This window comes from Ammospiza nelsoni, chromosome 3 (genome assembly GCF_027579445.1).
Source record: "Ammospiza nelsoni isolate bAmmNel1 chromosome 3, bAmmNel1.pri, whole genome shotgun sequence".
NCBI classification, from domain to species: Eukaryota; Metazoa; Chordata; class Aves; order Passeriformes; family Passerellidae; genus Ammospiza; species Ammospiza nelsoni.
The window spans coordinates 18,934,560-19,006,648 of NC_080635.1; the positions used below are offsets into that span (position 1 = coordinate 18,934,560).

General features: G+C 42.3%; 1 long non-coding RNA gene across 1 annotated transcript; it reads left to right on the forward strand.

Annotated features, from left to right (window-relative positions):
* Positions 1-18,433: 18,433 nt before the first annotated feature.
* On the forward strand, positions 18,434-48,391 carry LOC132071574 (uncharacterized). The gene is made up of 4 exons (XR_009418143.1): positions 18,434-18,515; positions 19,425-19,530; positions 45,458-45,530; positions 48,312-48,391. It is a non-coding gene; the product is annotated as an uncharacterized LOC132071574 (long non-coding RNA).
* The last annotated feature ends 23,698 nt before the right edge of the window (positions 48,392-72,089 follow it).

The following is a 72,089-nucleotide window of genomic DNA, read 5'->3' on the forward strand; positions in this document are numbered from 1 at the left end:
ATGTCTTCCCACCCCAGGCAAGAAAATAAGGATAGTGCTGAGAGAAAGCACCTTGAAGATAATTTCTTTTCATCTACAACTTCAGTGTTTGGCTGTTCCAAGGTTTGCAGAGCTATAAAACATTTGATAATCCTAAGGGTGGGGGCTAAACTGAAGGATGTCTCTTGAATTTGATGAAGCACTGAGGAAAAACAACAGTGAAAACAAGGACGATACTTGCCAAATCAAAACTCAAGTTTTAATTGCATCTGTATGCACTGTAGCCATGTTTAATAAAGACTTAAATGCAGTATTATTTAGCTATTTGATTTGTTAGCATTTTGCCTTTTTTGTGCAAAACCTGGCTCATGTTGATGTGATCAGCTATGAGTAAGAGGATGATTTGAGGCTGAAAATCACTCAAGGACATTTTCTCATCTAACAGAGCCCTTTTAAATTTGTTGTGGTACTGTCTGCTTGTGAGGCATTCTCTGATGGTAACAGACTGTTTTGTGTCGTCTGACTGCCATGGTCAGACAGGAAGACCTGGTATTTAAAGGGAGTAGGGAGTGAGCAGAAGCCCTTTGGTGTGTATGGGAATTGAGGGGGTGCTCTTGGTGTATTTTGTTGTGCTTGGGGTTTAATTTCTGTCCATTTAGGCAGAATGATCAACATTAGCACTTTACCAATCCAGTTGAACCTTGTAAGTAATCTTGTCATTTCAACAGAGACTCCAAGGAAGTCATGCTGGGCTTGAATTCCTGCCTCTTTTAGATGCTGTTTGTCTAGGTCAGGGTTGAAGTTCTTGCTCAGAGAACTTCCCTCTCATTGCTGTTGGATTGACAGAGACAGTTTTCAGTTTCTAGCCCTCAAATGCTGCAAAACAGTGGCACCTTTAGGATTTATCTAAGGTCAGGGCAGGAGCCTCTGGTCCTGCTTTCAGTCCCTGTACATGAAGTTTAAGAGGCAAATTCTTGCTACAGACTTAGGCCTTTCATTTTTACACTCCTTTCTGTCAACATTCAGCGTTCAATAGGTTTCTCTTTGACCTCATGTCTCCTCTCCACCCCTGCAATTCATTTTGGTAATTTGAAATCCTGTGCCACTTGGTGCATTGCTGTGCTGAGAATGACTTGTGGCTCCCTGGATGGCAGCCCTCACAACTGTGCTTATGGAACAAACAGCTGGTGCAGGTGTTCAGGTAAGGAGGATGGGATGAGAGACATCCATTTTTGTTCTCCCTTGGACACAGGTGGCTAAATAGGGACCAAAGGGAGTCAGAGCCCTGAAAATATACAACCTTTCTTACCGTGCAAGTCCAGTCAACGTCTGAATTTGAATGGTCTGCAAATTCCCTTTCTTTTCTATGTTGGCTGATTGCAGCACGTTTTAGAGCAGAAGGATGCACATTCTGTTCCATGGCTGTTTGCTGTTCAGTCACTGTCATCTGGAAAACAGCCAGGGCATTGACAGGGGTGCTGCTTTCCTAAAGTTCACCAAGGTCTGTACCCCGGTTTCTGGGAGCAAATAGTCAATGCAGTTTTCAAACTCATTTAGGAATTACAGCCTGTATTCTATAATGAGGACCAAATGAATGCTGTTTAAAATTGGAGCTGCATTGTGTTGCTTTCCTCAGAGAAATATGTCTGCTCTGGATTGGTGTTTTTTCTGAAACTGGCACATTTTTTTGTGTTGCACAGGGAATTGGGTATGTTTTGAAGCTAAATCTTCCCTACCAAGCAGCAGCTCTGGCTCAGCTTTGGTGGTTATTTAGAATCTCAGAAGAGAATCGTCAGCTGCTCCAATTGTACATTCAAACACACAAGGTGATATGCTAATTGGGCTTTCATTAGTGTCTGGCTGACGTCACCAACAGAGTAAAAGGGGCTAAGCAGATGAAGTACTTTTCCACTCTTGAGCTGGTACTGATGCAGCTATGTACTACAGCTTCTTCTTTTTTTTTTTTTTGGAGAGTTCTAATTTTCTGTGTGACTGCATCTGTGCACTGTAGCATTCAAATATTGCCCTGGTGTATTATAGTCAGAGCTGAGCTTTTTATGAAAAAGGGAACAGAGGCTGTGAAATTCCTTTTTTGTCTTTAGTGTTATTACTGTCTGAGGTACACTCAATTAAGTTAGACAAGTCAAATTATGAAATTTTACTTATCACTGCTGTTCACATATGAGTTCATATCTGCATAGTTAGGCAGTTTGTGTCCTCTGCGAAACACAGATACCTTGGAAAATAAACAGCTGGGTGTCATTTAATGAGCAAGTGAGAGGCACAGCCCTGTTTTTCCAGGAGGGTGTCCACCATGTGAGCTCAAGCAGAAACTGGAGATTAATTTAAACAGAATCTCTTCTTTTTTTCAGAGCTGCCAGTAGAAACCTTTGCAAACTGAGCTTTCACATAGCAAGGAGCTTTAGCAATAGAGTACACGATGGATCGATATTCACCATGTGATCTATGTGGGGTATGGTACAGCATCAGAGTCCATCAGAAGGGCTGTGTTCCTATTTTCATCTTCAGAGGTGAAGTACTGCATCTCTTTGTGCCTCTGCTACCCCATTACCTGGACAATAAGGACAGTATGTGTACCTCCCTTTGTAAAATAATTTGCTATGACAAGCCTAAGATGAGCTAAGTCTACATCTTCAGGAATTGAAAAATTGCATTTTGGTCATGATAACTACTACAGGTAGCTTAATGAGGAGTAGATTTGCTTCATACTATTTTTACTCAGCTCTAAATGAAATAAGTTGATATTATTAAATGTAATCAAATACAGTTACTATTGAAAGTGGATGCTTGTGAGTTGGATAAATATTTTTGTCTTGTAATTAACTCAAATGTAATGAAAAGGATAAGGACAGAAGGGAACTATGATGTCAGAAAGGCCATAGCAATACTGTTAGGATTGTTGTTGGTTTTTTTTTAACCAGAAATTGAGAATGCAGAACTACTTATTGCTATAACTTCAGTAAAAAAGTAGTGACAGCAGGGATCTTGTTAAACTAGGACACATATTTCAGTGACTAGAAACCTACTGTAATCACAATTACAGAGATGTGATCTTAGGCTTTGGTCCATGTGTCTGTCTTAAAGAGGGTTATTAATGCTGTTGGTTTGCATCCAGCTTGCAGACAAAGATACTTAACTAAATATTTTCTTTTTGCTTCTGTTGTTAGCTGGGGTGCATAGATGAAATGGCTGGGGCTGTCTTGCTTAGTTCAATTACTAGACCTGTGCTGTTTCTCATGTGTAAAAAAAATCTGACAATACAGGATGAAGAATTATTCCAAAGCCTATCACTGGGATGAACAAACAAAATCCATCATGAATTTAAATGCAGCCATGTATTATAACCTCCTGCTTTTCACTGGGCCTTTTTCCTATGTAAATGCTGTATTTTTTTGAAAGGTGTAGGCAAAGACAAATTCAAGGAGTTGCTGAATTCTTTGTCATGAGCTCCTATTGTAGTTCATTTACTTCTCATCCATCTTGCTGGGGAAGAGCTAGGTAAGTTCTTTATTGAGGAAACATGCACAGTGGGAGGGCAATTTATAACTCCTTCCATTCTTCCAAGCAGAACCATATCCCTGGGTAATGAATGCAGGGAGTGAACCCAGTGATTGCTGTGGTTGTGCTCAGCAGTAAGAGCAGACAGTTCTCATGCAGGTGTTGTGTTTGCTCCACTTCTGCCTAGGAGCTGTTCAGGAATTGCTTTGTGATTGCTGTCACTGGGGTACTCAGGGTCTCAGGAGAAGTGACTGTTCTTTGGGACTGTAGTTTCCAATTGTCTGGGACCTGTGAAAGTAAACACAGGTCTGTATATGAAATATGAATAGAAAGAGATCCATAGGAAATTACTCCAGCCAGCAGTGATGTGTTTTAATCTTTATAAATGGAATTCTTCCCAGGAGAAGCAAGAATTGCTGTTAATGAAGATGGTCTTCCTTAATCTCTTCTCATAAAAACCACCGACAATTATAAGGGGAATGGCTGTCTGTGAGCCAGGAGCAGCTTGCCTGCCCACCAGATGGAGCTAAGAAATTCTCTCCAGGCTGGCCGGGAGCTAGTGAGTGCTCCAAGATTTCCTGTCCTTGGGTCCTGCAGTGTGCTTAATGCCAGAGTTTTTTGCCCCTTTCGAGCGCCTCCCTCCCTGCTCGAGGGTGAGGGCAGCCATGCTGGGCTCTGCCAGCAGCTGCTGCAGGGACACACAGGCTCTGCTGTGCTTTAGTCACTGTTTCCATGTCAGTTTATGCTGGGTTTTTCTTCATAACGCTGGTATTAGCTGTACAATTTGCTGAGGGAATGGGTGTGGGAGGTTCACTTAATACAACAGAGGAAAGGTGCTGTGTCAAGGGTATTGGAGGTTTATGAAACCTTGGTGGTCCTTGGAGGTGTGCCATGTCTCCTCTGAGGTGACAGCTGTTAAAAATGATCAAATCGGAAACCAAATTTATATGAAAATATAGCAATGATTTATTAGATTGTTAACAAGATAGAATTTCGAGAAAAACCACCACCGCCAAGGCAGCGTCAACCCCGGGTGTCGGCCGCTGGGTGAACCTGGATCAGACCGACAAAGTGTCAGCGTCTCCCTGCTGGTTCACACCGACTGCTTCATGCAGCCAGCTTATATACAGTTTATTCTGCCTGAGGCAGAGATGTCCGAATGTTCCTTTGTGTCCCTTCACATGTGGAACTGGGACCATACATGTGCAGGGCCATACATGTACAAAAGTGAGTCCAGGTGTGTAGATGGTTGTCTGAACACTACGGAAGAGTCTGCATTCACATGTAGCAGAGTGATGCCGGTGCTTGAGTGAGGTAGATGCAATCTCCCAGGTGCAGGTCCCTCATGAGTGGCCCTGACATTCCAGGGAAGTCAGCAATCATGGCCCGGGAAGGTTTCATTGATACGTTAACAGACTTGCTATTATCTTAATGTTGTCCGGGAACTAATTGAATAAACATAAGACTCTGCTCCCAGCCGGGTGGTCAAAGACATAGCTTGGATTTTGCAATATTATATACAAAAATAGCATGAATTATCTCTACCATATACTACAGTGGGATGAAAAGTTTTAAAAGAAACCACCTTTAATATGATGAGGTGTGAATACAGCCAAATGTGTTAAACCATGGCAACAATCTCAATTTCCTTCCACGTTAGAATAGCAGACAATTTCAATAAGGAAGTGGCAACTTGTGTTTTCTCTGCAGGAGAGCTTCTTGATACTATTTAGAGTAATATTTGCTTTTCCTAAGTTACATAATGAGAGAAGTCTTATGAGAAGAGGCTCTAAGAGTAGTTATCTGTGAGTTTCTGTGAAATGGGGAGGATGCAGAGAAATGCAGGAGTGCATGGTGGGTCTGACGCCTGTCAGTTCAAGAGAACAATAATTTTTGTGAGGAAGTAGAAAACGTGTACTGCATTTCTAGGCCATGAACAGCAGGAAAGGCTGGAAGCACTTTGATGAAAGGATTAACAGTTAAAACAATCCTGACAATTAGAAGAATTCATTTGAATTAAGTGGGATTCAGTTCAAGGACAGGCACAGAGTCCTGTGATGGGTTATAAATTTTGTGTGACATGAGTAGATGAATGAAGAGCTAGGGGAAATCTCTCAAGGAAGGACATGGGGTTATGGTGAATGACAAACTGAGCAGCAGCTGAGAACATCATAGTGGGGCAAGGTAACATGAACAAGAACAAAACACCAGAAACAACTTTGCTGCTGTGATTGGCACTGGTACACCTGCAGCATTCCAGACCCCAGACAGAGGTGTGGAGTGAGTGGAGGTCAGAGACCTGGAGAGCACAGGCAGCGAGGAAAGGCTGGAAGAATTAATACATTTAATCTAGAGATAAGACAGCTGCGGAGCTGTGAGAGTTTGTAAAATAAAATAAAACGGCTGCCTCAGAGAAGAGTGTGGCACACATAGCACAAGAATGGTAGGCTTAAACTCCCCTGGAGGAATATTGTATTAGTAGGAAAAGATTCCTATCACCAGGGCTGCATAAATTACTGACATAGGGCTTTTTATATGGACAGGGTAAATAAATTTCTGAGAAAAAATTTATGTGTACCATTGCTATTGGAATGGGACAGAGAATGAGTAAAACTGCCCTTGATGCTTTTCATGAACTTGTTTTCTTTAGGTATTCCAAAAAAGAGCCACAGGCACCAGTCTGGGCACCACAGACACGTGAAAATACCCAGTTCTTGTGTTTGGTTTTGGGCAAAAAAAGCAGTACCAACACCGGCTCCTTCTGTCCCTAAGCCGGTGGGAGACATTCAGCCAGCCTGTGAAACTTATTTTAGTAAAGGGGTGACAAGAAAAACAAGAGAATGAGATTTTTCTCCTGCTGATAGTTGGCCTATGCATGCACCAAGTGAATCTGCCAGTCTTTTGCTGCTCCAGTCATGGTGATTGCTTGTTTTTTCATAAGAAGATCTTAAATCCAGGTGCTGCTTTGCAGGGTCAGCTCCAGAGTTCTGCAGGGCACTGTGCATGGCATGTGAAAAGCAAGCTGAAAACAAATGTCCAACATGTAAGTTGTGATACTTCAAGTCAAAGCATGCCCCTGTGCTGGATTTCTAGATGTTGAAAAGGTAGGATCTTCTGCTTGAAATCACAGAAAATCCCATTACGACCCCAAAATTCACTATTGTTTTCGAAAGTACAGGGTATTCAGTAGTTATGAGATAAGAGATCACCTTGACTGCAATTACATTAATCAAAATTAGATTAATCAAATAGTTCCTTATGATCCTTGTAGGTAAGATGCTAACAATCACAAAGCTCTAACAAATGTAAATAGTAATTTAACTGATCATAATGATGTATTCCAGTGTGACTATACCTTTTTAGAGGCGATACGTTATACTTTGCTTCTGTGTTGAAAGAGTTCAATCAGCTCAGAGAGAGCAGCTGAGAGTGCCAGCCCTGTGTGCTGCTGGACTCTACCTGTAGCTTACCCTGCGTGTTTGGAAAGCAATCTGTCTTTTTTTTTCCCTTTTGAAAAATGAGGTACAAACAGTAGAAATTGAAGTTGAGTATATTTAATAATTGGAGTAGTCTGAGAATCTTGGATTAAAAATGCTGTGGAAGCTATGGAAGCCAGTTTTCTTCCTCCTGGTTTGTGGGAAGTGTGTATATATATATATATATATATTTATTTATTTATTTATATGTGTACTTTTTCTATATCCTATGTCTGAAGGGGGAAAAAATGATGTGTGGATAGCTCAGGTAGATGGTCTGGTAAAATGGAGAATGATTTCCACTTAAAAGAACTGACTAAAGATGTTTCTTAATATAGGGCCATCATGTTGGATTAGTCTTTTGTACTTTATAATGGCTTCTAGAGAAAACAACCCTTGTGCAGTGTAAGGTAAAGAAAATAATGGTGGACATGTTGTTTTAATCTATCATATGAGTTTATGAAAGCTCATTACTCCAGTGTTAAAAATATTGCCAAGTAGCCCTTTTAAATCAAATCCCTCTCCTTCTGATAGTAATCCATCAGTCTGAAGAATTATATAGTTTTTGATGATGATGAGAAAAAGAGTATGGAACCAGAGGACCGTTTTGTTTTGAAGTATGACTCTGTAATTACAGAGTGAAGCTGTAAGTTACAAAAATCAAGGAGACAAGGGGAGATTTCCTGTTTGGTTCCCACTAGAACAGTTTGTAGACTGTTAGTATTTCTCTGGCTATGGAGGATGTACTGTAAGAGATTATTTTCTTACAGTATTTCAGGAAGTTGGCTTCTGGCATGGTAAGTCAATGGGAGTTGTACCATGGACTATTGAGTGCTGCTTGTGATCAGGATATGAAAGGTATACAAGTGATGGGGAAAAGGGCAGCATGAAAATATGAAAAACTCTACCAAGTTCTATGAACCCCCAAACTGTCATGTTTAGTTTGCTCTCATTATGCCTGCATGCACCCACAGTTTTCTGTGCTATTTTGAACGTCCATATGACACAAATGGAACAGTGTCATGAAACAGAGAGCCGTCTTTATAATATACTATTTGCAAGTACTACCATATCTCCCTCACAAGGGAGTGAGAAACAGAACTTTCTATACTTTTCTATGGGTCTTTTTCTTTACACTGTGATAGAGTGAGATAGCAGAGCTGCTAACTGTATGTATGTTCAAGTGTGGGTTGGAAATCAAGTCCAGTTAAGTAAATGAGACTATTTAAAATGAAACACAGTAAAGGATTTGAAATTTAAATTACAACATGGCAAGAATTCGATGGTGTTTATTCCAAAAGGAATTGTTGAAATGAGGAGTTTGTTAGAAGCTGGGACTGTAGCTCTGGAGAGCGGAGATTGGGTCGTGGCTCTGCCGCATGTTGGCTTGTGTGGCAAATCACTTCTGAACTTGCCATGGATTTCGACTTTATGCTCCTTGGTGTAGACACCAAGTCCCACTGCAAGGGTTTTGGTGTGGGGCACAGTGGGGCCTCTTCTCACCTGAGGTCTCTGAATGCACACATAGTTTGGAGGATAAATGATAGCAATAATCAATGTGCCTGAAATTCATTCAAGAACTCATCCGACTGAGTGTTTTGGACTATCTGGAAGGATGGCATGCAAAATGATTTTCCAGTGAATGAGAATTTTGGTTACCCTGTACCATCCAACTAAGCAGCCAGAAATTAGTGCTCTCAGAAGGAAAAGGGGCAAAATTGGAGTGTTTGCAGTAATGACTAAATTAAATGCCACTCCCATTCCAGAATACTGAGAAACTTTGGAGGACAGTGATAAATATGAGTCCAATTTCAATGCTTTGATATTTGTTTCCTATCCCTATCCAAGATCTTGAATGTGAATGTCCATCAGATGCAGTCACTTTAATGTAAATATTCTGGCTTGACTGCATGGATAACCTCAATCTGCCTTCAAACTGTCTCTACTCATAGTGGATTAAACAATCAGGCCAAGGCCAAGCTGTTTCAGCACCAGCAGTTAAAGATGATTAGGAAGAGTTTGCTGTAGTTTTAACTACAGGAGGTAGAACATGATTGTCTTCTCTGGCCAACAAGACACTTTCTCGATTACAAATATCAAGTAGTCTAGAAAGAGGAGCATTTCTCATTACAAGGCTTGTAGTAGCTTAATCTCTGTCCATGAATCATCTGTACTCTCACTCAAATAACTGTCTTTTTCAAATATTAGTTGCTATTAGTGTTGAAACAGTACTTCTTTCTTTATGGATTATTAAATTATTTATATGTTACTTTGCAACTCTACCTTGGTGTGGTGGTTTGACCAGGAAGAAGTGGGAATTCTGGGATGTTGTGGTCAAACCAATGGGTGCTTGGATTTTGATATTGGCACCTGGTGTAGCCAGTGGGACTTTGGACACGCCTCTGAGAACACACAGGGGTTAAAAGCAGAGCTTCGGGCCTGGGATGCTCTCTTGGGACTTCGAGGGACGGAGGTCGGATCTCCCTTCCCCCGTCCAGCCGCTGCTGCTGGACGGGGGAGGGGCAGCCATGCGGTAGGCCTGGGCCTGAACAGACATGGGAGGTGAGGAGGCCTTGGATGATGGAAGGGTGGAGGAGCCCCAAGAGACATCGGGCAGCCATTCCCCCCCCCCGCCCCTTGGAGACAGACAGACAGAGAGAGAGTGCAGCCTGTGTTGTTATCTTGAAACTCAGTAAACATGTGCTGGCAGCAGGCAGCCTGGCTGAGGAGATTGGGGGGGGGTGCAGCCAGGAGTCCAGCCGCTTGGAGGAGTTTTTAACCCTTTTTGGACAATGAAAACCTTACAGAACATTAACCCTTCCTAGATGAGTGATAAGAGTGGAGGAGGACGAAGGAAATGAACGAGTGATGGAGGTCTGGACCAGAGAGAGAGAGAGAGAGAGTGAGAGATGTTGAAAGAATGGAGAAGATGGAGTGGCATTTTATGCTGGACTCTTTCGTGTAGCCATGGAGAGAGCCATGTTTCCGTGTGATACAGAGACTGAGTCCAGGGGGAGAAATGTCCCAGTGCCAAAGAAGATTCAGTGTGGGTACCCCTCGGCCCCAGGGGGTATATAAAATATGGGGGGGACAGATGTCCCTAAGGTGAGAAGGTGAGATACTGTGCTTTTCTGGAACTGGACAAAGCATCCTTAAAAAGACAACCCTGGAAGCAGTCCTGATCCCTGTTCGGTGGTGAGAGCACTGGAACAAGGACGGAAGAGGCCACCACGACACATGGAAGGACTCCCTCTCCTCTTGAGGAACTGAAAGTTTGAGCAATCTAAAGGGTGGTGTTGGACCCAGAACTGGTGATTTTGGAGGATGTATTGTATTGGGAATTTAGGGGGGAGGAAGGGGAGAGTGTTTTTTGTGAGGTTTTCATTTTCCTCGTGTTTTCTTTTTTTTCTTTTGTGTGTAGTTTAGTAATTGTTTGTGTGTAGTTTAGTTAATAAACTTTTCTTTATGTTTAAGCTGGAGCCTGCTTTGCTTATTCCTGGTCACATCTCACAGCAGACACCGGGGAGAAGGTGTACTCATGGGGGCTCTGGCTTTGCCAGGCCAAAACCATAACACTTGGTTAGCTTGAAGTTGTCAGGACAGATTTATCAAGAAGAGGCATTGGATAAATCCAGTGATATTATCTAGACACAAGCCTGACCCAATCCAACATGACTGGATAATAATTGATAACTTTTTTATTTTTTCAGTGTCTTGTGTTTGTTTGCATTCAGTTTTATGACTTGGTATTAACTAGTCAAATTTATGGATAAAGTTAATGAATTTATTTAAATGAGAATCTGGAGGATTGGCCACTGTAGGGATTCTCTCTGCTCACTGTTTGTATGTATAAAGAAAAAAACCCTTGATAAAGTGAGCAGTTTTGACAGGCTCAGCCTCTAATGCTTTGAAATGTTGATGACTCTGTTGATCCTACATTATTAAGGAACTATAGTAGCCTACTCTTGGATGGATAACTGAAATTTAAAAAGTGATGCTTTTGCATCCTTGGGCCGTAATGGGTTGCTATTTCACAGAGAGATAAGTGAAGGCATTAATCCAAGCTGCCCAAAAGAGACTGAGGCTTTGCAGCAAATCTGTGGCTTGTGAGGTTTCCTGCCTCCCCAGTTTCTGTTTTTGTGGGACCAAACAATAAAGGATCATAGTTTCTTTCTTTTGCTGCCACTTGGGCCAAAATGTTGTAGTCTTCTAAATGTAAATTCTAAATGAATTTACAGCATGCCCACATTTTCATCTTTCAGGTTAATGGGTGAGGTTTGTATGGATTTTTAGATTTATCACAAGCTTAGTGGTATGTTATGAGCTCCTATGTGAAATCTATCCACAGTTTAAGATTAAAGTTGTGTTGGCAGCAGTTGGGTTCTTCTATGAATTGTATTGCTGAATGATTTGCTCCTTAAAAATCTGTCCTTGTTTAGGACAGGTAAGAATTCAAATTCTAGGTAAGAATTTGAGAGTCTGCAGTTGGGCACACAATTACGAAAATAAACAGTCAAAATTTAAGTAAATTAAGAAAGGTTAATTATAAAGGAAAAAGAATCAAGCTTGAGGTTAAAGAAGGTGCAAGACAACAGGTAAAAAAGGGACAGAAATTGCTAAGTAATCCAGGAGTGACCAGTGCTTTTAAAAATACTAGATTTTAAATCAAGATCTCTGAAATAGAAATGAGGAGCAATGCTTGCAAGTTTTAACTGTGTTTTCTGATATTTTTTCTTTTGTGATAAAAGTTATATACTATTGATTAAATTGTTTTAATCCCATCTGGGGTTAAAGTAACAAGTCCAGTGAAACCCCATTTTATTTTAATCATCTGTGTGGTGAGTTGGGTCAGAGCTTATTTCTCCTCCTTGTCCCTGGAGAGCTGTCTGTTTTAATATGCTTGTTTTTCCTCCCAAGTTTGCTCTGAAATATGGGGTTTTTCAGCATGGGCACCTTTTTCAGTATTGCCTTGATGTCTTGATAAGATCAGCTTCATTGGTTAATCAGGTTGGAGAAAGTCATGATGTAGAGAAATTAAGCAATAGGAAACAGATCTGCCATAAGATTAAGGGCTTGGCAAGCACTGCTGTTTTCTGTACTGATAACCAAAAAGCTTTTTGTTCCCAGATTTAAACAAGATCCATGTTACAGCCACACCTGCCTCATAAAGATTATTTTTGCCATCATGTTAACTAGAAAAACAGTTTTGTAGGATTGAAAAGTAAAGTACTCTTTATCAACAATTTATGTTTTGTTATTGCATATTTATACTTTGACCCAGTTTGCTATCTTACCAGAACAGCTGAAGAGCTAGTGCAAGGCAAGAGCATGATTTAATCTGAAACTATGGCTTAAGATATTTTTAACTTCATGAACTGATTGCCAGACAATCAGTCTGGTCACTGACGTACTCTGGAGTATCAGAAAAGCTCTGTTTGGACACGGCTGTGGCCAAGGGAGGTGGTGCTTTCAGTTGTTCACACAATGTGTACACCCCAGGTGTGTCCTTGACTACTGCTGAGTGGACAGGTAGCTTAAATGGGAATTGCAAATACCTGGCACATTTGAGATTTTGTTCACGGTAAAATCTGGGAAAACATTTCTTCACTGCCTTCTTTTTTCATCATCAGCTTGAGGCATCTCAGTTCTGTGGACCTCTGAGAGTATGGATCAAGATTTAATGCAGGTCCTTCTCTTGTGCTTCTCCAAACTGTGTTCTTTTGTTTTGATTAAATACTTAATCTATAACATTGAAAAATAACTATATAAAAAGAAAATAGCTTCCCTGGGGGTTCTTTCTGCTGCCACACAATGTTCTATAAGCTATCACTAGGAGAGCAGTGCCAGGATGATACATGGATCTAACAGATCAGCATGATGAGTGGGAGCTGGAAGAGAGAGGGTTGGGTTTTTAATATTGTCTGTCTTCCTACATTCTGGTTTCTAGGATAATTTATTTGTGAAGACCTGGCCAGTATGGTCAGATTTATACAGGGCTACTAGGAGAAAAAAAATATTTTAGATGCTTGAGTTTATTAGCATGGTACATTTCTGTGTTATTTTTTCCATAGCTATTGAGATGCCTTAGGATCCTTTACATCCATTCTCAGCAGAGGTAAAGGAACTTAGTTTTAGGGACTTATATCAATGCACATCATTTTAAGCTCGTAATAGTTTGACTTCTGAAAATGGTACAAACACTCCCAAGTGCTTAAGAAAATATGACGACAATTCTCACTGAAAGTCAACAGGATTTAGAATTTCAAAAGGCAAAGTACCTTCTGAAAATGAGCCAGTTCTACTTCCTGTATTCAGGAAGCTATGGCTTACTTGTCAACCTGGTTTTGCTCTAAGAAGATCAGAAGTCACACCGGCCCTCACCTGTTACCAGGTTTCACACATGAAGATGAAATGTAGAACATCCAGTTAAAATGTGGTTTTCATTTTCAGTGAAGTCTTATTTTAGTCAAAGTGAGAGAGGCCAGTTTGACCATGCATTTTCTCAGATCACATTTTTTTTTCAGATCAGTGGGCCTTTGTCCACCATCAGAAATCCCCAAGAACCACAGCAACCCTTTTATCATGACTGTTGTAATCAAATTGTAAGTCATGTAAGTCATAACTACTGATTACTTGCATGAGGGGATTGAGGGTACCCTCAGTAAGTTCATGGACAGCACCAGTTTGGGTGGGAGTGTTAATATGCTTGGAGGGCAGGAAGGTTCTGCAGAGGGAGTTGGATCAGTGGGCTGAGGGCAGGGGGATGAGGTTCAACAAAGCCAAGTACCAGGTCCTGCACTTTGGCCACAATGCTGTGCAGAGCTATGGGCTGGGGACAGAGTGTCCTGGGGGAGCTGGGTGGCAGTGGCTGAACATTGGCTAACATGTGGCCAGTGGCATCCTGGCCTGTGTCAGCAACTGTGCGGCTAGCAGGGCCAGGGCAGTGATTGTTCTGTGCTTGGCACTGCTGAGGCCACACCTTGAGTGCTGCGTCCAGTTCTGGGTCCCTCACTTCAGAAGGGACACTGAGGTACTGGAAAGAGTCCAGAAAAGAGCAACAGAACTGGTGAAGGGTCTGAACCACAGGTCCTATGAGGAGCAGCTGAGGGAGCTGGGGTTGTTCAGCCTGGAGAACAGAAGGCTCAGGGGTGACCTTATCACTCTCTACAACTGCCTGACAGGAGCTTGTAGCCAGGTGGGGGTTGGTCTCTTTTCCCAGGCAGCTGGCTACAGGACAAGAGGACACAGCCTCAAGCTGCACCATGGGGCATCAGGAAGAATTTTTTCATAGAAATGGTTGTTGAGCTCTGGAACAGGCTGCCCACGGAGGTGGTGGAATCACCATCCCTGGATGAGTTCAAGAAATTACTGGATATGGCACTTAGTTCTATGGTCTAGTTGCCATGGTGGTGCTCAGTCAAAGGCTGGACCCTGTGATCTCAGAGAGCTTTTCCAATGCTAAATTATTCTGTGATTACGGCTTTAGGGATGAGCTGCAGACCAGTTCTCATTACTTCCTGCACTCCGGTCTCGATTGCTTTGGTTGAGATGTGGTGGCTGTTTGATAAAGACAAACTTGCTTTGTGTCTTCATACATCAAAGAGTGCCAAATGGAAGACCCAGATTACAGGAGGAGAGACTGTAGGTGCAGACACATGGAGAAGATCATCTGAGCAAATGCTCCTGATGCTGACACTGTGGTATGATGTCATGGGCAGAGGACTTCCAATAAGCAAATAATGTAAAATGCTTCTTGTCATTTACAGTGAGATTAATCAGATAAGAGGCCTTGCAAATTGAGGATGCCCTTTTCATGAGCTTTGAACCCAAATCCTGGAGCCTTAACAAATCTCACTGCAGGCAGGAACACCTTTGGAGCACAAATACATCTCCACAGTAGATAAGATTATCTGATTAATTTAAGCTCATAAAACAAAGGTCCTGTTACTGTAAAAACTTGTCATGGTTGATTTTTCTGAAGGTCACTTTCTGCTATGGCAACAGAGAAACTGTGCTTGTGAAAGGAAGAATCATGTTTGAATGAGAAGGCTACACAGAGGCATAAAAAGAGGCATAAAAAGCTGCTCTGGCATTTGCTGAAGGTACCAGCAGTCCCTCTAGAGAACTTTCATGATGGACCCTTCTCCCCCATCTGATCTGACTTCTCTCTCTTGTTATGTTTAGACTTTTTTTTTCCAGATGAAGTTGGATGTTGCTCAAGTTAAGCACAAAATAATTGGTTAACTTGAAGGAATTGAAGTATTTCCAAAGCATTTACTATTCCTGGTGAAATACACAGGCAATCAGAAACCACAGTGCTTTGTCACATTGCATTAGGATGGATTGCATGGAAAGGAGAGAGCTGCCCACTGATACACCAGGGCTGCTGCTGGTAGTAGGTGTGGATGGGACTTCCATACAGGGGTTTTGTTCAGATATTTTCCCCAGATTTTGTGTAAGAGAAAAGCAATCCTATCTTGAAAGATACAGAATAAAGGAGAAGATACTAGATGATCTGATAGTCTCATTGGATCCAATTCCAGACGTAACCCATGAAGAGCTGGGACACCGATGCAGATGAAACAATATTGGGGTTCTCTATTGTTGAATAATTCTCTTTACGGTGATCATATTCCTGTCCAGAATAGGTTAAAAAACTGAAGGTTATAGCAAAATAATTGCTATATATAACTTTAACACAGAGTAAGTAACACATTTTCCTTTATATTTGCCATCTGATATGACTGCTTAGTTAAGGCCAAGTCACACTCTTGCATTTGTTAGGTGGAATTTCATACGTCAAAGCCCAGAGCTGATCCATAACCTAAACCTTGTGTTAAAGTTCGCTGCTAAAAGCATTATTCCTCTGATGATTTAAATCACCTGATGGCTTCACAGTGTAGTGGCTCTATTTACAGCGTGTTACTCTGTATTAGGTGCTGCCAGCCATCTCTAAAGTGCACTGCAGCATGTTACCACCTGCTTATGGGCATTAAAAAGACTGATGGACCAGATTCTTCTTTACAGAAAAGCCCCTTTTTGTCACTCTGTGTGGTTTAAAGGGACTCTGAGTGGCAATTATTATGATCTATTTCTGCTTTATGGTCCATCTGTACTTCTGCATTGTGTAAGGGACCCCAGCATAAACGAAAATGAGGTCACTGGGAATCTGCTCATGTTCAGCTGCAAGGTGGACAAAAGATCTCTGTAAAATATTAATAGTAATGCACTGGTCTATTGTGAACACCAACCTTAAATTTGTAATCTATCTTATCTGCCTTGCAGATGAGGAACTCAGCACCCAGAGGGAATAGGAGATGTGCCTGCATTGTGGAGCAGAATCTGAGTCCTGTCACTAGAACCAAGCAGAAATATTTATATAATTGATGATGAAAATGTACATACAGAATAAAGGATTTTTTTGAGCAGAAAGCAGATGTTTTTTTCCACTGAATTTCCCCCAGAGGGAAGTATATCTGATCAGAGCACACAGTTGTGGAATGCTATAGGACAACCCTCTTGCTGATTCCCTGGCACTGCAACCCTTGATGTCCTAAGAATGAGGGCATTCTGCATGGCTGTTTGCTGTGGAAATTCTAGGGTCCTGAAGCCTGAACTCCCAGACAGCAGGGAGTGTAGGTGCTGCCAGAAATTTGCTAACAAACAAAGTTTTTGAATTTTTGAATGGAAATCGCCTGTTAGTTATAGTTGCATTGGCAAAACATGTCAATTTCTGCAAAAGATTCATTAATTTAGTGAAATCTAATAAAATGAGGAGTTTCTTTAGTTATCCTATTGGCGCTGCTCTCAGCACTCACTTCCTGGACTTAATCACCCAGGAGTCCTCTTCTTTCTTGCTTGTGACTCTTACATGCGCTGAGGAGAAATGCTTCAGTAGATAACTGATTTTTTTGCCTCCTGTCAGATGCTTCTTTATGTCCTTCATAAAATTGTTGGAGGAAAATTGCCAAATTTTAGCACTCACTTGGGATTACTCCATCATACACCTCAGCTGCAGGGAACCAAATCCCCACTGTACTGAGTCAGGAAAGTTGTACATGAAATGCTTTGACATAGCATTGGTGTGTCTGGAAATTGTCACACACCTTGGTGACTGTGATTCTTGGGAGATGACAGCAGTGGTGTAAAAACTTTTTCAGTTAACTGTTCACCCATATGGAGAATTCCCTATGATGCTGCTGATGGATCACAGTGTGTCATGTCTGCAGTGCTTCACACAGCAGAGCACAGTCAGGGGACTTGGGAACAGCAGTGTGAGCATTTTTGTTGTTTTCAAGAAGTCGGATGTCAGATCTGGAACATCCCAGGTCGCAGCCAGCTCACCCTGGCTAAGAGTGCCTCCATGCCCATGCTGCCTGTGTGTCACAGCACTGCTCTGCCCTGCCCGGGGCGCAAGGGACTGGGGGTGTGCGGACAGAGAAGGGGAAAGGACTGGGCAAACAAGTGGAATGCATGCAATAAAGCCCCCCTGTGCCTCATATTTTTGCTTTCACTTTTGCTAGTGGTGCAAGTTAAAGCTGCCTATTCACACCACCCTGCAGGCGCCTTCCCTTCCCCACTGAGGAGTGCTTCCCCGGGCAGGTGCTGCTGGGGTGCCAGCTGACCTGAGAGCACCTCTGCCTCACGCTGCACTGACACTCCCCTCAGCCCACCAGATGCCCGAGCCCATGTAACAGCCGCCTCACCAGAGATGAGAGGACTCTCCACTTGGTAAAATCCACGAGGGTTTACTGAGGATCAGGGTACAAACACAACCACTGGTGAAGGGACCCAAGGCTGCAAAGCCTCAGGCGAGCCAGGGGCTAGGATATATAAGTGGGGCAGGATAGGCGGGGCCAGTGTATAAGCAGTCCAATGGGGAGAGGGCCCAGGGGAGGAGCTGGAGGCAGAACCAATAAGAGAGAAAGGGAGGAGCGGTGTTCTGGTGAGAACCAATGGGGAAACTGGGAACATGGAATATGCTGGAACCGGGGGAGTGAGCAACAGCTGACGGGCAGAAGTTCATTTACATGGAGGTGCAGGCAGCGCGGGAAGATTGTTTCACTTCCTCACCTTGAGTTAAACAAGGGTGTTTGCTCATGGCATCCCAGCCCTGTTTTCCTCATGGTCGTCTCCCACACCACTCCTTTGTCCTCACAATTTTTAACTTAGGGCAGGGCTGGAGAGCAGAGTGTGATCTGGTATTTTTCCTTGTTGCTCTTGGAATACTCTAGTTATTATGTTTATTCCCACTTAATACACAAAACCAAAGTGAGTGTCGTGGTTTGACCGGAAATGGGACATCTGGGATATGTAGTTTTTGCTGTGGTCACCAATGGGTGTTCGGATTTTAAGATGAGCACCTGGTTTGACCAGTGGGGTATTGGATCCACCTCAGAGACCACAAACGCAAGGAGTTAAAAGCAGGGCTCTTCTCCTTCAGAGCTCTCTTTGGATTTCCGGCGGGAAGGAGTTGGGTCTCTCCCTCGGCCCAGTTGCTGGCTGGGCTGGGGGAGGGGAAAGCCACGTGGCCCATTTACGGTAGGCCGGACCCGGTGGAAGGGTGGAGGGGGCACCGAGCGACCTGTTTACCACCCCCCCCCCCCCCCCCTTTTGGAGACCGAGAGAGAATGCAGCCTGTGCTTGAACTGTTACCTTGAAACTTGATATCATGTGCTGGCAGCAGGGCTGGGAGGAGAAGGGGGTGGGCAGTGAGCAGCCCAGCCGCTTGGGAGAGCTTTTAACCCTTGTGGATAATGAGAACTTCACGGAACATTACCTTTCCTAGGAAAGGGATAAGAGTGGAGGATGAAGGAAGAAATACGCCAGTAAGGGGGTCTGGCAAAGAGAAAGAGAGATGTTGAAGGAATGGAGGAAGATGGAGTGGCAACTTTGCTGGACTCTTTTGTTGTATATCCATGGACTGTTTCCTGGTGATACAGAGGCTGCATTGCAGGGGGAAGCAGAGGCTCGGAGCCAAGAGAGTTCAGTGTTGAGAGCCCTTGGCCCCAGGGGGTGTAGAAGAAATGGGGGGGACAAAGGTCCCAGAGATGAGAGTGTGCTCTGCTTGGAACGAGACGAAGCATCCTTAAAAAGGTCCACCCTGAAAGGAGGCCTCTGCCCCATCCCATGCCTGGTAGTGAGAGCACCTTGGCATGGAAAGAAGATGTCACGAGATAGCAGGACTCTGGGCGGTGCTAATTGTGACAAGAAGTCCGTGGTACAAGGAAGGACTCCGTCTACGCTTCATGAGCTGAAGATTTGATTTTCTAAAGGGTGGTGCCAGACTGAGTGTGGATAATTTTGGGAAATGTAAATGTACTGGGGATCTGGTAGGAGGACGAGGGGGAAGTGTTTCTGTGTAGTTTTCATTTTCCTTGTTTTGTTTTGTTTTTTTTTCCCTTTGTAGTTTAGTTAATAAAGTTTTTTTTTTCCTTTTTCCATAAGCAGGAGCCTGCTTTGCTTATTTCCGGGTACCACCTCACAGCAGATGCCAGGGAGAGGGAATTTTCATGGGGGCACTGGCATTGTGCCAGTGTCAAACCAAAACAGCGAGGTAGGGGATTCTCTGTCTGAAAATGCCTATTTTGAAAAAATAACATTCGTCTTCTGCAGTTGCCTGTGGTGCACTCTATTAAGGACAGCATAGAATAAAACTTTCCAGGACACTGATTTGGGGATACTTGTGTCTCAGCAACACTTGAAGAGGCAAATCAAATGTTTGCAGTGATTGGGAAAGGCACAGAGAGCAAAATTGAAAATGTCACTATGTTGCTATATATCTGTGATTCACACACGCTTTGATTACTCATTTCTAAAGGATATATTAAAGGTAGAAAATGTTCAGAGAAGGGCAGCAGGTATGGAAGTGTTACCATAGATATGGAATAGCTTCTGTGCAAGGAGTGATTCAGAACACTGTCTTTTAAGTGTGGAAGAGAGGAGAGATAGGTACATAATGTCTGGGTAACTGGCTAGGTTGCCTGGGTCCTGCTGGTGGTACATGAAACCAGAATCTGCCAGCCCTGGCTGAAGAAGGGGATTGATTGATTGATTGATTGATTTCTTCTCTGTACTGAGGTGCCATAGGAAATCCTGAAGTACTGCTTAGGTGCTGTAGCAGTTGGATTCTAGTTCCTTTGTTTGCAGAACTCCTGTAAAAGTGCAAGGTCTCCTGCTGTTACAGCTCGTTCTCTGGCTGCTTGAACAGGGAGGTTATGCATATGGATTGTAGACACATCTGGAGGCAACATGACCATTTGCTTTTTTCCCTGTCAATTCTTTTTCTTTTTTGGTATTAAATTGTGCTGATAAGTCCCTGCAGGCAATTACACCTGTATGTGGCCAGTGTAAACAAAGTGGAAGGTTACTGAGGTGGAACATTAGGTCAGCTGAGACAGAGATATTTTTTCTGCATTTTACAGAAATGATTGCTTCCGGTTCACAAGGGAGTTTGGTTCTGGCTGTAATCAGCAGTGACCTTCTCCTTGCATTCCATTACCTGTCCTTCACAGCAATTATTTTCTTGCTTATTTCTCTTTTTGTTATTACTATTTGCATTTTTCACCTTATGACTTGAAATTTTGGAATCTTCAAAGGTCCATGACTGCTTTTGCTGCATGGCCTGCCTCTCAGAAGTGCTGAGACTTAGAAGCTGCTCTTGAGCCCAGTGGTATGTTTTGTTGCCCATCATTTCTGAAATGATGTTACTTCCCAGAAATTGTGATGCTTTCTGCCACTACAGCATGCTCTGTTTTTTAAAGAGCATTTTTCCCATAGGAAATGTAGGTAGTAGTTACCCACAAACTTCCATCTCATGGTGTAGCACATTACATTTATTGCTTTACTGGTCTGGTTGAAGGTTGCTGCTCTCACATCTACTCACATCTACTCTCATTTCCCATGTTACAAACCTGGGAAATGTCTTGATTTTCCCTCAGTTTGAATGGTGCATCTGTATTTTGGAGAAAGCATGGGAAAATGACTCAGTAAAAATAAATGTCACAGGAAAGGATGCATAATGTACAGGTAGGGTAAATCCAGCTCTCTTAGCCCACAGCACATGGGACAGTTTTATTTGTCACTATCAGAATCCATTGCCGGGTCAGTGTTATGCTTAGATCCTGCTCCATCCTGCCATGGCCAAATAACAAGGGAAGCATCTCAGAGAACGGTGTCCAACAATACTGAAAGGCAGCTGGTCCCAGTGCTGCCTATTTGATCCCTGAGTAGCAGCACATGCCTGCCATTGGGCACAAACAGCAGTGTCTTGATTGTCCCTTATTTTGCTTTTGACAGAGCAGCTGTCTCTTCTGCCTGAAAAAAAGCTCTTGCCTTGATTAATAAACATACAGTGAAGCCACCTGGACATTTAGGAGGAATTATCTTTTTTGCACTTCCACACCTGTGTCCCTGCTGCTTAACAGCATCACTGTGCTGCATTCTGTCCTTCCTCCTCCCTGTGCATCTGAAACAGCTCACCCTGGGTAGCTGCAAACTTCTCTCTTTTCAGCAGATGAATAAAACATCCTGGCCTTACGTCACTGTAAAACCTGCCCTGCTGTGCTTTTGTTAATCCTCTGCTTATTTATTTACTTATCTGCGACATGCATCGCTAATAGAATTTAAATGTTATGTTAAAGACTGATGTTAGGAAGGTTTGGTTCCCCCCCCCTTATTGACTGGCTTCTGGATACCACAGGGAAATATTACAGCATATATTTTATTATTCAAGATGATGCTGACATAGAATTTCCCTGATTCATCTCCCACCATTCCTCTGACGCTCAAGAAATGTCTTGCCTGCAGCCAGTGTGATAAACCTTTAAAGAGTTACTGTTACAATGTATGAGATTATAGAAATACATTATTATAAACCAGTGATCTTTTTTGGTTAGATTATGTAACTCATAGTCTCTGTCAGAGTGAGTGAGTCTGTGCTCCTAGGCTTTGAAATGCTGAACACTGTAATTCAGGAGAGAGTTTTTATGGCCATTTTATTACTATTGTATCTCAGGTGAGACGAATGAATCACAATGAGTTACTTAGGATGTGCTTGTTCTTGTCAACAAAGCAAAACATGGTTCATCATGGCAAAGGCTGACTGACCCAAAGGCTTAATCCCTATTTCAGAGCAGGATGATGAATCTGGAATCAATAAATAGTTGATGTATGTTTTAATGAGGGGGTGTCACTAATGTCGGATGGAATCTCCTCTGGTTCCTGAATGCAGGAAGTATATATGTTGTTAATAGTTTGAGTTAGAGTATTTTCATTTTTGGCTGAAAGTTTGTAAAATTTTGGTGGAATTTTTCTCTCTTGCACTGTCCAAATTTTATCACCAGGTCCACTTGACTTCTCTTTGCTTGTACCTAAGTCATGACAAAATTCAGAGAATGAGTTTCTAATCTTATGGAAATCAATGAAAATGTCCTGTTGCCTGGAAAGATACAGATGTTTCACTTGTATGCATCTCTATATCTTACACCAATCTCAGGTTTTGTTCAGCTATTTCCTGTAGTTTTCTTGTCTGTGGATTTTTGCTGTTTCTTTGTCATTCTGCTCATTTGATGTGTCTTAAAAATAGGTTTATATATTTTATGGCACATTCTGTGTCTTTTCAGGGATGTTCTAGTCCAGCTTTGTCCAAGACAGCAGAAAATTTAGGTAGGAGATCCAGTTTCAAAAACAACTTCAATTAGTAAAAGTACAGGCTATACATGTTCCCATATGCAGGGTGGAAAAATCTTACTGAAACACATAAAGCTGAAAAAAAATAATGATCTTGTCCAGGTTTGGGTCTAACCCCTCAAGGCCTTCAAAAGCGTAGTTTGTGTTGTTTTTGACACTGTAAAAATGCCATATATCTATATGCATACACACACATAGATATACCTATAGATAATACAGCTATAGATGGTATAGCTATAGTCAGGTTTTGGCCCTAAATATGTAAGTGTAATTTACCAAAAGGATGGTATTAACTTCTTTTGGAAATGCAGGCATGAGCCAAACAGAAGCCACAAGAGGGAAAAAGCAGAGCAGCTGGTGGCTAGGCTGAGGGATCTTGCCTTGCTTCTGAAGTCATTTGGACATGGAGGAAGATTCCCAAATCCCTGTACCAACATTATGGCAGAGGCAATTGGAGCACAGCCCTTTTTGCTGGGTGCAGGCACTGTTCTTTGTGTATGTATCAAATTGTGGGGTTTATTAATGTTAGACTTTGAAAACACTTGGCCTAGCAATGTGCTTTTGTAAGCTCGGGGGATGTTTAAACTGAGGCCAAGCAAACAAGTGAAGTGCAGTGAGAGTTTTGTTGGACCAGGTCCAATTTGGTAAGAAGAATGAGATGACTAAGCATGTGCTGAGCTTTAATACTACTCAGTGCATCATGATTTCAGTTGTGTCAGTGTTTCTATTATAAATATCTCTTCTCAGGGGAGCTCAGCTGCACATCTTGTTTGGGGCTGGAAAATTCCATTTCGAGAATGCTATTAATTATTTAAAAATACATATTTGCTTTTTAGGTCAAGATTTTTGAAGTAGTGATGTGTGATACTTAGCAGGAGACAATTCAGAGGCCTGGTTTTTCAGGTGGTCACTAATGAGAAAAATAATCCTCCCTCTCTGCCCATCCCATTTTCAGATACAGGTGCTCTGGTTAAATTTCTCGAGTATTCATAACTGCGTTCTATTTTTTCTTCCTCTTTTACTTCTTGATGATAACCAGAAGCTTGAGATGGGTTGATGGATTGATTTACTTCTCATTAAGAAATAAAAGGCCTAAGATGAGAATGTGAGTACTCCTTGGAATATTATTTGAACTTTTTGTATAAAATAAATGGCAATCACACTTATGTCCCTTCTGCTGCCATTTGCCGCTTCTGCTTGACTGTCCTAAGGCAGTGCTATGTGTTTTGTTAGCTGTGTTGATTTGGCACGAGTTGTGCCAAAGACCAGGTTCTCCCAAGCCTTGTACAGGTTGGTCAAGGCTTGTGTTGTTCTTCCAGAACTGTGTATATATCCATGTGCTCCCTCACAAATGGGTGACTGCCTGCAGACAGCGCTGCCAGCACTGAGATTTTGTACCTTCTCACCTCATTGTCTTCCAGACCAAAAGGACAAGCCTAAGAAGAGAGGGGAATTATTGTGTAAGCACTTGCTTCTGGCAACACAGCAGGTGCTGGGCACATGGCAGCATTGCTAAATACCAGAGTCTGGTCAAACCATTACAGCTGGTTAGGTTATCACACTCTATGTAACTGGAGAACCATTTCAGTGGCTGTGGGTGAGCGGGAAACCTCTTGGCAGACAGCAGCACTGTGGGATAAGCTACTAACAACTCAGTGGAAGTGATTTTATGACATGCATCGCATATTTTTCCCAAGCAGCACTGAAAGGCTGTAACCCCAAACCATCAGAAGCAGCCCAGGCAGCGGTTCTTTGCGTGCAGCAGAAGCAGATTAGCAAATGGCATTTTCTGTCCTTAATCTACAAAGCACATTGGAAATATAGAAACAGATCTACGTGCCTTTAAAAAGACAATATTGTGCCTGGTAAAGCATCTGTCTCTTTGCTCAATGGCATTTACATAAAAGAAGGTGCTAGAAGAAGTCATTGGCCAATATTTTTAGGAGCAGCCCCATCCAAAGGTTTAATATACTAGAAAAAGTTCAGGGATAGTTGTTAAAGAAATATTTGTAGCTTGGCACATAAGTCTGTAGGATGCTATTTTGCAGTGAGCTTTCTTTTGACCAGAGTAGCAGTGTGCTTGCTTGCACCTCTGTCTCTGCCCCGAGGTGTGTGGGATGGTTCTGAGCAGCCCGAGCTTTGAAGGATGAGACTGGACTTTTCAGTTTTCAATTTTCAGATTGTTTATTATTTCTTATCTACAAAGTTTTTCCTTCTGCCCAGCAGAGGTCTGACCAGCAAGGCAGCCAAGGGCACTCTGACCCCCTCCGAGGCGGCAGCGTTGTATGATATACAAACTATGTATATCATATTTACTTTTATGTCCCAATACCTATCACCTATGTTAGAAAGTGCACTTTTACTCTAAACCAATCCCCAGGTGCCAACATAATCACAGAAAATGGATGGCATGAAGAAGAAAGAAGGACGAGACACGCCCTGATTCTTCCATCTTGTCCCCATTACCCTTTATACCAAAAACCCTAAAATCCACATTTTCACCCTGTAAATATATCATTCCTGCACCATTCAAACCCGAGTGTCTCTCATGTCCTCATACACAGGTGGCCCATCCCTAGATGGATCAAAGTCAAGCCACCAGGCGCTTCGGGCAACATTCCAGGTCTTCCGAGCCCCCCAAGAGGGTTCTCAGCAACTCTGGACATCCGGAGCGATGTGTTGAGTTCCCACAGTGCCCCAGCACTGACACACAGCTGTCTCACTGTTTTTTTTTTTAATGGCTTTAACAGTTTACTAGCAGTCTACTATTAAAGTAGCAGTGAGATTTTATCAATTCTGATAATAAAAATAACACATAGGTTTTTGCAGTGTTCTCCTCTTGTCCCCAGTGTGCATTCTGGAAATTTGTCTGTAGCAGCATCCTTTGAGAACTGTGGTCAGGGAGAATTTTGAGGCTACTGAAAGTAAAAGATGGGTACTGTATGGTTTGTTTCTTGGGCAGTAGCTGAATTAGACTGATATATTTTCCAAACCTAGAGATTTCCTGTATTTCAAAGTAATACCTAACAGAAAATGCAATCTATTGGTCATCATCGGCAGTGTACAATGTTAAGCAGTGTGCCAGGGAAGTGCAGGATGTCACTCCTGGGAATGGCAAGGGATAGGCAAGGCACTCCTGATAGGCAAGACCTGTCTCAGCTTAGGAGCTAGGGGGAAGCTTGAGTCAAGACAGCTGAGGACAATCCCATGCACAAGGAAAGAGGTGTAAAGTCAGCTCTGGGGAGGTGGGAAACATTGCTATCCTTTGTCAGTGGGAACAGGTTAATGTGCTGAAAGTCCTGAGATCAAAGCCCCTCTCTTCCTTCTGGTCTTGGTACCTTTGACTCTCAGTCACACAGAATGTGAAGAACACAATGTAAAATGCTGTTGCAGTTTATTATGTTGTTAATATGTAGACTAGAATCGTTTGTCTCAACCAGCAAAAAAACATTTGAAGCAGAATAATGAAGCTAATGCTATCTACACCCTTATGAGCTTGTCTCTCCTAAATTTGAAATAGCATTTCCCATTTTAACTTGCAGGCCACTTCTTTAGTTATTCCTGAGAATAATTATTTGTATTTAGGAGGCAAGTCTCTGATTTTATGAAATAGGAACTGGTTTTGGGATTGGAATGGCAAGTCTCTGTGATTTTACTTTAAGGACATTCCAGTCTCAGTTTTTCCAGATGTAACCCAATGCACTCAGAGTTGGAGAAAATTTATTTTTATCTTTAGTACCAGAGGTTTAGCTAGTCAATGCAGGTTTCAAACTGCTTTATTCTTAAAAATGTTCAGCACTGATGGCTTGAACTCTCTTCATTTTGATTTTGGTGGGTTGTTCTTTGACTCAGCAACATAATAAAAATGATCAGCTGCTTGATAATTTTTCTTCAGATGACCAGTTTGGGATTAGTCCTGTAAAATGTTGTTAAGAAACAGTATTCTTATGTTATAAATCATATAAAGAAAAGATGTCTTTATGGTGCTAGGCCCATGTTTGCACTGGAAATTGTCAACATACTTTATATGCTTTATTGCTTAGATTAATGCATTATTTAAGATTGTAACATAGTTCTTGTGGTTTGAGAGTGCATTTATTTAAGTGATGCATGTAGAGCTGTAACTCCTGAAAGAGACTTTTGCCTAAGCAAGGAATCAGGGGAAGTAATTGCTGGACTGAGCAGTGAGCTGACCATACAAATCAAAATGAAGAACTAGACATGAAGTCTCTTCTATTCTCTTTATCAGAAAATGGATGAGAGGTGATACTGTGTGAGATTGGTGTCTGAAGCGGTGGAGAAGGTGTGGAAATTCAACAGAGGCAAATTCAGGGTCCTGCAGCTGTGGAGGAACAACCCCAGGCACCAGCACAAGCTGGGGGCTGACCTGCTTGGGAGCAGCTCTGGGGAGAAGGACCTGGCAGTCCTGGTGGACAACAAGAGCCAGCAGTGCTCAGGTGGCCAAGAAGGACAAAGGTGTCCTGGGGTACATTAAGAAGAGCATTGCCAGGAGGTTGAGGGAAGTGATCCTGCCTCTGCTCAGCCCAGGTGACGTACATCTTGAGTGCTGTGTCCAATTCTGGGCTCCTCAGTATGAGAGAGATGTGGAGCTGCTGGAGCAGGTCCAGTGGAGGGCTATGAAGAGATCAAGGGACTGGAGCTTCTCCCTTCTGAGGAAAGGCTGAGGGAGCTGGGCCTGTTCTGCCTCGAAAAGAGACGATGGAGAGGGGACCTCATAAATGTCTGTCAGTATCTGAAGGGAGAGTGCCAAGAGGAAGGATCCAGGGTGTTCTCTTACCAAGCAACAGAACAGGAGGCAAAAGGCAGAAATTGATACAAAGGAAGTTCCACTTGAATATGAGGAAGAACTTCTTTACTGTGAAGGTGACTATGCACTGGAACGGGTTGTCTGGAGAGGCTGTGGAGTCTCCCTGACTGACGATATTGAAAATCCTGGACACAATCCTGTGCCATCTGCTCTGGGATGACCCTGCTGGAGCAGGGAAGTTTGGCTAGATGACCCCACTGTGGTCCCTTCCAACCTGACCCTTTTTGTGATTCTGTGTGATTTTTGTGATCCTGATCAAAACAAGACTGTGGACATATAAAGTGGTGTTCCTGTGGTTGCTTGGCTGCTGAAGTAGATAACTAGCTTCCCCAGAGGGCTGGGAGCTCTGGGATTGCCTCTGATGGGCTTGAAACACTGGAGAGGATTTAGGAAAAGAAAAAGGTGACTTTAAGGAATTGTGTCCAGAGAACAAGTTGGTCACAGTACCCCAAGAAAGGCTAAAACAAGCACATATGCAATTATCAAATTATCAAGTCTAAGTAAACTTAATCTAGGAGACAAGTGGGAATGGTGGAGTGGTGGAGTCCTGATCTTGTCATTCAAGAGTAAAGACATCACAAAGGGTATACAGAAAAATACCCAAACTGTGGGCAGCAGAGTGACAGGTATGGGAAATTATTATGTTTTATTTCAGATGCAAGGAGAATGCCCCAGGGAGGGTAGGAGAGAGCACCAGGGTCGCTTCCAGTGCTGTGTGGCCCCAGCAGCCCTAGTAAACAGTGACCGTGGGTTGGTAAGGTGTGGCTAAGGACAGAAGCCACCCTACGGGATGGAGAAGCAGCAGTGCTACAGAGACCACCTCTGGCAGAGACTCCTGTAGAGAATATCCATGGGATTCTGAGGAGGAAAGGCTTTTGGGAAGAGCTTAGAAAATCTCCAATTTGCAAAGTTTTGCAAATTACTGGATCTATTCAGTGTCTTATTTCCCTGCTGTTTAACAAAGGGAAAGATGCACATTGATTTGGTATATTTTTGTCACATGTTTTTGATAGATATAATATGGATCTTGAAAGATGGCATGACCCCAAATGAATAATTTTGCATCTAATTTCCATAAAAGTAAGTAGAAGTCAGACCCTTATTGCTTAGAGTTAATGTGAGAGTAATGCATTCTTTCCACACTATTTACCTTAGTCATGCCTCAGGGCAGGCAGGGGCCATCTCAAAGAACATGTTTGTCAAGGCTACTCTTATGTGTTTTTAGTGTCCTGGATGTGATGTGGAGGCTGGAGAACATGCTGCAATAAAAAGAAACCTTTATTAATAATATAAAGGAATTCTGCTAAAACCAAAGAATTCATTAAAGATTAAGCTGGTATTAGTGGAGAGGGTGTGTCTGTGCTTTATGTGCATTATTCATGGAGACCCTCACCACAGAAGTATATGTTAATTATTCCTAACTTTTCTCAGAGGTTGGTTTTCTGTCTTATGATAAAATCTCAAGGTCAGGAAGGAGGGATTTTAGTGATGCTCACACAAATGGCATTGTAAAATTTTATTTCTAAGTGAGGTGGTGCTAGCGGAAAGGGTGATAAATTTTAATTTCTATTAAATACTGGTGCACTGGCTGTAACTATCTAGTAGGACCTGCACATCACTGTTGACAGGCTTGCTAATGGATTAAAGGGAGCTGATGTCATGCCAGCTACAGAGTGAAGATATAAGCAGAACATGTAGCTTTCTTGTCTAGTACACTGGGGAGTGCAGACTCATTGCCAAAATTCTGGAGAAATCTGAACAGTTCATCAGTCTGATCATGTTTCACTCACACATTTTTCAGCTTCAGGACTTTAGGGCCTGATCCAGCAGAGAACAAAAGGAGTGTGAGAGCTGATGGCTGCATCAGAGGTGCCCAGACAGGTGTGTAAAGTTAAACCCAGAGTAAACAGTGATGGAAAACAAAAGCAAGTAAGATTTCAAGGAAAGTAGTGCAGCTGGATGTGTGTGAGGAGGTGGGCAGCTTGAGGAAGGTAAAAATGAACTGCAAGTTGTGAGCTTTGAGACAGGGAGTGAGCCACTTCCATGAGCTGTTTCAGCACAGCCCAAGTGGTGGGAGCTGCCAGGGGGCACATCCAGGACAAACTCCAGGGAGCTGCAACTGTAGGTTCTGTGTCTTTGTTAACAACAAAAAAATGTTCGTTTTTTTTTTATTGGGTTTGCTTTGGTTTATTTTGTGTGTCCCCCTCACCTTTTACATTTTTTTTCCTCCTGAATTCAGTAATGCATAGAAAGTAATTAAACTCTCTTGCAAAGAAGCACAGAGTAAGAGCCTGAATGAGAGATGTGGGACTCCAGGCAGCTCTTCAAAATGCAGTTTATTACACCCAAGACGTTACCCAAGCAGTCCAGGGTCATGGGCGACAGAGCCTGTGCCTACAGCTGTCAGCTCCAGCTGCAGGCAGGCCTGGAGATCCTTGGTTTAGGTTACTAATGCATTATATACTTTTCTTTGCTGAGCATCTTAATACAGTAGAACCAATCTATACCTTAACTTTTATCTATAGCCTATCATAACTACTATAATTACCATATTCATGTTACTATTCTCCAATCACTAAATGTTAGTACATTACAGTTTAAGCAAGAAGATGTTTTTCAGTTTTCTTGCAGTGGAAAATTCTGAGACCCTTTTTCAACTTGCAACATCGGCAGGCTTGTTTGCTTGTGCTATTTTTCTGCTTGCTAAAAACATCTTGTTTGAGGTAGGTTTATCCTTTGCTCTAAGTCATAAAAACCCCCTTCTAACTAACAAACCCTTTGCCTCCTTGGTTATCCAATAAGATTGGCTCAGCAATTCTTTTCTTCTATATCAAAACTTGCTTTCATTTCTATTCCTTCTTCAGACTCTGCATTCAAAAATCTTTCTGCCAAGCATATGTTTCTGTGAGACTTGTCAAACTTTGATCCTTCCCAACAGCACAGAACTTGGAGATGCAGGATGTTGATTTGTGGCTATTAGAAACTCTTTTCTGGGTGAACTGGCCCAAGGGATTTTTTGGAGTGTGTGCCCTGAGTGTGTGCATATGGGGATAGCAACAGGACTTAAGATTTCTGGAGCAGGTTAAACACTGGTAATTTGGGACATACTGTGCTAGTGATGAGTTCTTTCCCAACAAACTTTAATTCTCTTAAGATTTCAGCTGTCCATTTTTTAATGGCTAAGAGGCTGTCTGAGAAGCATTATGATGCTGATTTGGACTACTTGATAAATCGCAGTGTTTGGGTTTTCTGTTAATAAAAGAGAAAAAAATGTAGGTATGTCAGATGATTGTGGTGCTTAGATAATCTCTTCCTTTGCTGTTTGCAGTGCAGTGTTTTAATTAGTCTTTTGCATTTTTCTTGTCTAATTCATCCCTCACTGCATGCGTCTTATCGTGTTCTAGAAGTAAGTTGAAACATTAATTAATTTGAGCCATTTCAAAGAGATGAAGGACTCGTTCAACTATCTTTTCCCTTTGAATTCAGAGGCCAAGCAGATAGTACCTACTTGCTGCCTTTGTGTGAGAGCAGCCTCAGGCAAAATTCTTCACCTCAAGTGAACTTGCAGATGTGTAGTTTCTTGACTGGGACCTGCCATTTAGTACCTAAATTCTCCATCTGGAAATGCAGAAGTGTTCACTATGTATCCTTAATTGTGCATGGATTAGCATCTGTGTCTCTGGATTCTACTTACACTCCCTTAACATGTTTCATACTTCAGATATGAATACAGTGTTTTTAAAAACTACCATCAACCCCCTATATAGTGTATTTTATTGTAATTTCTTTATTTGGTGCTGAGTATCTTCTTACAAGCATTTCCACGGACATGCAAAGAGTACCTGCTGTTCCTTGCAAGATCAGTTTTTAATCCTGCCTGCATTATGGATAAAATCCTTGTTTCAGTCAGGAAAGCATCCTGCTGCAGATATTGGCCTCTGTGCCAAATGCTGGGTTATAAGCAATCAATGCAGTATGGGAAACAGAGGTGTAATATGATTTTTAAAACCAAGGCAAAATTGACACTCTATAATCTGACACATTGAGTCGTCAAGATTTAATGAAAACCTAAAAATGAGGAGGGGAAACTCTGAAAGACATTCAAATACATCACGGAAAATTCAGATACCAATTCTTCTGTCTTCCTGTTCAGCTCTGAAGGCATACTCCAGCTCGCTTGGCCTTCATCCTGGTCTAAAACAGGTGAAGCCCTGTGATAGCTGGCGATCAAAGCCATGCCAGTCTCAGTGTAACCTTTTCTCCTGTTTTTACACCATCATAAAGAGCTGCAAGGTAAAAGGCACTAGACACTTTCCCCATTTAATATTAATTTGGTTGTCCACTTCTGGTTTTATCTGTGGCCAGTTTCTCATAGCTGTTATATCCAACTCAACAAGTGCTGACATTGTTCCCCCCATTCTTCAGACAATGCTGTGAATGGATTTATGAAACTGTCTCTCCTGCTTTGTGTCTTATTTTATATCTTGATGGATGGGTCAGTTTTCAGAATTACGGGATCTGCACAGTGATGCTGGTTTTAGCTGCCATTTTTTCAGGTCTCCCTGACAAAATACAGGTGAGTGTTTTGTAGTCAAAAGGGTTTGGACATTCTGCTGACTGATTGCTTTTAAACAATTTGGTTATTGTTAAATTCTGTGGGACTCCAGTGAAGTTAAAGGCAATGGAGAGTGCATTGTTATTGGAGTAGCTTTGTGTTTAGCATGACTTGCTTCACACTTGACTGCTTTTCAAATTTGGTTGTCTGGAAAAATACTCTGGGAAATTTCTGATTCCTTCTTCTATGCTGTGGGAAGTGAATAAAAGTGAATCTCATTTGCCTTGTGCCAGTGCTCAGTGCCACCCATGTGCTTGTTGTCTGGAAGAGTTTTGGACCCAAGTGTCAAAACTATCATCTCTGCAGAAATTTACAGGGTCACAGGGAATTTTTCCTTGTTCTGATAATTCTCATGGCTTACAGCAGAACTGTTTACTGAGCCCTGCACAGCAAGGGTAAGATGTCCTATGTGTTTGGGAGTACATAAAATGTTCAGCCAGGGAGTTCCCAGTATGGCAGGCAATGTATAATCCACAATGAAACCATCCTCCCAGCATGTTTTGTTGCTCTTCAGTTATTTCTTACTGTCAAAATGAAATGTGATGTCCTAATGAGGCTGGAACACCACTGAATGATCTCTCTTGATTCATACATTACACTCTCATTAATGCAATCTGATGCACCACTTCCATGTGCTGGACAGCTTTGCTAAAGATGGATATTTACAGACTCTACTTGCATTACTCCTCCTTTGCTGCTGCAATAAAATAAAATGCAATTACTTTAGCAGTCCCTGTAGCCTGAAGAAGTCATCAAATGTTAACCAAAATAGTTTCTTTGCTGTCTTTAATACAGATCTGGAATAGTTTTGCCAGGGGAAGAATGCTGTTGTTTTTCTTCAGAGCTGTGGTTTTGCCTAGATAAAAGCACTAGATATGAGATCCTTAAATTTTTGTACCAGTTTGAAATCTAAAGGATGGAACAGATGCCTCTTTTGATGGGAAGAAACAAGTGCCTGGTCCTGAAACTGGATGTTGCTGAACTCTAGGAAAGGCTTGTACATGGACATAGAGTTGAATTTGCAGCTCAACCGTTCTTTATTCTTACAGAGCCTCCTAACTAATCTGATGGCCAGCTTCTCGAAAATATTAATCATTTGCTTTTGTACAGAAAGGCCTTCATTTGGAACTGTGAATGTGCAGTAAAGAGCTTGTCTGAGTCATTTGGGAAGTCAAATTTAAGTCCTTTAATCTTATATTCCAAAGTTTGCCTTACTCTTCTCCTCTGAGCTCTTTGTCAGCTGTTCAAATGACGTTTAAAGTAAGGAGATCTGTGGATGTAAGTGAGAGGTCTGGATTCTGAAACACCTGTGCAAGCTGTAGAGTTGAATCTGTTAATCAATAATTCAGAATTTGACTTGCCTTATTTTGCTGGACTTTTTATTTAAAAAAGCTGGTGTAATTTTTCCCTTCGCAGTACCCCGTATGAGGAGAAACTCAACTCATAAATAAGGGTGAAATGCCAATGTATCAGTGCAAAACAAAACCTGAAGAGCCGTGTCTGTGCTTTGTGAAAGCAGCAGATGCCTTGCAAGTGTGGAATCCAGTCTTGCACTTCTTTGTCATTCAATACCCTTCACTGTATTATATTACACTTTCAGATGCAGGAAACCTTTCAGGCTGCCTCTGATAGTGCCAATCGAGTGATAAATATTCCATGCTGAAAATACTGTAGGTGCTTCTCATTCATCTTGCTTGCAGGAAGCAGATGGGATAGTCAGTGCAGGCTTGGCTTCTCTCCTTCTCATCAGCACCTTGTAGTTTTTAACAGCTGCCAAAATAGTGAAAACTTGGTCAGAATGAGTGAAATAGATAGGGTTGAGAGACTGACAAAGGAGTCCTATATACAACCGTTAAATGGACCAACCAAAGTGGCCATAAAACAACAGTAAGAACAAGCCCTGCTTCTAACTTACTCATGACCTGACCCATTGGTATAAATTCTCTGCCTACAGCTGCAGCACATGGCTGGGCAGTTGTGTTGTTTCCACAGGTACAGTCAGGATGTTCTATTACTACACCGAACTGCTTGACAGAGCCTCCAGCTTAACCATGGAAGGCCGGCTGCAGTACCTGGAGTCTGCTATTCTGTTATCAGGCTGCTGGAGAAGGGTTTATAAGCTAAAAGCTTGTACTCAGTGAAGGAAATAGCAATTCAGAGCAAAGATCATTTGCTTAATTACTATTGACTTTGTCACCTTCAGTCCTGATGGTTTTTTAAAATCTGCGTCGCTTTTTCTCCTATCATTTATTCTGGTATCTTCCTTTAATTAATGAGAAAGGACAGACTAACTTTCCGGTGGTTGCCTGCTTTCATTTACTGCACTGTGCTTGCCAGGACTTGCAGGTGTGCTGCCCTTACCCTGAGCTGAGAGGGAAACTCTCTGTGCAGAAGGGGACCGTGGATTCAGGTGAATCCCACATATACCACCACTGGAGAAGGACTGGCTGGAAACATGTTCAGCATGTGTAGAACCTAATTTAAGGAAGTGTACTGACATAGTTTTTTAATATGGTCTGGTTTCTTTTCCTAGCGTGTTGCTGAGGAGGAATTACCTGAGACACTTCCCTCCTAGAGTCACAGTGTAGTTTCAGGACTGGCATTAAGTGATGTCCTTCCCCTCCCTGTACAAGTAATCATCCATTTATTACTATGATGCATAATAACTATGCTCTGAAAAATGGAAGAAAATATGCGGAAATACAAAATTACCGGGAAGCGCTCAAAAGAAGTTAACAATTGAAACTACAAATCTATCATTAAATTTCTAAGGTTTATTCCTAAAATAAAAATTGTCCTTATAAACTATTTCCAAATGATGAGTTCTTGAGTTCTTCATCTATCACATTGAGCAGTGAAACCATTTGAGAAGCTCAGAATGTGCAAAGTAGGAAACAGCTTCTCTGGAGCAAAGTAATCCTGTAGTACTACTGCAGTCACCCATCATGGATGGAGGAGAAGTCATCCACTTTTTCAAATGGTCTAGAATAGATGTGTGAGTAGGTTCAAATTCTTCACAACCACCTGCGGAATTTGAGAAATAATTTGTGTTAATGTGCTGATAAGTTTCATTTTTCATCCACCTGACTGGCAGCTGATCACAGAAAAAAATACAGCAACTTTTCACAGTCCAAGACATGGGTAGCCGTGACTGTGAAAAGATCCATGAAGGAGTTTTGCAATATATCATTCACCTATTGGATTTATTTTGCAGCCTCATGAGAGGTTTTGCCTGAAGCACTGAGTTCAGTGGGTGATAAAATCCCAGCATTTTAACTGGAGTTGGATAAAACACACTTGGTGCAAGACTCAGGATGCTGCTCCTCCTGAGATGTAGTTCCTGCACAAAACTAAAGTTTGCATGTATTCTCCCTAGTATATAACTGGAAATAATTCTATTGAGGGTTTTCCCTTCCTCACACCCTTTTTGTATCTAAGTTTCTTTTGTGCCAGCTAGTGTGGCAGAAACAAGAATGTGCTGAGAAAAGATCTCAGCATGGTAAACTTGGCATGTTGAGGTTTATTTAACAGCTGGGATTGCCTTATACTGTGTGTCATGGACATGATGAGTGAAAGGAGGCTGCCCTTCCTGAAGGAGTATAGGGAGTATAAGACTTGGAATATAATATCCTTTCTCTTGTAGTGTCAAAATGATCCACCTTTCAAAGGAGGGATTTGCTTGGGTACAGTCAGACCCTAGAGTACACAGGCCAGTTCAGAGAATGGATTTTCATTCTGTTTCACTCCTGTATTTGCATGAACAGCACTGGGTGTCCAGCACAAGGCATCCTTGCTGCCTGCTCAGAAGATTTCTAATAGAGATATTTACTTTGAACTTCAGTATTTTCACTTTGGAAGCCTCCTGGGGCCAGGATGTTAAAATCATTGACTGAACTAAAAAGTGTATACTTTTATAGTATTACATGCATGAAAAAAACTCTGTGAAACCCACTTGGCAGATCACACATCCAAGACTGAAGCCTGCAGCTTCTTGTTTCTTGTCAGCATTTCCCAAAGTGTGGTGGTGCAAGAAGTACTTGGAGCATGAACCTAAAACCATGCAACCTAAACCAATGTGGCTATGAATAGCCACATTGGTTTAGGTTGCATGGTTGAATGATGATGGCCATGAACAGCAGAGCTCATGATGCAAGGCGGGTAGAGGAGTAGGTAAAACACACAGGCAGCACTCCTGAGCATCCTGAATTTCCCTGGATTTGATTTTGAAGTCAGGCTATGGGCACATCTGTGAAAAGACTGATAAAAATGCAAGATATAAAGTAGATACTGAAACTTTCTGCAGTGCATCTTATAAATGAGCTTAAAAGAGACATCCAACTTGTCTTAAGTGAGAATTCCCAGTGGCCCTGCTCAGTGTGACTCCTGCACTGGCCACATTAACTTGATGAAGTGTTCTGGATCCCTGTGGCATTCTCACACCTGCTCACATGTTATTGTCTTCTATAAAAAGGGAGAAAAGAGGAGCGTTTCAAAAATGGCTTTTAAATGTCTCAGAGGATTTAGTCATAAAGATGTGCTAAACTTCAGAAAGGTGTTATTTCAGCACTGGTCTGGGACCAGGTGTTTCTGACAAGGGTGGCTTTGGTCTTTGTGAAACATCATCGGGGGTCCCTAGATCTTCCTTGGGTTGGAAGGGACTGAAGACTCTGCTGGACTCCTGTTGTGGATAGGTGTGGTGCTGTATTTTGACAGTTCTGCCTTTCCTTGGACCCTTTATTTGTAGATCTATTTCACTTGTTTCCCTGACAATCAGGTTCTTAGTGATGCTGAACCATACAAATGAAAAGAGTGGTGTGAAAATAGAAACAGAGACCTGAAAAGAAGGCCATCCTAATCTTTGTTCAAAATCTAAGTATTCTAGTCCCTCTTTTCTGCAGCAGCCTTTGCTAATGGAGATTATCCTGAATCTAGAGGATCTCTGCTAGGGCAGAAGAGATCAAAAACCCCCAAAATATCAGAGAACAAATATATCAATACTCTTCTTAGAGGAGGAGAACAAAATTAGAGTGTCCTTTTGAATCCAACTAGACTTTTCACCTAAACAGAAAAACCTTTCCACATAAAGAACCTTCAGGAAGTTAGTTAAAATCTGCTAAGATAAAATATATACCGCATCTCATTCTCCTCAAAAAGCCTTGTTATGTTCATTCCTATTAACTCTCTCCTCAGGGTATTTTGTGTGTCTGCAGAACATATTATGGCCATTTGGTTCTGAATGGTTTTGCAGGACTGTCACTGAATTTAAGTCAGAAAATGTCTAAAACTGTGAACATTGCAAAAATTATAACAAGACTGTTTCAGTAATATATAAGTCAGCAGATAGAAATGTCTCACTAATTCCCTGTCAGGCCAGGCACAGTTAGAGCTTGAAGGAGAAGGTAAGACATATTTTATTTGATGAATTCTGATAGAGCCATATCCAAATGAAGCTCTGCCAACATTTTCAATTTAATTTTGCCTTGCAGAACCCTTCTGAAAGTTGCCTCACTGCTGTTCAGTCATTAATTTCTTTCCAATAGCAGCCCTTTCACACTCAAAGAGAGAGCTTGAAAACTGGCACAAACTCTGCTTTATGCATAATTTTCATGTTATTTAGTCTTGAAAATCTGTGTGGCATCTCTGTGAATGTCCAGCTTCCTCACAGGTAAAAGCTTTATTCATATCCCTGAGGAAGCAGAATGGGTGATTCTTCTACCAAGGAAGTACTAGAGGGTGAGGTAAAACTTCTTCAGGGACACCTGCAGTGGAAGAGTTAAAAGGCTTTGTGCTTATTGACTCAGATGGCTTTTAGATCTAAGTAGAAATCCTTTCATTTTGAAGTCCGGTTCTCTTGCAAAGCTGAACATTTTATCCACGAATTTCCTACTGGACAAAGAAATGGTGAGCTCCTGTTTCTCAGGAAAATTAGTTGCTGGATTCATTATTGTCAGCTTTGTGCAAAATAGTTTGCCAGACATTTCAAGCATGAGGTAAAGTCCCTCCTGGGCCTGTGCTGCATCCTGCACAGTGGGGGAAGATGAGCTTTTGAAAAAAATTCAATTTTTATTCATTAGCATGTATAAAAATAGGACATTTAATCCATCCCAAAGCAAACAGCCTGTGTGTACTGTGTCACCCAGCAGGAGTACAGGACAAAAGGGCAGAGATGCAAGACAGCAGAACCACATAGCTTCAGAGCAAGGGTCACCTGCCCCAGGATCCTCTGCCAACAGTACCCACTGTCAGATGGTTGAAGGACAAGCAAATGTAAGATTTTCTGCCACCTTTATTATTTTTTCACATCCTTTTTCTCTTCAGTACATCTCTCAAAGTGTCTCTTCAGTACATCTCTCAAGGTGTTTTCTTGAACCCCTTAAAATTATTTGGAACAACAACATTCCTTGGCAAGGCTTTCCACACACTGACCACCTGTTGCATTAACAACCATCTCCTTTACCTCACCTTGAGCCTATCCTCCTTCTCCTTTCATTTTATGGCCTTACATTTTGTATTAGATGTTGAGTAATTGACGCCTGTCTGTTTGATCCTGGCCACTTTTGTTTAGTGGATCAATGTCCTACTTCCACTAAAATAACCTCTTTCCAAATCATAAAGAGCACAGGAAAATCCTTCCACATGTGGAAGCTGTTCTGTAGCTGAGGTCATTGTAGTTGCCTTTTTCTGAATGATCTTGGTTGTAATCCAGCCTTCCTCAGGTGAGGGAACAAGAACTACAGGCTATATTGAAGATGTGGAAGAGACAGAGATTCATACAATCACATAATTAGAATTTCTGTGTTGTTCCTTTGTTGTTGATAACATGTATTTTATTTTCTTCTGTTTTATTTTTGCTATTTTGACTCTTATTGAGCTGATGTTTAAATGGACCTAAAATTAGAATATGCTAATGATAATTGTTAGGTTTCAGTCCATAGTTTCCCTATGTGAAGTTAAGACTGTTTTTTTCCCATGTGCATTATTGCCTAAATTGTCATTCTTTCTCATATTGCCCTATCACTAAATTTTGCATGGCCCCCTAGCAATTCTGCCTAGTCTGCCCTCATTCTTACTGTCTTGAATAATTTTTTATCAGTAGAAAACTTTCTCACCTTTTGCCATTTATTTATGAGTGAATTGAATCTCAGCACAGTTCCCTGAGGAAATCAGCTTATGATCTCGCTCCACTGTGAATGCCCACACTTTGTTCTTTGTCTTGTAACCAGTTATTTTTCTTTGAAAGGACTTTTTACTTCATAGCCATACAACATTTGCATAGCAATGATTAAAAAGAGAAAAATCAGAATAAATCATCACCAGAAGCAAAATTTCTGCAGATCAAAAAACCTCCAAGCTGAGCCCAAACAATAAATGCAGTCATACAGCAGTTGTCATCAATGTCCTCCCAAGAGAATAATTGAAATTCACACAACCTGATCTCAAGATGTGATTTGTCATCCAGTACTCCACACAGGGCATCCGCTGGGCCATGGAATAAACTGCCAAGCATCTCTAAAGGGGCACGGCTACCCAGCTGCAGAGAAGAAAAATACGTGGGGGTTGTTGAGCAGTTTTGAGAGGGGGGAAGTTTGTATAGTTGTGGGTTTTGTTTTTCAGTGGGTTTTGTAGTGGTTTTTTTTTTTTTTTTTTTTTTTTTTTTTTTTTTTTGTTTGGTTGGTTTTTTGGTGGGGGGGGGGGGGTTGCTGTGTATTTTTAAGTTCCCAAAACCATCTTCCTGCTTCAGATCTCTTAGTACCAACCTGAAGAAAAATGCCAAAATCTGATCCTGATTCTGAAACACAGAAATTCTGCTGCCTCCTCTTCTCATAGCTCAGGGGGTATTTCTTAATTGCCTTCTTAATTGTCTCTTCCAGCAGCCTGTCCCCTTGCTGTCCTCTTGGTACATCCCATTTTCTCTATCTGTTCTAGCAACCATTTTTTCCATACTGATCTGGGGGACTTATTAGTCCAGATGTTTCAATCATCTATACAGTGTCACCCACAGAGTTTTAATTAATTTAATAAGAAGTTTAGTAATTTAATTTGGCATTGAGTCTGGCTATAAGCCTTAGAATCTAGTAGGCAGCTAAGATCTACTGGGGTTTCTATAATGAGGGAGATGAAAGCTGGACTTCCAGTTTTCTCAACCATAAAAGCTTGTGTTCTAATGTTTAGGAAAAAAACGGTTTGTGTTGAATTCCTGCAAAATGTTTGAATAGCTGCAAATCCTACAGAAATCATCAAGCAGAAGGATGCAGAAGACAATGTAAGATAAGGAGCTGTGCTAAATATGCTGGTGTTGTAACGAAAGCCAGAAGCAGAGCGGGGCGGGGGGTGTGGGGTGTGTGGGGTGTGTGTGTTTGAACTGGAGTAGTGGCCACAGTCTGCAGTGGAGGGCAGGGGAGGGTCTGGGGGAGGTTTGTAAACTCATGATGTGGGAGAAGAGTGTGATTCCTGTGCATAGACCTTTCCAGTAGCTGTGCCTAAACCATACATTGTTTGCAGTTTGTTGGCTGCCCAAGTAAATGTGGAGATTTGAGCCTGACAAGGTGTGTTTTCCAAGCTTTAGCAAATGGTAGACTGCGCGAGGGCGTTCACGGCCCCATGTCCGGCTAGCAGAAGGGGTGAGAATGGCCGACGCCCCTATGCATCGGAGGCCAGCCCCCCTTGGCGTCTTGGCCTTGGGCTGGGCTGGATCTCGGAATCGGACTACTTGCGCTTGAGAGCACGAATGATGTGACAACCACTTGCTAGGGGTATCATGTCGGTTTATTGGAGAATCCCACAGCAGAGCACAACTTATATACAGTAGAACCCCCAGCAAATGGCAACAAACAGAGGAAGCAACAAGGTTTTAAAGGGAAGGGGTGGAGAAGGGAGGGAAACCCGGCAAACCAATCCGTGAATAGGTAGGGAGGTACACAACATAACTGACATAAGGATATAGCCAATAAACGTAAAGCAGAGGAGGGGCCCCGGGACACCAGCCAACCACAACCCCCAGAGAGAAGAAGTTTCTCGAAGCCTGGGAGGAGTGGGGGGTGATTGACTGGGCCCAGGGAGGAGGGAAGACTTACTTATAAGGCAAAGCCTGGGAGGGGAAATTACATAACATAAGAGATTGGCAGTGGAGGGGAAGGGGTATCCATGGTAACTTAACTGTCAGGTCCACAGTGGTGGGAAAACTGTGTAGGGAGGAACCATTTAACACAGAACACAGGGGGAGCATACATAAAATAGGGGAGAAAACTGGAGAACTTAAAAACACATCACAACAGTAGACCAAGGCTGTTCCTTTCCTGTTTAACTGCTTCCCAGTAAAACTCAATCTGGCTCACACTTAGCAGAGCTGTGCCATGTTCTTGTGGGTCTTCTGCTCAGGAGTTGAGGTGGGCGGAGCAGAAGGTGGATGTGGGTCCTGATTTTAGTTGGATTAGTAAGACAAGGATGTGGCAGAGCTGGAAGTGGCAGCCAGGCTGCCTCACCTGTGGTCAGGCTGGCTGTGGGCACCAAGCTCTCTCCAGTCAGGCAAAGCCCTGTAAATCTGCAACCAGCTGGAGCTTGTTGGTAGGACAAACTTCTGCCCTGCTCAGTCCCTATCCTGATCTCCACCCTCAAGCTAAAAACATGAGCACCAGGCAGAATTTCTTGTCCAGATGGAGGTACAAATAATAGCTGTGTCAGTCCACAGGCTCTTTCAGCTGTTTATTTTCCTGGGGGAACACTGGAGTCTCAAAAGTGTTGACTCTTACAAGAGGAAGTACTGGGCATGCCCGTATGAATAAGTGATCTGTAATTGTGTGCCAGTGCTTCTTCTACTGGCTTCAAGTGTATTTTCGTAGGTGCCCCATCTGGGGAAAAAAATGGCCATGAATGAGACCCTAAATCATGCTAACTATTGCAGACAGCATATCTGTATGAAGTATTTAAAGATTAAAAAAAAATCCCGGATTCTGAATTTACAAAACACCATTTCCTCCATCTGCACTCAGTGCTCATAATTTTGTTACACAACCACTTCATTCCTTCTCTGCTAATAGCTCCCTTTGAATGCTGAATTGCCTCATTAAGGTCTTTTATCCCATGAATGAAATTCTTCCTCTGAGTCAGACAGGCAGTCCTTTATTTTTCCCATTGATTTTTTGTTAAATATATCAGTCTGGTTCTAAGCATTCAATAAAGCAGTGTGGGAAGACTTCTGATCTTTGAAATTGTGTGGAGTAGATACACCCTTTTGTTTTAATGCTTTTATTTCACGAAACCTGGTGTTTAGTGAAAGCTCTTTGCCCCGGTTTAAGTGTATGGCTATGCTGTTTTCTTTCATGCTGTTTTCTTTTTGCAGTTTGTTTTCATGAACAGTAGTTGATATAAGGAAATTGTATTGGCTTACAGTTTAGAAAATCTAGATTTGGTAGGAAAGTTTGGAAACATTGTTCTGTCTGCTGTGCTTAAGTCTGGGATCACTAAACAAAAGACTTCCCTCCTTCCAGATATCATAATGCTGCCCCTTGCAAACACTGTTGTAGCAGGATGACCCAGCTCCTTCTGGAGGTCTGCAGAGTAGGATTTATTGTCCCCTCTCTGTTTGCTGCAGCAGCACTTAAAGTCTTTAGGGCTTATGTCAGCTTTATGTTCATGTTGTGCCCCTTGAATCCCGAGTGAACATTCAGATGGTTCATACTAACTAAAAGGTTGCTTCAATGAGAAAACAACAAAGTCACCATTGCATAAATACATAGATCTCTTATGTTTCATGTTGGCCTTTGGCTTGCACTCATCACCGTGGTGTCCGAGTGTCTGGCAGCAGAACATTAAACTGTGTGGGAGTAACATGATCGGTGGCTTGGCTTCCTCTTCTTCCTCATGCATATGAAAAGGACCACTTAGAATTTGTTATGTAAACACAGAGTTGTATGTTTATCTTTGAGAAGCAGTTTTGGTTTTGCATTTGCCAGAGAAAGTGATGACATTTGCAGTTGTGTCGGTCATTTCTTATGAACTCTGTTGTGAAACTTGTCCCTGGTTAAATGAAGCTGACAAAACTCCCTAAGCTACTGGCCTAGTTGGCTTTAGCCTTCTGTATATGTCATTGGCTCCCCTAGTTTGGAGGACTTGATCAGGGAGGCAAAGCCTCTCCCGTGTCTCCCCATCCCCCTTCTTATTGTCCCCTGTGGATATATTGAAGGGAAATGCCATTAAAAATCATCTCTAGGAAACTTTCCACACCTTTACTTCTTCCTGCAAGCTTGGCCATGGAGGTGGATGGAGCCAATTCAGCTTTCACCATGCCCTTGCTCAGAGCTGTGCCTGCCAATGAAGGACCCCACAGGATTTGACTATTGTGGAGTAGATGCATTACTAGGAAAAAAGAGACAGGTTTTACGGGAGTGAGGCTGTATCTTTACTGCTCAGTCACTTGGGAAGTCTATAAAAACTTTCTGAAAGTACCAGGTTCTTCCCAAAGCACCACTTGATCTAGCGTATTTTCAGATTCAAAGTGAGTCTATAAAACTTATCCCTGTACAAGGACCACCCAACACTAACAGTGTGCAGAGAAATTTCTTTTTATAGTTTAGTGCAAGGGTCAGATGGTTTTTCTATGGTTCAGGTTATCCATCCAGAGCAAGCATGCTTTTTTTCTAAGCATGGGACACATTAGTTCTTTCTATTACCCAGACCTCTAGACAGAACATAAAATAGACGGCATGAAATAGCATTAAAGATATTAAAGATGGAGGAAATTAAGTCTTTTCTGTCTTGCATTCTTGAGCTATAGAGTAATGGATTTCTAGTGCAAGTTCAGCTGCTAATGCACACATAAAAAGGGAGGGCAAGCAGTAGAAACCTCAGACTTTGTCCTGTAAGATACAGAAAACCCAGTCAAGGAAAAAGCAACGCAGAAGTGCTTTTGCAATATATATTTGGTGATTAATTTCCTAGCAGGGAATTAGCTTTTATCTACTTCTAGAAAATGTTAGTAAACTGGATTTAACTTAATCTACTTAGAATTTGTGACCCTGTCAGTATCTGGCATGTTGCAGGATTTTCTCTCTTTGTTTGAGAATGACCCATAAGACCTTAAATCTGTATTCTTCCTTTTTCATATTTACATAAAAAGGAATTCCTGTTCAACTTCTGCATTCTGTGCTATCATCCGTCTCTGTTCAGATTCTATGGAATAGCTAGGGGATTAAGAATAACAAACCTCACACTTACTTAAACCAGAAAGAAATTAAGTCTCTCCCTTTTTTGAAAGGCATAAATTCTGAACATTGGATTCCCTCAGAGTTGGGATTAGATTATTTGAAGGAGTGCCTTGTAGCATTGTGTGTTTTTTAATTTTAATACATTTCCAGCAGTCAGTTTTGTAATCTTTCTTATTTTGTACTGTTACAGCATATTTTATTATTGATGGATTGCTCCTTTCCCCCCTGTTGTTTTTCCCCAGCTGTCCATCTCTCCAAAGATCTGCCCCTCTGTTCCCTCTTCCTCCTCCTATTGAATGTCAATCCCTCCCCAAGCCTGCCTCTTTCTCTAGAAACTTCCCTATCAATCTTGTGTCCTTCGAAACTCCATTGGTTTGTTTAAATTATTCCCCTCCCCGCAGCTCCCTATTGGTTTAAACATTGTATTCCCCGCCTTGTGTTCCACCCTCAATTTCAGAGACTGCTTGTAAATGTACTGTCTCCCTTGAATGCTTAGGAGCCCTTGCATTTGGATTCCTTTTTTAGGACGTTTTCCACTTAGTAATTAATATTCATCCTTATATAACACTTGTGACTGAAAGCACAATGTAAGGGTATAACAATGGGCAGCCTGCCCTGTTTAAAGGAGGTCTGATGGACCTGCTTCCTGAAATTCTGTAGTGCAGAGGAAGTTAAAAGTTATGTGTCAAATATTATACCCTTGGTCTGTTGCATTCTGTGACTATAGCCAGTCTTTTAACAATTATAGAATTAAAGGGTAAGTATTTTTAGCAGTTTTTATTGATGGCTTTCTTAAACTTCTCATTCAGATGTTTTGTGATCATAAAGAAAGATGGAATGAGTATCTGATTAGTGAATTAAAATTGTCATATGATCATGCATATGCATGCATTTAGGGCCAGTGCATTATTTCCAGTAACTAAAGGTTGCCTGACTTTCATGATTACTCTGGAAGTCAGAACACTTCCCATTTGTTGGCTGAGGAAAATGAATATATTTCATTTGAGCTGGATTCAGTCTTGACATGTGATTTATCATTGCCCAAGTATTTTTTTACAGTTGTTAAATTTGTGAAGTCATATCAGTAACATAAATTAAAAGCTTCAAGTAATGTCTCAAATTCATGGATATTATTTTATGTCTACAGGAAATGCAAAAGAAAGAAATGCAAAATAATAGAGATGGAAAATCCCATTACTTGACTTACCCTCAGCAACAAAGTAAGTTTCCTTTCTTTTACTAGATGGATGTAAACTCAGTCCACAATCCAGCTTCTTGAAATACTCAGTAGTTTTGTTTTCTGTATTTTGCTCTCTGAATGTACACACCATTTATGTAGCTCATTATGTGTGTAAAAGATCCTGGGAAAGATTTGAGACTGAGTGATCCATGCCAGCTCTGATTTCTGCATCAGTAAATTAGTTGGGGCAGAGCTGGCATTGAAACGTGGGATGTCTGTATTATCTGAAGTGGAGCAGTCTTGGTTGTTCCTATCTTGAAGAAAAACCAACAAAACCCAGGCTTTTGAAAGGGCAACTGTTTTTTTCAGTATTTTGTTCTGGACATCCCAATATCTCTGTGTGTGTTGGCAGCAGAAGACTCTGAATGTCTCTTTTGGAGACCTCTGGCAGAATTCTGTTTTCATTGCAGGTGACTGAGCCCAGGACCAGCATGAGGTCTTGGTGTCCTTGGCTGTCTGTGATTGAAGTATTGTGAGCTGTAAGCCTCTAGAAGGTTAAGGAGGCAACTCTGCTCTTCCCTACACACTCCTCTGGTCAAGGAGTTCAGATGCCAGCATTGCTGCAGCTGGGTATGATTCCTGAGGGAGGTGCAGCTAGCAGGGGAGCACAATATCAGGACAGCACAAAAGGGAGGACAGGTAGAAAGACTGTGACATACACCTTTTCCTGATGGAATAGGGGAAGTTGTTCTGAGTGAAGAAGAAATGAGCTTAGCCTGCACTCTCTAATGGCAGGTGACCAGTCTGTAGCACCTGTTTTTCAGCCTGGTAGTGCCACAAACCAGCTCTCAAGAGATCCATACCACGGTATGGAGTCAGACTTTTCCCTGATGTATCCAAAGCTGTCGAGGGAATGTGGGTTCAGGACTGAACATGGGACAGAGATCAGGGAATTCCAGGTGAGTTCACCTTGTGCCCCTACTTGGCTGCTAAGGGTCCCTCCTGTTCTTCTTTATCCTCGGGTGACCAAAAGGTTCTGGCCATCTACGCTTTTTCTGACAAACCCATTTACTGCTAGGAACAAGAAAGAAACTATTTATTGCACAGTAAAGAGAAACTCGGCCCTCTATACACAAAATTATTTTACTGTGCCTCAAAAGATAATCAGATTTGTGTTTTAAAGGAGGAGACTGGTGGAAGGGGTTTCTCTCCACAGCAGTCTCTACCAGGCAAGTACCATCTGCAGTCTTTTCCACTTCCAGCCCCTTCCACTGCTTTGCATAATGAATGGCATTGTCAGGAACAGTTACCTGATGTTGTATAGTACTAAGGAAGAGACTGTCTTCTCCTATACTTAACCTTGGTGATTTTTAACCCAGCCATTAGTCCTCACAAATGATATTGTTTTCCTTTTTAGCGTGAAGTAGGAAGGCCTTTTGAAAACCACAGCATCTGTTGTAAGGATGGACATATTCATCATTTAAGCCTGGGGCTCAGCTGTGAACACAAGAAGAACTTCAGAAGCCAAAATATATTTGGGCAAACCCTTTTGTGTAATGGTTTCCTCAGAACTCCAAGCTGTAGTCAAACATTTCATTAAAATGCTCTGGGAATGCACAAGAAAGCTCTGGACTATAATGTTTGCCTAGGGAGTTTCATTTGAATCTTCAGCCTAGATTGTCCTTAAAGCCTACTGTATTGCATGAAAGGTAGCAGAGTACCTCAAGGGAGGGTCACAGGCAATTCAGATTCACGCTAGTGAGTTCCTGCACCTCCTGCCTGGAGCATTCCAGCAGCCACAAACTAAGCTGGATAATACCCTTATTACTCCATCTCCTCTTCAGCATGCATGTTGCAGCCAGCAGACACTACTTGCCCTTGTGTTGGTTAAAGTGGCATTTCTGGTACATGTCCTCAGAAGCAGAGAAAGTGCCTTGATGATTTTGTTAAGAAAAATGATGCACTGATGTAATTCTTACTGTTAGTTTAGCCACAGCCCTCTCTTACCAGCCTAACTGCCAGTTATACCCGTAACACCCGTCTGTCTAACAATCCGTCCATCAGTCCTCTCCTCTGTGGCACCCATCTTTTCTGACACTCCAGAAAGACACAGGGACTTGTTCTAGCTCATGTTTTTACCAGGGCAGCAACATTTTATCCTCAGCTTCCCTTGGACTTTGTTCAGTGCAGATACCTGGTGCAGCACTGACAGGAGGAAACAGTCACAAAGCCAGAGCTCAGATGCAAGAGCAGGTCTTGCAAGCTCCAGCTTTTAGTCTGGCAGCACAAAGAAATGTGGTGGTTCAGTTTTCTGTGACTATGTTAATTTGTTTATTAGTAACCTGGGCAAACTCTGTAACTCTATTAGTAACTCTGGACAAAGCATTTAGTGTAAATTGATTAAATAATGGTGTGCTGTTCCCTGGTTATCTTGGTCACATGATAGGCAGGCTATTTTCAAGCGACTTGTTCTTTCCCCTTAACAAGCAGAATAATTCAAATTAATTGCTTCCAGAAACAAGAGGAACTGTAGTGTCCCCAGTTATTCATACTGCTCTTCCATCTGAGCATTGCTGTCGTGGGCGTGCAGTTGTTCTACACATAGGATATGTTTTCTTTCAGGACCATTTTATCCTTGGCAACTCGTCAATCACCTGGAATTAAATCTCTGTTCCACTTTCCATTATTTCACTAATCATAATGTCTTTTCTAGATCCATAATTGTTCTTCATGGGTTATAAAGCCAGCATAATTTGCTACATTGAAAAACACTGATACTGATTTGTGTGCTTTCAGTTATGCACTGTGCATTTCATTTTAGGTCCAGTCTGGGGGTAGAAACCTCTCCAACCTGAGCATGTGCTGTGCACAGGATCTCTGCTGCTTTTCTCTTACTCCTGCTATAGAGATAAGTATGTTCACTTTCAGAAATGTTTCTCAGGCTTTGTTTTTTCTTGACACTCTGCCCTCCACAGTCACTTCATTGCCTTGTGGCATGCTGGGGCTAATTTCATGGCTTGTTCTGTGGTTGTGGAATATCTGCTGTTTCCCAGGATGTCTGTAAAACAAACTGACAAACCATCTTGGTGCTTAGCACACCCCACAGTTTGCTTCTGTGCTTTGGCAAGTAGCAAAAGCTACTTTAGTAGCCTTTGAAACCCATTAATGTGCACCTCCCTCTGATCAGCCCTATTTGTGCTGTGTCTGTGTACCCCATGTTATGAATAAGAAGCTTGACTAGGCCAATATTCAAGCAGCAATCAATTTATTATTTAATGTGGTAAAGTATGAGCAATACAGCGCTGGGTACAGTGGGGGAAGTTTTCCCTCCAACTGCACACCGATAATTGATGGTTACAGGTATTTACAGGGGTACTCATTGGGTTTTTTTTCAGCAGTTTCTATTTCCAATCTTTTACTCATCAGCAATTTTTATTCCAAATTATTACATCACAATTCTATACACTATTGTGATTTTAATTTCTCAGGATGTATCTCAAAGGATTATCCCCAGATGGTGACAGTCCAGTTTCCGAAAGAAGAAAGACGAATCCCATCTGGTGGGGTCCAGCTCCCCAGATGTGGGTCCACCTTTTAATTGCAGAGACTATAAATCTCATAACAGTGATGTCCAGCTTCCCTTTGGTCAAAACCATAAACCCTGAGGTGATGTTCATCTTCCTTTCTCAAGTTGTTTTTCTCTGCTTCAATAACGCATGAGATAAGCATATTTCCTTTATATATATTCCAAAGCTACAGTTTCAAGGATACAAGTAATATTCTAAAATTATACTTCAAAAGGTTATTATTGCAGAGCTTTTTATGGATTAAATGCAAGCAAAAACAACATCTTTAACACCTTAATTCCAATGCTCCTAAATCAACCAGGGTTAATTGCAAACAAAAGATAGGTTCAAAGGCCTTTTCCCATGCTTTATTTTCCTCAGTTATTATTAGAATTCACAGCTCTCCCTCCCATTGTCGGTATCCACACATTTCGCATTCACAAATACACATGTCGCCTGTTTGTACCTGGCACGAAATGCAGCTTTGCATCTCACACCCATAATCAATATTAAGTACAAATTTAATTCCATATTTTTGTGAAATTACTGCTCTGACTTGGAGATGGTGCTGCAAATCCTGCTTGTGTGGTTGCTCTTCCCTGCTGTTTCATAAAACCCAGTTCCAACCTGCTGAAATAAACAGGCCAGGAGGCTTATTCTCTTTTTTAATGCCTTTATTAAAAGCGATCAGCTTAGGATTGGGCAGCTCGACAGGTCTGCAGCATCCCGTTGTCTTTCAGGGCCACTCAGAGGAGGAGAATATGCACAGCTCTGTCCACCAGGGGCAGAGCTGGGGGATCCAGTCCTCGTGGGAGCCTTTAGGGCGTGGTATTCCCCGCCACATGTTGCCCCTCCTACCCAGTCGGCCTGGTCTCAGCGCCGGGGTCAACTCCCGTGGTCAGGGCGAGAGGCTCCGAAGGTGTTCCTCATCTCTGAAGGCTCAGCACTCGGCTCTTCACGTCCAGACGTCACTCCAGTCTCTCAACTCTTATTTGGCTCGTTGTTTTTGGGGTTTCTTCGTGGGTTTGGAGTCGGGGGTCCCACAAAGCATTCTGGTCCTGGAAGTCACTTTGCATAACCCCCCCCTCCAGGTCTCTTCTCCTCACTGTTCGGGAAGGTCCCCACCCGTTACAGTCTCAGGAGAAGGGCCATTAACTCGCCCCAGCCAGGGCTTTTACTAATACAAAAACAACCATTAACGACAATGACCCGTAATTAGCATAACACAGCCAGCAGCCCAGCAGTAGTGGTAACTTTTTCTCACAAAAAAAATATTAACCGAATTTTTGTTCATAACACCTGCCACCTGATCATTCCCATTTAGAGGTCGCAGTGGCACCATGGGGTTAAAGGAATCTTGTAATGCATGTCAAGATTTAAAATCCCTGTAAAACAACAGAAAAATATTGTTTCCTGTCCTGACATGTTACTTACTGCCTAATTGTCATGGTTTGGAATGGGAGGAAATTTAGGGAAGTGATGCAAAGCTTTTTGTGTAACTGTCTGTTGAACCACTGAGAAGCTGGACACGCCTCTGTGAAACACACGTGTTAAAGACGTGGAGGCGGATGGAGCCATTTCAGCTTGGCTCCAAAACCCCGGGAACTCTCTTTCCTTTCCAGTTGGTGAGGAGGTGGCGGGCCCCGTTCCCGGCCCCCGTCTCGGCCAGGCCAGGCCAGGCCAGGCCCGGCCAGGCCGGGCGGTTCTGCCGTGGGCTGGGCCCTTTTCCCCCTCCCCGGGCCGTCCGCCGGCCCCCATCGGCTGCGGCCCCAGCAACTGGCGGCAGGAAGGCGGGGGAGGCTGCAGAGCCGTGGCCGGAGGGGGGCTGGCCGCAGCTGTGACGATCTTATCATCAGATCCCCTCCCGCCAGCGCGGCTGGGACTGGAGAGCCCTCCCTGCAGCCCGTGCAAAAAGCCAAAGACCAAGCACGAGGGCGATCCTGCACAGCCAAGCCGCTGCTCCCGCCACAAATTACCGGCGGGTCGTGTGGGCCCTTGGCGGGGTGCTAACCCTTTCAGTGCTTCAGTCCTCCCTCAGTGAGGGAAAGGAACAAGATGCAAGCATGTAAAAGAACAGCAGGAATACATCAAGGTCAGTGAAGAAGTCCCAGATGGAAGGGGAGATGCCTTGTTTTCTGCTGAAATCCTCTTGTAAGCTATATGGAAAGGACTCTTTTTCCTTATAGGACATGAAACTATGGAGAGATGAAAGTGTTCAAATTGATAACGAGCAAAAGCCTCGATGCTAAGATAAGCAGATGTTAAAATAGCTGCGATCCCATGAAAAGTTTGAACAGAGGAAAAGAGTAGTTCTGTGCCTCCAAGAAAAGAAGATGATCTCTGTTCCCAGAGATAAAGATGATTTTTAGAAATAGATAATAAGAACTTTTGCCTTTGAACAGCTCATCTTTAAAACAATACCCCATAATTTGACATAGCCCATCGACAAGCTGTAGGAAGACTTGTGACAATAGGAAAAATTTGACAAGAGCAAAGTTCCCTGGGCGGCTGTTATTTGTGACAAAATTGAGAACCATGAGAAAAGTGTTTTTTTTACTCTTGTAGAGAAATCTCCATAATCTTAACAAGGAGAATTTCTCTCCCTCAGTGAACTGAAGTAAGACTATTTTAGAGGTGGTAAACTGACTAGAAATTTTAAGTTTAGTTTCTTTACATTGTCAGTGGGAAAGAAAAGGATGTGGGGTGAGGGGAGGTGTTCTGAAGGGTTTGTTTTGATTATTACTACTTTTTTTCCTTCTAGTTACTTTTAATAAAATTTTCTTTATACCCTCTTTAAAGTTTTGAGCTTGCTTTGCCTTTCTCCTAATCCTATGTCACAGCAAGAAGTGAGTGTTTTAGTGATTAGCCAACACCGAACCCACCACATTCTTTACTGCATTAGCCAAGAAAATCTCAAAATTGAAGAAATCTTAAATTAGCAAACCCAAACCACTACACTAGTACAAATTTTTATGGGCCATGAGCATTTGCTAAGTTTTAGTCTCTGTGAAATCTAATAGGTTTGTTCAGTGTGGCTTTGGAAAATATGCTCATATCCTCCTTCTTTCCTGGCAACTTTCCTCCTCCATGATGTAGTGCTTATCTCCCAGGGGAATTGGATAGCAGAAAAACCTTTTTTTTTTTTGAAAGCACCATTTTCTTCTCCCTCCAGGTTCTTGAAAAATGGCATTGCATAGACCTGGTCCACTGAAGAGCACATTACTGTTTTTGAGCCAAAATCTGTTGTGTTAAACACAGTAAAGCTCTCTAAGGCAAGCTTTTTCCAGTAGTTGTGCTCCTGTAGGTCAGGAAGGCTGGATCCAGCCCTTTGATGAAGTTGGTGACTCCTGCCACAGTGATCTCTGCCTTGTAGATCTGAGTGAATCCTGAATAGCCCGGAAGTGAATTGGAAGCTGTGGACATGAGACCCCTGGAAATCCTCTTTCTGCTTTTTTTCCCTTTTAAAGTGTGTCTGGGCTAGGAGATAAAAATGTTTCTCAGCTGTCAGGGACTGCTGCCTCATATTTCTGTCTATGAAGACTGTGCTGGTCTCTCACTGAATCTTTGCTAGTGAATGAGGTGCTGTTCAAGTGACTATTTGGGCCTTGGTTTAAGCCACATGCTAAGCTCTGTGTCTTACCTGTGCACTCAGGCAGGGGGAAGGTTCATGTGCACACTTTTAAGTTGATGTCTCTGTTATTACCAGCTGCTTCCCATTTCTTGCATCAGAATAGGAAGAGGCATGAATTATTTAATGGAAAATGTTTCTGGATCCCTTACTTGCCTGAGATTATTGATGTCATGACCCCTGGGGAGGGAAAGCTGAATAGTAGTGGCTGATAAATGGAAACTGTTTCTCTTTCATTCTCCCCTGTCACTTTCTCCCTTTTCCATTTTCCACTAATGCATACAGACAGTTTTCTGAAGCATTCATTGTTACCTGTATTGGCATCTAGAGGCTCTGCCTAAGTTCCTGTACTTCTTGTGCCCAGGTATACATGGGGAGCCTAAGGACTGAACAGGACATAGACAGAGATGGGATGGTCCCGGAAAAAAGGGATCACTATTATGGTTTTATAAGTAAAACACTGCAATAGTGGGGGCATTTTATGATGGATTATCCTAGTTAATTGCTGCTGTGATCAATTGTCACAGACATCTTTTATGGAAGATCCTTTTCTTAGGATTTTTCCCCCTGAGAAGCTGAGAGGCATCAGGGACAAAATGTAAACATTGATTATCTGCTGTGGATGGAATGCAACAGATGGATCTTTGGTTGGCCCTTGTTGGATGTTTGTAATTAATGTCCAGTCACAGCCCAGCTGGCTTGGACAGAGAGCCAAGCCACAAACCTTTGCTATCATTCCTTCCTTTTCTATTCTTAGCTAGCCTTCTGATGAAACCTTTTCTTCTATTCTTTTACTATAGTTTTAATATAATATATATAATAAAATAATAAATCAAGCCTTCTGAAACATGGAGTCAGATCCTTGTCTCTTCCCCAATTCAAAAACCCCTGTGAACACTGTGTCACAGTCAATCATTTATCTACTTGTCTGATGGCAATTAGGAAAATATGGTATGTACAGTAAGCTAAGAACTGTGCTTCAGAAGCCATGGAGGTATCAGAGAAAAAACAGATTATATATGAACTTTTCTCATGCAATTTTCCAAAGGCTGTTATACAATTCCCAGTTCTAGCTCCAAACTCCAGAAATATGATGCTTCTGGCAAAAGATCAGTTTTCTGTTTACAATGAAGTGTTCATCTCTAGTAATGGGACTGATCTGAGGTTGCAAACTGCAGAATCTCTCATCTGAAATTCCCAGGATGAAGGGATCAGGTATTCTGCTTGTGATGCTCTCTTAGTCAGACAAAAGAATCAAAATAATACCAGCTTTTGAGCTAATTTTGTTCCCATTTTCCTTGATTTTAGTTATGTTTCCTTCTAGATTTGAAAGGTTTTTAATTTGGAATTCTGGCAGATATCCTTAGGAAATTTCAGTGGTATCTAAAATATGCTTGAATCTCTTTCTTATTCCTTTTATTTGTGAGGGCTAGTGATGCTATCGAGGCTGGAAGTATTTTGAAATATTCCAAGTCTGAGATGAAACAGTTGTGGTGCTTTTATTGAGATTTTTCTGGGCCAAACCACTATAAGATGAAAAAAGGATCCTATAGGAAGAGTTTTGTATTTTTCCTAACATTTTAGTGCTCCTCCTCCAGTACCACACAGCACCTAGAAATTCAAATTTTCCTTAAAAATGGAACAAAGATAATGACCTTATGTAGGAATTTCACTACAGTGTGGATGAAATATAAAGCAAGGATGAGGAGTATAGTGCAGTGCTGATTCCAAAGGGCTCCTGATTTTTTAAAGGTTTTCTCCTGTGTGTTTGTCTTGATGACACAGCTCAGAATTTCAGCTGGATGTCCAAATTCTGTGCTTCTTACCACCAAACTGCATGTGTGTAAGGGCTGGAGAGTGAGTTACGGACAAGCAAAGGAATCTCGCTCTGGATTTCTTCCAGTGCTCCCCACACATCCTGTTGGCTGCAAATGCCAGTGGGAGCCCAGACATCAGTAGCTCCTCATGCTATGCAATGCATTCCCTAAAAGCCTTCAAAAAACCCTGCAAGAGCAGTGCTTGATGGTTTGCTTCACCCCCCAAAAGTCCAGGATTCACCTCCAGAGGGTGCTGCAAACTTGCTGTGGTCACCAGCCTGCGGTGTGCAGGAGGGAGCTGCTCAATAGCCATTTCACTGAGGTTAGGGGCCATCAAAATATGTAAGTAATATTTTGGCTGTCACACTGATTGCACAGCATGTTGTTTTAGGTATAGCTTGTATGCACTTTGAAGTAAAAAAATCCAGGTGGCAGCTGTCTTTTTTTAATATGAGATTATTGTGCTTGTTGCGTGAACGTGATCTGCATGTATAAGCAGCAAAGGGACAGATCCAAGTCAGTCATGAAAAGAAAAAAACGTTTAATACAATTCTTGGGGCATCTTGCTTCTCTGCTGATTTGCAGCTGAATAGATGCTGTACAGGCAAATATTCATACAGTGAAAATATACAGAACCAGAATTCTAAGGAGTGCTTACAACACTGTGGTAACCCTTTTCCTGACATTACTGAGAGACACTCCTTCCCCACCCTAAGTAGTGTCCAGAGCAGGCAGAAGCATACAGATGGGGAATTAAGGCATGGAGAAGAAGAGAATTTTGAGCGCTAGAGACAGTGGATAAGTTTATAGTATTAGAAAAGTGTTGCTTCTTAGTGTTGTTTGTAAGACCATGTTGGAAGCATGTGGCAGACCTACTGATCTTACAGAAGGACAAGTTTTAGGATGACACTAATGTCATGAGTGTTGCTGTGTTCTTTTGGCCTGCCCGGATTAAAATGGCTGCAGGAGAGCACAGCTGCTGTGAGGCATGATGTTGACTGCTGCCCTGCTGCTGGCCATGTTCCTCAGCACTTTCATGGCAGAAATCCTTCTGCCTTCATGACCCCTTGGTTTTGCTCTCATCCTGCTCAGGATGAACTGAGGGGCTTTGCCAGTACAGTGCTGAATCCCTGTCTCTGCGCTGGAATTGCCCCACTCTGCATACTGGATTTTGTCTTCCTGGCTACCCATGGCTGTTGGTGACAGAATTGGCAGGAAGGGCTGGCCCTGTCCCAAGGTGTGCCCCCCTCCAAGCTCGCTGGGGTCCCAGAGCTGGCCCAGCATACTGCGTGCTGGCTATGCTGTGCTGAGCTGGTGTTAGCTGTAGGTGGATTACTGCCCTCCTGTGGGTGCATCCCTTCCAATGTGCAGGTGCTGCCCTGTGCAGCCCCTGCACCTTCTGGACAGACGTGGTGAGGCTGAGCTTGTGAAATAGCTCTGAGGAAGTCCAATGCCAGGACCTAAAAGTTGTTTTAGCCACAAACAGCTCAGCTGTGCTGGAGTGGGAATGGGCAATTTGCTCCAGGCTGTCTTGGTGTGGGAACCACAAGCAGTGCTCAGAGGAGCTTCCTGCTTGGGCAGGGCACTGCTTTTTCCCCAGTCCCAAATCCAAGGCAGGCTTGACCAGAGCAGCTAAAGCAGTAAGAGAGTGTGTTGCAGCCAGCCAGGGTAAGTGGTGGAGAAGCAGCCAGCAGGTCTTGGGTGGCAGGTCACTGGGATGGTCATGCACAGCTTTTTCATTAGCTGGAATTCAAGTCCTGTGGAAAATGGATGCTTCAGTAGTTGCTTTTGGTCTAATGGCTTGACCAAAAGTGGGTACTGAAATTTATCATTAATTTATGATGTGTTCCAAATGGTTCATTCTGAAAGTCAAAGCATTTTATTTCAGCTTGATTTGACCACATCTGCTGGATCAATCTTAGTGCCTCAGGCTTCCCTTCTAATTTGTGGCTGGATTCATCTCCGTGGTACACAGCAATGGTTCAGTGGGGGTGACATCCTACAGCATCTTCTCAGATTAAATCCAAGCAGAGAATGTAGGGAAAGGAAGAGATAAAGGAAAAAAGAATGGAAGAACATGAGACATCACTTTTCTGAGACAGCGTTGTGTCTGAGGCAGACAGAGATTAATAAAAAAATTGACCTAAAAAGAAGTGTTCTCAAATAGGACAGCTGAAGTGTTTCAATTCAGTCAACAAGACCTGGAACAAAAGCTTTCAGTTTGGTTTTCTGGTTAAAATAATAATAATAAAAAAAAGACAACGGCATTTTTGTTCAGAAGGCATTGGAAGAAAATACCCAACTGGCCCTTCTGCTAGCACAGAAGGAAAGTTTCTTTCTCTGAGCTAGTGGCAAATTTTCCTACACAATTCTGGTCTTGCAGATAAGATTCCTCTTTTGCCTTCCTAGTTAATTTGGGCTTCCTCAGTGAAACCAGTGGCATGGGTTTTGAGGGAGACAGATACAATGAGATCTTGAGATGTTTTTAGCAATCCAGAGTACCCTCCCCTGCCATCTGCACTCCATCCTTTTTTTTTTTTTTTCCCCCAGCTGAAAATACACATTTTTCCCCCACATCAGCCCTACTTTTTACATTTTGGTCCAGTTTTTTTGTCTCTAGCCTTGAGATTGTCCTTTGAATTAGGGGTCCCATCTGTTGTTATCCTGAGCAGCACAGAAATAGAAAATCCTGCAGGCAAATGGAATGTTGCTTTGCAGGACCAGACTGAGCTCTACATCCAATTTAATGCTTAGTTTAAATTCTGTTGAATATGCATCTTAGATCTTTTTTTTTCAGGGACAATGTGCCAAGTACATGGAAATTTATATTTGACAATTTCCTATTTTCCTTAAAAATAAAACACCTTAGTAATAAGTAAGCTGGGGAATGGGTGGGGGCGCAGGTTTACTGAGAGGCAGGGATGGTTCTATCAGTGCATCTTTTTCTTCTGGTGTGTGACATTTTGTACTCTTAGGTGCAGAACTGGAATCCCAAGGAGGCTGTATTCGTGAGCAGAACTGTGTCCAGCCAGGCACTGAGCTACCCTGTCTTCTAAAACCCATCTGCAAATATTCAGCCTCCAGCCAATTTCAAAGCTCATTTGAATAAATGTTTGTGTATGAAGTATTGTGTAAACAGTTCCTGGGCACAGTAAATAGGAATGGCATAGCTTGGTGCCTATTTGATGGCACGTTTCATGAGGACAACTCACTTGTAAAGCAGTAATACACCCATTAGATGAGACATGTGACTTGGGAGTTAGTCAGGCAGGAGTTCCTTAATATTACAATTCAAATCCAGATCTGAATTTTATAGCTTCCCCGTCCTTGCTAACAGCAGAAGAGTGGTTTTCTGTGGCTACTGACACATCTTTGGTTTTTTTACAACACTCTAATAGGATGTTTCCACCATCCCTGTGCATTGGAGTCCCTTGCTAAATGGATGTGGGCTGGAAAACACAGCTGGCCAGACTGGGATTATGAAGGACAGTGCTTTAGAAGAAATGTTTTTACCTTTCCTTTTGTCTGCCCAAGCTTGTCTCCAGTTAAGAAGGCCTACTTCTTCCATATATCCAGGTACCAAAACCTTCAGGAAGATTCTTTATCTTAGAGTGCAGCAGTACCACCACTGAGTAGAACAATAAGATGATTTTCAAACTGAATAACACTTCCAAAAGGTGGGTCTGGACAGTAAAAATTCTTGATCCAGATTCTCCAAAGCAAGAGGTGTTCAAACCCTGGGCTTAGGTATATGTTGTTGTAAGAGACAAGAGCTGCAAAGTTCAGGTCAGGAGTTTTAGTGAGTTACAGGGATTTGTCCATGAAATAGCGGTTACTGTATCTGCTGCTGAATTCAAATCAAGTCATTCTTGAGGAAGGCAACAGACAGCTTATCACTCACTCTGTTTCTTTTGAATTGGAATAGAACTTATCAAACTTCAAAAATGAAGCTGTGAAAACCAGCTACATTTTATGTAGGCTTCACACCCTTTAAAAATTCACAAGAAAGCAAAGGGCAGAGATTTTATCACTAAAATCTGAATCAGATTGATTTTCTGGATTTCTGGATTTTCTGGATTTTCTTGGCTCAGATCTGAATGTGATTTTAGATGCAAAGTCCCCAAAGTCTGCAAATCTGAATCTCTGTCACCCTTGGATGCTACTAGTGTGGGGTAGACTGTATTATCCCATTAGTATGAAAAAGGTGAAGCAAACTTACTTTGCTATTTTCTTTACTGTTCACCTTTGATTCTTTTTCACTGCAGGTCAGACATAACCACTGTAGCTGAAACGCTGTCATGATTTTATGAGTGAGAAAAGAGATTTGTTGGCATGTGGACCAAGGAGGAAAGACCCAGTTCTCATTTTTTTGGGGGTGCAAAAAGTCCCTCTGCAATGGAGAGAGAGAACTTTCTTTTGTTTTTGGGTACAGTGTGATCTAGTGAGCCTCTTGTCCTCCTCCACCGCACAAGGTGTGAGTAGAGCCTGCAGGAAGGATGACAGAGCTGTTGGGTGGCACTGTCACTTCTTGGCAATTCTGTGTTCCCAAAGCATGGGCGTGGCCCAGCTCTCCTGGCATGGCAGTGCTGTGAAGGTCAGAGCATGTTGCATTGGGAAGAGGCATCCTCCCTCCTGCACTGGCTGATAGAAATCCCAGGGAGGATGCTAAGAGATTATTTGAAAATAGAAGAAAGCAAGCAAATTAATCAGACAGCAAAAAGAAAATGGTGTTCTATAAGACTTCAGTGGTTTGGGTTGTGAGGCAGACCTGCAGCCAGAGGAAGTGGCAGGCTTGCCAGCGTGAATACCCAAGAAGAATGTGGAGCAGGACACTCATGTCACTGAACAGGTCACTGCAACAGTGACTTCTGGTGAGTTCTCATGTTTGCAGTCAGTACTAGGAGGGAGGCAACATGGATGTGCCTCTTGGATCGTATAATATCCATATCATATCATGGATGTGATAACTGCTGCAAATTCTTCCTCAGCAGTTACCATTCATCTGAAAAAGAAGAAACACTGAAAAGAAAGCCCTTTTTATCTTCTGGTTATTATTATTTTATATTATATTTCTTCTTATTATTATGTTCTTCCTCACTAAATCACTCAAATTATGGTGCTCTCAGAACGAAGCTGAAAATCTGCCCTTTTGGTGCTGCTGAGTGCCTCAGGTCTTAGTGCTGTGTTTTAGAGTGAGTGCTCACCCTAAAAGAGCTCCTCTGCTCTGTGTTAGGGCCACCAGCATAGCCCTGGCAGTCAGAGTGCTATCTAGCTGGGAAGACCTTTACCTCTGAATTGTAAGGTTCAGGTTGCCTTTCCCCTCTGCCTAATTTTTCTGCTGGTAATTTATGAGGGACAATAGGTGCAGCCAAGAGTGGGTAAATTGATTTGTTCACATGGGAAGGAATTCCGTAATAATCTGCTGTTTCTGAGAGAAACAAACAAATTTCTCATCTTGCAGTGCTGCTGCTGAGAGGAGACTGTGCTGGAGTCTTCATAGCATGGATTGGGTAAATGTAGGAGGCTTGGAAGTGCGTAAATGTAGGAGTTATGTGAAAGAAGGCTTAGAAATATGAGTAGGTATTAATGTCTCTGTTTTGACTAACTCAAACATGTTTGACAGCTCCTCCCATCAGCCTGGGAGAAACAAAAAAAGTAAGAATGTGTAGTCATATTTTGTAATGAATTTGCTTGAATTCCATTTATTCCAAATTTACTTTCTGTTAGCAGCCTCCTTGACAGAAAGTCTCCTGGAAAGATGAATTTGAACAATGTAGCAGTTAACCCAGGAAAAATGAATTTTAAACTTTCAGTCCCGTCATCTTGCTATGGAAGCATAATGCCAAGAGTCACACACAACTCCTTAAACATCACAAAAAACCCCATCCCATGTGACCTGGCATTATCATCCCTAACTACATTAAAGAATTCTTTTCCAAGGGTCTGGGTTTTTTTCCTAACACAAACTCTTTTCAATAACAAATGCCTTTGATAACTTTTCTAGCTGTTTGTTACCAGGAAACATGCAAGCAGAGAGGGAGAGATTTCTTGACTGAATGAGACGTTTCACATTTTTTACCCACTGCAACTTGCATCCAGCTGCAGGCCTCAGTCCAGAGGCTGAGATCACTTGACAGTGGGGGTTGCATGGGGACCTTCTTGCTGATCCCTTACCTGATGTCACTGATGGCTGTGGGATCTGTGGTGGGAACAATGGCTCAATAGGGCCACAGTCTCAGCTTGTCCCTGAAGTACCTTGTTATTTTCCTTTGCAAAGACAAATGACTTTGCTCCACGCAGGACCCTGTCTGCTGCTAGTTGTCCCCAGCCCTGTTTTTTCCAGTGAGTTGGCCATGCCCTTGAAGGACCAACAAGTTGTGGTTCAGGGGTTCAGAAACAGTCACTGGGCAGACAGCTGCTTCCCTAAAAAAAGGTTACCAGCTTCTATTGCTCCCAAACACACCATCCTTCTGAGCACACCCTGAGAGAACATCCTCGCCCAAGCCTATATAGGAGATCATTCTTCTCTGCCTGTCTATTAATAAGCAGGTGATGTCAGCCTGTCATCCTTTCTTCCTCCAGGCAAAATCTAACCACAAGGAGCAAATAATAGATGAGATTTGGGGAGGGGATGCTGATGGTATTGGAATGCTGGGTGACCCCAGGAACAGGCACTCTCACTGAGTCAGAACATGACATCAACACTCCTGCTCCGCTGACAGGTTTGCTATCTGCAAAAAAATGGGCTTAGGCCTGTGCTCCTTTTGTGTTCCATTTAATGCTGGCATTCAGTGGCGAGCAGGGCTGCTGCTTGTTAATCTGATCAAACGGTGTTCAACAAGAGGGATCACAACAGTGGAAATTCTAAAGGGGTGATGCCATGTGCTTGTCTGCAAATGAAAGTGGGCTCAGGCCACAGCAGGGAATCTCTGCCTGCATGTCCCACTTGGGGTAGGGCAGGATTGCCCGTGCTGTAGGTGTCCCCTCTGGAGTAGAAGCAGCTTCTTGGCTGGCTGGAACTGAAAGGTCACACTGGGGTTTGCCTTCCTCATCTTCCTGCTGCTGTTTCTCTCCAGCTTTCCCTTTCCCTCAGATGTCAAGAGAAGTGTTCAAAGCATCAGGAGCAGGTAGAACAAAGTGGTCCAAGGAGAAGAAGTGTGTCTTCCATGCAGTGGCTCATCTCAGAATTTGCGGAGTAGAGAGTACAGTCCTGTTGGGAATAGTTTTCAGTGTGTATGTGAGATTTGAAGGATGATTGCCAGATGAGGAGCCCTCTTCCATAGGGCTTCCACATCCCTCTGTGACAGACTCTGCAACCTGCAGCATAGTTCTCTCCTCCAGTCCCCTCAACACAGGTTTTAAAGCTGGGCTTGTCTCTGCTGGGAGTATGGTATTCAGTGGTGGCACTGTCCATGCTGCTGTGTAACTTGGGGCAGAGCTTAACCTCATCAGGGACAGGCTGACAAGCTGCAAAGTACTCTGACTGCAAGAATTTCCTGCAAAAAGGTTTCTAGTGAGTGTTCTGGTGAAAGCAGTCTCTGGGTTAGATTCCCTATCTATCCAAGCCTCCTGTCCTCAGGCGAGTATGAAACAGAGGCTAATTGCTTTTGCTATGCAAGGTAGGAGAAGGGTAGAAAGTCAAGACCTGGAGATTACTGAACTATTAAGATTTCCCTGGGTTATTCATTCTTCTTCTGCTAATCAATATGTTGCTTTGTAATTGCATAAGCCAAAGATGAACTTTTCCTCATAAAACAATCTCTCATAAATCCTAGGCTGGGATAGCTGGAATCTGCTATATTAAGTTTAATAGCTAGCATAAGTCAGAATGCCCCTGAGGAGGATGCCAATTTTTTTAGAAGGCTAAGCAGGTATTTACAATGTCCTTCTCCTTTGCCCCCTCTCTCTCTGGCTTTGGCTGTTGCAGAAGTTGTTTCAGTGCCACTTTTCTGCCACATCATGCATTGCAGTAGTGCAACACAACCCCGTTTAGATTCACAGCAGGTCCATGGGGGTCTACATGAATCCCAAAGAAGTCTGAAGGCCATCCCTTGAAAACACATGCACCAATACTGAGTTTTATATAACCTTCTTTTACACATAGGCTAAAGCTAGTGCTACCACTCTTTTAGAAGAAGTGCACTCTACTTAAGAAAAAAAAAAAAAATTAATCCAGCCTCTTCCAGACAATTATTTCCAGGCCACATAGCAGGAGTGAATGATGTGGAATATTTCAGCAGCAGCCCTAAGTAGAAGGGTTGCATAACCAGGCACTGTCCTGTGTCAAATCTCAATGGATATTACTAAGAAGACAGGGCAATTTTACTCCCAGCTAAGGTAGGTAGTGTAGGTAGGTTTTGGGGTTGGTTACTCATGCAATCCATTTCATTTTGGCATCCCTGCTTATTGTAGGTGGCTGCACATGCACCTGTACACCAGTAATTACTCTGTTTGTAATGATAAGGTGATGGCTAGAACAGCTTACATCAAGTGAGGATATATGAATTTAGCTGACTCTGCCACTGAATGTGAACACAGAGAAATCATTAAGTGTGATAGTCTTGTTCTCCTGCATTTAATTTAGAATTTGTGACCCCAGTCTTTATAAACCTTTTGGTCAGCTTTTCTAACTTTTGTGTGGGAGGTCAGTCCAAACATTGTTACAATCAGGAGGGTTTGTGTTACAGGGTCTTGGGAGTTCGAGGGAAAAGAATTAGTATCAGTTACATGATTGAATCTGATAATTATGATCAAGCTGCGGCAGCCTCCAGTTCAGGAGCATAATCTGCAGAAAGATTCTCCTTGCCTGGTTTCCAACAGGCTTTGTTTGGTATTGTGATTGTGAACACCAAAATAAGCAAGCCAACAATTTTATGTTCTGATCTCTCTGTTTCCAGGAGGTTTTAGAAGAATCTGGGAGAGGGTCAAAATTCACATCTACACCCACATTTTAGTTTCTTCTCCCTTTGCTGCTCAGTGGTAGATGAAGTGATGCTTTGCAGCCAACTGCAGTGAGTTGATCCAGATCCAAAATCCGTATTTGGAGCTCTAAAAGCCTAAAAGAGCTCTAAAAGCTCTAAAAGTGTGTGACTGGTTCTTAGCTTTTGTGGACCCATCAGTAATTAACCTAAGATGCTAAATGACTAAGCCAAGTGGGGCAGAGACATTGAGCACAAACAGCATTGCCTCATTCTTCGTCTTTTATTGAAGTGCTCAGAATGTCTTGCCAGGTGCCTAGTTTATTGTAAACAAAATGGCCCTGTTCTGTGGAGCTTTGAAAATGCCTGGGAAAGGATAGGAAGAAATATATGTGTGTTTTTAAATACAGCTCAACTAGGTTACCTAAGGAAATCTGGCAAAGGGAGGTTTCCAGGCATGTTTGAAACTGGGAAATGTCTTTGCGCTGAGGTTGAGTTCAGGTGTGAGATTAGGAATAAGGCATGGACCCATGAAACTATTGAAAGGGTCTCTTTGTGAAGAGGCCAGAAAATACAGCTGTGAGAACTTTTGGGATTTGAGAACAACAATTTAGAAAGAATCCTGTATTATTTTGAGCTGCCGCCTCAAAATCAGTGTCTGTGATGCTGAGGGGTTCTAGAAAGAAACCTAGAACTCCTTTTCTAGGGAAATCCATTCCTGCTTGCTTGTGTGATGCCTTTTCTGTTGTACAGGCAGATGTATATCTTATAAATGAAGATACTTGAATAGGTGGGATGAAAAATTTTCAGTTTGTACAATTGGTGAAATGAACAGATATGTGGAAAGAGAGTTCTGCTTTTTATCTTGTGCACATGGAGCTGGACAAAAGTGGCTTCTTCAATCAGCAGTACATTAGCTTTCACCCCCTCCTCTAGCTGGCATCCTCCATCACTGAGCTGCTCTCCTATTTGATCTGCTTTTTTTTGTTTCCAAACAGCTTTCTCTTGCATCAAGAAAGGTTGGCTGCTCCTGTGGGCAGAGCATCAGTAAACACACTAGAGAAAAATGGAAGAGATAATAGTGTGAATTTATCTTCTGAATAAGTTCCTGTTCCAGAAAAGTGAGCAACATCTCTTTCTCCCATTTCTCTAATAACCATTTCATAGAAACAAGGCTATGAACAAAGGAATTTTAACAGCTTTAGGGTGTTACACTATTCAGTCACTCTTCAAGGTGGAAGGATTTAGATGATAAGGATCCCAGCTAGTCCTGGCATTTCTAGTAGGAGCAGTAATAGTTAAGTAACATATTTTAATATATTTTTGCCCTGCATGTTGCTATGGTGTGATTGGATTTTCTGTTAGGAACTGGTATAAAGCAGAATGAAGTCTGTGGCACTCTTTTGAATAAATGTAAAAAGCCTTCTTCCAGGCCTTTAAGTCAAGGTCAGTATTGGAGTTATTCCCTTCGTCTATTCTTGAGAGAGAGTAATAAGAGGACATTACATCCCTTTTCCACATAGGAGAGCTGAGAAAGCTGCAGGCCTGTTTGACAGTGGTCAGTTAGATCACCTCTGCTCTGGGAATACAAGCCCTTCCATGGGTCTGCACTGTCCCTCCTGACCAATAGGGCAGTGGCTGAATCCTGGGAAGTCTTTATAAAGCTGCAGACTCCTCCAAGTCATAAATAAGATCCTATTTTAATTAAAACATTGACATTATAAAATATACATGGCACAATAACTCATAATATTTAGAAACTCTAGTAGGAATTACATAACAATTTGTTATGAAATATTTAAAAGCTGTGATATTTCAGCTGGTTTGCTGCCATTGTTGCTGGAGAGTTCCTTCTCCAGAGCCTTCCTGGGTCACATCCTACTTGTGGCTATTTTCATAGCAAAGCTGTGCAGATATCTCACTGTGGATCCTATCTTTGTTGTCATCAATGGGTGTATTGTGAACACCTCCCTTATATTGTAGGCTCCCTTGCTTCATCATATATGCGTGTGAAGTTGGTTATCCTGTGGATGTGAGCCAAGATTTAATACCTGGCTCAAAATTCATGAGTCCTGCTTACAGATGGTATCCTTCCTTCCTTTTGCTTTTACTTATTACATTTTTTAGTACATGTATTATAGTGGAAGGGATTATCATGACAGCTGGGGATAAAAGTGTCCTTGACATACAATCCTATCATTTCTCCTTATCATGTGGCAAAAATATGGCTGGTTAATATGTGTTTTATGCTTTGTAAGGAACATGCCAATATTCCATAGCACTGTTTTGACTGGGGATGGCTGAGGTTGATTGCCACTTATTCCCCTGCTGTATTCCTTCCTTTATCATCATGGGATGGCAGCTGTGAAAACCTGGGAAGCACCCCACCTTGCTTGTTTCTTCTCTCATTTGGTAAATACAGAGACTGGGGTAGGGAGTTTTACTTGTTATATGTCCTGGCCAGGGGTAAGGCTTAACAGGCTTCTTTTAGCCTCCAAAAATTATGATTGTCTGATTATTCCCATGTTTCCTCTATCTATTAAAGGATGACACATCAGAGTACAACTCCAGCAAGTCCACGTCTTTGCAGGGAACACTCTGTTACTGTCTTTCTGCCTGAGCCCCAAATACTGTGTTTTCATTATTTGGGCTCTTACTGACTGTGGGGAATCAGTAGTCAGTGCCTGGTGGCTGTCCATGTTATCACTTGGTGCCAGGTGATACAGTAGTAGCTCATATAGTAGGCACAGATTTTATGCAGGAAAGTAACAGTTCCTCCATGTTCTATTTTTCATCATTGTCCCTGAAATTAGAAGCTGATTTTTGAATACACCACAGTGTGCAATACAATCCTTGTTAACTGCAGCAAAAGCTGATGAGTAAGTGTGGAGTTGGGAGAGGAGGAAGTAGTGGCTTCCAATAAGAATGAGCCACTGGAGTCAAAAGCAGTGGTACATGGGCAGGAAAGAGTGCCAGGTACAGAAATTATGTGTGTTATCACTGAGTTTTCCTCCTTGCCACTGCTGATTAAATCCCCAGCTGGACATCAAGACGGTGAGAAGCTGTGCTCCTTTCATTTTGTTCTAAGGTTTTCAGACTGTAGTGCTCTTCCAAGGAAATCTATGCTTTATTTCACTTGCTGCACAGCTGTGGAGGTCTAATGTCAGAGGCAATCATTGACCAGCCAGGTTTCAAAAATGCCACTGTCATTTCTTGCAGTCTGTTGAATAATTTCCTGGCTTTAGTGATGTGGCCAGGGCCCTGCTCTGCTCTCCTTTCTCTGGGGAAGTGGGACTGTGTGGTCTCACTCTGAGCAGCTTGTCTGCATCTAGCACTGCAACCATCTACACCCAAATAAAGCAAGCGCATAAAGGAAAAAGCAGAGAAATCTGTTTTTCTGAAATTTTAACAATCTTTTGTTATCAGTCTGTGATGAGTGCTGTGGTAATTGGTGACAGCAGCTGAGGAAATGCAGGTTATTACAGGAGGTGAATGTTCCTATCAGTCATCTTGAGTCCAACTTTCTTATCTTCAAATCAGAGCATGGGGTCATTTAAAGCAACACAATATTATTGCACTGATGGAACAGGCAGTCTGCTAAGTTCTTGTGTACCAGATGGTAAATGTAGCTTGAGTTGGCAAATTGTTGCTCTTCTTCCTGCCGTGCGAAAGCTTTTTATCTAAAAGCTTAATAAAAACAGAAGAGAAAACTGAGGAGAAATTCCTTTAATCAAGCATGAGAGATTTCAAAGAAAATAATAACAAGAAAAAAAGCAGACAATGGTACAAGAAGAGATTCTGCTTCATTGCTTTCTGATTTATTCCTCTTGCATGAGAGCTCTGAGGGACAAAGCCTGCTGATTTTACTCTACAGAGATCCTTAATGACCTCAATAGGAATTTATTTAGAAAATAAGGTACTACTGAGCATGAGTCTGTCCAGCTTTACCATAGTGGCTTCCTCTACAAGTATTTCTGAAGTTCAGCAATTTTACTAGAATAATGGGGAAGGACGAGAGTTAAAAAAAAAAGGATTAATAAGCAAAATCTGATGACAGGATCAGTCATGTTGATGATTGATCTATAATGTGAGACCCTTAAAATTTTAGAGTTGCCTCCAGATACAAATTTTGTCATTCTAGACTAGGCAAATCCTTTGCAGTACACTTTAGAAGCAAGTCCTGTTCTGGTGGGGGATTCATCAGAGGGAAAGATAAATCTTTCCATCTCTAATTTCAAAAATCTAGGAATCCTCCTGGGGCCTTAAAAAAAATTTAGAAAAGAAATTATAGTGCCTCTCGAGAGCATATAATGTGCCTTGAAATGCAATTATAAAACCCTCTGCAAATCTAAATCCTAAAGGCAATCAACATACTTTGCTGGAAATCTTAGGAGACTCATGTTGCCTGGTCTTCACTATGTAAACAAATAAATGCCACTTGTCCTGTAATTTTCATCATGGGATATAGATGTGTGTGGGTTTATATGCTCTCGAAGGCTCCAATTTCTGTGAGTCTAGCATTTCTTTTCAATGGTATCACTCATGGCTGACTTCTGTAATGCATTTAGACATTTTAGGGAGTGCTTTATTCTGTGAACAATACCAGGGCAGCCTCTGACTTGGTCATATCCAGATTTAAATGCAGAATCTTAAGTTCTTTGATCTGCCTTTTTTTTTTTTCAGTAACAAGTCTTCCCAACATATTTCTTCCTGCATGAGTAGGAATGTAAGTAAATGAAGTAATTCACAGTAATTTGGACACAAAGGATTCTGTGAGGGAAGGGGAGGACATCTATTGAACTGCGCTCTGCCTCTTGCTTTCCATAGCACATCCATACCCTGCTCCGAGCCCCATGGATTTGTGCCTGACCACACAATCCTCTTATACAGCGAGTCAGGTCAGAAGCCCTCCTACCGCCACATCTGTTCTCTGGCAATGATGCTAAGGCAGATGCCTCAGGAAGAGTAAAGAAAAGGGCAAGCATCTAATGATGCTTCTTCTACTCTGTAATGATTTGCAGGTCAGGAATTTCCTGAGCCAGAAAACGTATCCATGACTTTGAAAAATGGGCCATGTGCCCCAGACAAATGGTTTGTGATGTGATTGTCCCATTCATTGAGCTGGCACCAATTTGAGCATTTTGATCGATGTAGATTCTTGCCTCAAACTAGAGTGCTTATTTGAGTCCTGATTATTTATTGTTGTTGTGAGTTTTCCTGTTTGTGGCCATCTCATTTAATGATGAGTGCTGCAGATGGCGTGTAAATTTTAAACTAAGTATGAACTGGTTGTGTAACCCCAGCTGCCTTGGGATTTGTATTGCAGAGAAAAAAAAAAGACTTTCTTTGCAAGTACTCAGCAGACAATCAGTGCTCAGTGAATGAAGGCATAGATGTCATTTTACATCAGCTATACTTGCTTACATTCCTTGTGGCTGGAGGCAGAATTTAAGAAGCCATTGAATATAGCTGATAGAAGGAGGTAATAAAACAGCACAGAAGGAACAAAGAAATGCAAACTTAAACAGATAATAGCCTCATGCTAAAATGTGCTCTTCCTAAGTCTGTATTTTTAGGGAAAAGAAATTACCCTCCTGTATTGTATTTTCTGCTGCAAAGCCAGAAAAAAAAAAAAAAAAAGATAGCTGTGTAGTCATAGTTTAATACACAAAAATCAAAGGGAAGTTTATGCTGTGAGATTCTCAGGATGTGATTTACCACTGTATTTTCCCTGCTGTCTATCTTCTTTGACAGCAGAGGGAACTTTGATGGGTAGAGAAAACATTTTTTAAGAGCAGCTATGCAGTTCCTGACTTCCTTTGTAAAGACTGCCAGTTTGCTGCTCTGAGTGCAGATTTCTTGCTGGTGCTCAGTGGTAGCATTTGTGTTGAATGGAGGATTTCCATCTGCAAATGAATGGAGGATTTCCATCATTCTGAAAAATGACTACTTGATTTCATGTCATGCCCTCATCACATTGTGGCTTCATTGCAAGGTCTGCTGGAGAGCGGTGCAGAGCTCAGTGACCCAGCAGCTCCTGCAATTGCATTTCAATTGCCTGGCTTTCCACCAGCTCTTGAACATGATCATGTTGTAACCCTGGAGCTGGCTTGGCTAAGCTGGCTTGGCTAAGCTACACACAAGAGGGTTGGGAAGAAGACAGTCCTTGGAGCTGCCACATTGGTGATACAGTTGAGATGTATTCTCAGCTGGGAATGCTCTTCTGAATTTTGTCAAGAAGATGGGCTGTGGTTCTGGGCAAACTCCCCATGAACCATTGTGCATTTTCTCCTCTCTGGGTGTGATGAATTCTTTTGACCTTTGATTTCTTTCTATAACATAACCCCAGAACAATGTGTGCTTTCAAAAAATCTTCACAGGCTTTCAATAAAAATATTTGCTACTTGCAGCAAAAGAGTGAGGGTTACTTTAGCACTGTGTGTTTAGTGTCATCTGAGGATCTGTAGGGTAGCACTAGGCCTCTAGCTGTCCCTGCAGAGGGATGAACCCCTCTCATGAATCTTGTGCTGTGTTTGCTAGATCTGTGGGGAAGTCTCAGATGCCCCAGGATGGCCCAATGCTGCTGAGTTAAGGCAGGCAAGTTAAAACAGCCCTGGGCATATCCACTGATGCTAAGATAGGACATGAATGTGGTGGAAGATGGGCAGATCCAGCAGCAGTGATTGTGGCATGGGCACCAACATGCGGCAGGAGGCACAAAACACCCCCTGCCCAATTCTGTGGCCCAGTCACTCTAAGCCTGCAGACCCCTGGCAGAGGGCAGCCAGCCGGCCACACCTAAATATGACACCGGGAAAAGTTTTATTCCTATAAATAAGAACTGAACTGAAGAAGAAGTGTGAAGTCATTACGGCTTAGATCACAGTCATTCTTGAATATCCTCTGGCAGGCTTTTGCTGTTTTGGCAGCACAAAGCTGCTGCAGCTAAGCACAAGCAGCTGTAGTGGCTTGCAGAGTGCTGGTGAAACTGCTTCAGTCAGTGATGTCTATTGATTTTCACCAGTGCAAAGTGGGTGTAAAACACCTCCCAATCGATCCTGTTCTTTCTTGCTGTGTAGAGGGGTAACACCCCAGGGAGGCTGGGGGTTTAATGGAGTTGCTTTAATGAAGTTCCCAACAAATGCAGTAAGGTGGCTCTTGCCTTTAGGCTGACCCTAGTTTCTGTCTCACAAGACACGTGCTGTGGAGGATGGTGGAACCCATACCTGAGGTGGCCTCTGACTGAGAGTACACTTTATGAAAGCATTTCTGACTGCATGACAACTCCAGCCCCCTAGAACCCACCCCCCAAATGCTGCCTGAGCAGAAAGAGGCATTACAGCATGGGCTGGTTTGTTTCAATGTAGAGAGCACAATGCTGGTGGCAGCTGATTTCTCATCCCAGGAACTAATTTAGCATCCCCTTCCCCACGTCATTGAAGACAATAAATTACACTTTAATAAAAAACTTGTACATTATTTCTACTACAGTAGCCAGAATATTTCACCAATTCTGTTTTTCTGCATCTCCCTTGGATCCTGTTTATCAGCTGTATTATTTCATATTAAGTGAGTTATTTGGTTTACCAGGTAAGGCATTTATGCTTAGCATGAAAATGAGCAATACACTCTCCTGAATATTATTTCCCTGTCAACAGAGCAGATAGCCTAAGCTGCAGATTTAACTAAAAGAAAGAAACAAAGATGATGTGAGGAAGTATCCTGTCTGGAAGGTGTAATTTCCTGAATATTCTGGCCATTCTTCACTCATCAGCTTTCAGTCAGCCAAACATGCATTTGGAGTCCCTGTGGAAAGATATTCCAGACAGAGGGAATGGGGAAAGGAGCAGAGAATTTTTGTCACCCACCAGCTGAGTGGGGACCACAGCCTAACTGTGACACAAGTCTCTGCTGCAATAAGATTATTTATGGACAGGAGTGTATCTTCATCCGGAGATCTTACAATGTCTCGAATATCCTGTAGCAGGCTGATCAAAGAATGTTACAGATCATGGAACTGAGGGCTGACCTGGAAGTCACTAGAGGAAGTTAGACAAATGCCATATTTCTTGAATGCCATATTTCTGCTGCTCAGGTGAATTATCTAGACTTTGTGCTGTTCTTTGCTCAAAAGAGTAAGGAGAAAATTATGAGTATGGAAAAAATTAAAGTGATGTCCTGGACCGCCAAGCAAATTGTATTTTATTTGCCATCTGTATGGCAGTTGTCTTCTGTTAAGTGCGCAGTTTTCCTTATCTCTTCCACAGCCACTCCTCCCTCCAGGGAGACATCTGCTGATAACAGGCTATTGAATATCACTGCATGACTGATAAGAAATATAGTATCCCAGTGTGAGATGCTCCATCTAGAGGGAAGAGCCAAGCATTCCTGCCCAGATATAGCTTGAGATTCTGGAGCACCAGCACGGCTTTCTCCACTGAATTTTCCCAGAGGAACAGCTGCCTCTTCCACTGGATCTTCAGAGGAAGGCTTCACCTTTCTCCGGGATCCCTGCTCCAACAGAACCACACCTGACACTCCAGGAGAACTGCAGCCACAATTTCAATTGGACCAACAGGGTGTCAGGCTCTGTTCTGACTCTGTCAGTGTTGTTTTAGTTTGCTGTATTGTTTATTTTATCTTTTTATTTTCTTCCCTAGTAAAGAACTG